The sequence below is a fragment of the Clupea harengus genome, chromosome 26, assembly GCF_900700415.2.
Source record: "Clupea harengus chromosome 26, Ch_v2.0.2, whole genome shotgun sequence".
Taxonomy (NCBI): domain Eukaryota; kingdom Metazoa; phylum Chordata; class Actinopteri; order Clupeiformes; family Clupeidae; genus Clupea; species Clupea harengus.
Window position 1 is genome coordinate 11,950,131 of NC_045177.1, and position 60,948 is coordinate 12,011,078.

General features: G+C 40.7%; 4 protein-coding genes across 4 annotated transcripts; 1 reads left to right on the forward strand and 3 right to left on the reverse strand.

Annotated features, from left to right (window-relative positions):
- Nucleotides 1–3,496: 3,496 nt before the first annotated feature.
- mis12 (MIS12 kinetochore complex component) lies at nt 3,497–5,609 on the reverse strand. Its single transcript, XM_031563838.1, has 2 exons — nt 5,499–5,609; nt 3,497–4,372 (listed from the first exon to the last, which is right to left on the reverse strand). Exons 1-2 carry the CDS (start codon nt 5,521–5,523, stop codon nt 3,762–3,764), a joined length of 636 nt encoding a protein of 211 aa, XP_031419698.1. The 5' UTR covers nt 5,524–5,609; the 3' UTR covers nt 3,497–3,761.
- Nucleotides 5,610–27,149: 21,540 nt separating this feature from the next.
- On the forward strand, nt 27,150–35,500 carry LOC116219852. Its single transcript, XM_031563806.2, has 3 exons — nt 27,150–27,554; nt 34,255–34,545; nt 35,190–35,500. The coding sequence occupies exons 1-3, from the start codon at nt 27,494–27,496 to the stop codon at nt 35,498–35,500; spliced, it is 663 nt and encodes a 220-aa protein (XP_031419666.1). The 5' UTR covers nt 27,150–27,493.
- Nucleotides 35,501–50,307: 14,807 nt separating this feature from the next.
- On the reverse strand, nt 50,308–53,807 carry sumf2 (sulfatase modifying factor 2). The gene is made up of 9 exons (XM_031563613.1): nt 53,673–53,807; nt 53,290–53,434; nt 53,099–53,213; nt 52,961–53,005; nt 52,491–52,641; nt 52,341–52,396; nt 51,516–51,600; nt 51,282–51,423; nt 50,308–50,606 (listed from the first exon to the last, which is right to left on the reverse strand). The coding sequence occupies exons 1-9, from the start codon at nt 53,728–53,730 to the stop codon at nt 50,516–50,518; spliced, it is 888 nt and encodes a 295-aa protein (XP_031419473.1). The 5' UTR covers nt 53,731–53,807; the 3' UTR covers nt 50,308–50,515.
- Nucleotides 53,808–54,369: 562 nt separating this feature from the next.
- cct6a (chaperonin containing TCP1, subunit 6A (zeta 1)) lies at nt 54,370–60,235 on the reverse strand. The gene is made up of 14 exons (XM_012836004.3): nt 60,012–60,235; nt 59,430–59,493; nt 59,139–59,273; nt 58,867–59,040; nt 58,540–58,643; nt 58,284–58,394; nt 56,974–57,133; nt 56,684–56,766; nt 56,382–56,478; nt 56,045–56,192; nt 55,815–55,948; nt 55,107–55,209; nt 54,932–55,004; nt 54,370–54,699 (listed from the first exon to the last, which is right to left on the reverse strand). The coding sequence occupies exons 1-14, from the start codon at nt 60,146–60,148 to the stop codon at nt 54,627–54,629; spliced, it is 1,596 nt and encodes a 531-aa protein (XP_012691458.1). The 5' UTR covers nt 60,149–60,235; the 3' UTR covers nt 54,370–54,626.
- Nucleotides 60,236–60,948: the final 713 nt, after the last annotated feature.

The following is a 60,948-nucleotide window of genomic DNA, read 5'->3' on the forward strand; positions in this document are numbered from 1 at the left end:
TTCAGGGTGCGGCTTTGTTTAAAAATGTAAAATGGCAGAGGTACATTCCATAAAACAATGAATGTAGTGTTGTGTGATTTATCTTAGCATTTTAAAACCTAGAACTACTAAATTGCATCCGGGCCTTCTGTATCTAGGCCTACATTAAACATTTATATAAGTCAGCTCTTCCATACTGATGCTTTACATGGCTGTAACCTTGATTATTATTAGATTTCTATCTTGGCTAATTTTTCTGAATATGTTTTATCCATTTTGCCCAACTGGTTTTCTTTATTGATTACTTGATTGATTAAAACATCTTTGTTTTATCATGCTTTTATTTCTTTATTTCCATCATGCCAGAAAGGTACTATACGAATATAAATATATGTATTGTTATTAAAACATTAGTCCCCAGATTTCACAGCAATGCCACTCACTTACACAGAGACAGGAATGACAGGAGTCTTTCTCCTCAATCCCACTGCCCAGTTCTTGGCCTCATCAGTAGTAGTCTGCAGCTGCTTCTTCATATTCCACAAAGCTATCGGTCTTCTACTAAACTGGCTGCAATAGACTCCACAATAACAGTAATCTCACAAAAGTCTGCAATACTGCAATTCAGCTATGTTCTGTGAATGTTCAAACTGAATGTAAATTGTATTTTTACATATTCAAGAACAAGATTTTAGGATTTAGATCTTGGTGTCATTTTATTTTGAAAACATCACTTAGGCTACCACCTCAGAAAGATCTATTATTATTTGTTCCAGTTCCTAAAAATGTAGAAGTGACTTTTCTTTCCTGTTGTGCCTATTGTGTCCCTTTATTTGCCCCTAGATGACAGTGCGGTGAAGGGTGTTATCATGGATGGTATGGTATCATGCATGAAGGAAGGAATTCAAACAGTTTGTAGTAATTTGACACTTTTGTTTAGGTGTGTGTTTATAGGCAAATAGTTTTGGTATAATCTTCAAAGGTAGTTAGTACGCTAAGGACCAAAACTCCTTGAACTGCTGCTTTGAATAGGATGGAATGGACTCAAACGTATGGCTGTCATGAATAGTTAAACTTCACCTTGTTAGAGGCACCCTTGAACTGTTCACATAGGACCTTCCACAATGCCTGGCAATGGCCTTCCTCCAGAGTCTAAACCACCGTTATTTACTGTGATGTTGTGCAAATGAATGTAGCTCAACAAAATAAAACATAAAGAAAGAAAAGAAAACCCACCCGGGTCATATCCTGTGCCTTAGGCGCTGTACAAAAGACTGGGACACATTCCTCTTTATACGATCTCCATATGGAGGTCACACTGTGAGTCCCTGAGGTTCTCTTTGCCATGCCTGCAGAAATACAGTTCAGTGCAGCACAAACCAGTCAAGTCCCATTCCTTACAGAAGTGATTAAGAGTGTATTACAATCCTTGACACATAGCTTACTCATGTAATTGTCTGCTTACAGCAATGAAAATACTACACTGAATTGCAAAATGCATACAAAATACTATATTAAATTGGTGCTCAAATATCTCACATCCTGGGAGTTGGGAACCTGTTCAATCTGAAATCATCCTTCTCACCTGGTCAAGACAAAATCATCTTTGTTGGAAATGTATCTCCCTGGCCTGTGTCCCAAACTGCCCAGGGCATCCAGGAATATGTTGAAGAGGGTGATTAATTCAACCTGAAGTGATTTTAACTCATTGTTTTGGCCAGACAGAGCATATCCAAACCAGCCAGGCTTCTTAGGCACTTCCAGCCAGCTGATGGTGGTCCGAAGAGGAGGGAACCCATAAACTGGTGACAGGGTTGTGGGAGCTCATCTCCAGCTGTACAATTATTAGACCATTATTTTTGACAGGAAGATGCACCACTAGGATAATGAACTACATTTGAAAGTAAACATTTAGTTTGAATTCCAATGAGGTATGTTGGCTATTATACAGCATAGCAACTGATTCTGCTACGACGGCTTTGCTCTGACCATGGTGTTTTCTTAATGCTTACCAGCTGCAAAAGAACATTTGTGGTTAGAACTGAGATCTAGATGCGGTGCATCAACTTCCTTTTATGACTTTAATTTTAAACATCAAATACGGAAATTAAGTGAAATCTCTGTCACTGCAGTGCTGATGTAAACATTTCAAGTATATTTATCTTTTACATTTTTTTTAAATATGGTTCTTTAAAACAAGTTGGACAAAGATGTTTAAAGTGGCCATTTAAATTGCATGTTTCAATTCTCCCTCCACCCAATGACATTAACCAGTTTTATGCAAATAGGGAAGGAATCACTTCACAAATATTTCTATCACATTCTAGGCTGAACGACAGTTTAAAAACAAATCAGCCTTTCTGTTATTTCAGTTCTTATGTAGATTATTCAAGACTTCTTTACTCACTTTCTACATCTTCTTTGATATTTAGAAAATATTTGTGAATCCCTAAATGAATGCTCTAAACTAGAGTACCTTACAAATCAACAGGATCAATGCAACCTCACAACTGCAGATGTGATGCTGCAGAATATCGTTTTAGGTTAATGACAAACACAGGGTTATTCTAGTAAACCTGGAGTCATTATCAATGTTACAGGTATTACTGGAAATTCAAATGTTTTATTTTGAGATTGAACATTATATTCTATACTTGAAGTGCACCGTAACATCATGGCTGTTTCAAGTCCTGATTTTGTTTTGTTTTGTTCCAGGCCTGCAGGCGAAGATGAGTGCTGACAGTGACAGAGTCCGAATGTGACACTGACCCGCAGCACCACCTGCATGCTGAGCAACAGCAGTACTTGGACAAGAACAAGCACCATGTCACTTCCACACACAACTGGTCAGACCTAACTCTCAGTATCAATTCTTAAATAAAAACATTCATCATTATAAACAATGACAGTAATGTTACTACTGGGTTATTTGCATTAGCTGTATCTGTGGTGTGTTTAAATTATGTGTTTGTGTGTAAAATATCTTGGAAACACACACCTATGCATGCCTCTGATCTGTGGCGAAATATATATATATATATATATTTAGAGGTAAGTCAATCCTGTACATTCAAATCTGTTGATCAGGTATAGCATACAAATGAATCCTGCCCTTCTTGTTTAACAGGAGGAGAAATACAAGCTCAACTGCAAACTCATTTAACATACCGCAAGATATTAATGGGAATAAAAAGAATGAAAAACAAATTTGAAAATGGAAAAATATTATAATCTTATTCTGTGTCTAATATTTAGTTTTTTTTTAAAGTACGGTGAAGACCTAAAAAGAATACTCTAAAGCACAGGGTTTCTCTTCCAGTTGTTTCCACATCTTAAAAATGTCCCTAAAACACCTTGGATACTACATAGAATACTGATACAATCCCAGGTATGATGACAATTACAGAAATGCTAAAATGTGTGCATGTACACTTATTTAGGTCTACTTGATTTCTTCTCTTTACAACTTTTTCATTTTACTCGAAACCAAACCATGCAGTAAAATGGGAAACGTGTGTATATTCGGAATCTGTACAATCAGTTTAATTTAATGAATTCTTTGTGTTTAGGTATTGTGGGTGATGGCCTTCAGGTCACTCGGGCACAGCCTGGTGAGGCCAGCCAAAGTATCTGTGCCCTGAAAGGTGCATCCATGGTTCGGACTTGTTCTTACATGCCACCCAGGAACCAAACAGTCTTGTAAGCATTCTGGTTCAGTCCCTAAACACAGACATAGCTGGTGAAATAAGGAATATCCTGACGTGTGCCGGGGTCTATTCATATCATTCTCTGCTCTTCTTCAGGATCTTGGACTTGACGTCTTGCAGGTCCCTCACCGTCTCCATGAGTGCGGCGAAGTTGTCCTGGACCAGACCCTCTTGTTTGCCACTGGCGCGCAACTCTCCAATCCAGCTGAGGATGCCGTCCAGATGCTCCTGCACCTCCCGCTGCTCCCCCAGTTCTGCCAGCAGGGCCTGTTTTGCACACACCTCTGCCTGATAGGCCTGGTGTAGCTCCGCCAGCGACCTCTCCATTCTCATCAGCTCCTCTGCCCCCTGTGGGTACTTCACGTGGGGCTCGTCCTCTGGCAACAGGACGTTGGGGGGCACGGAGAGAATGTTATCCACCAGGAGTGTCTCCATGCGACTGGACAGTAGCTCGAAGCGCCCCTGTAGAAACTGGAGCAGCTTTTGGCTGCATTCCTGCATCTTGACACCCAGCTCCTGTGGTGGCTCCTGCCCCTCCGGAGTTAACTTGCGCTTGAACACAGACTCCACCACCAGCATGAGATCGTACAGGCTGTCATGAAAGGCACTGTAGATCCGCAGCATGCACGTCTGAGGAGTGAAGCTGAAGAACTGCGCCTCATACAGCTTCAGAGACTCGGCAGCCACTTCAAAAGAAGAAAGAGAACAAATACTTAGACTTCAGCTACGTAGCGACCAGAGGTGCTTTTTGTATTGTGTAGTAACATATATGCTGATATGATGTGATTACCTAGAAATACGTTAAATGCCGATTTATGCTTCAGTGTAGAATCTACTCTGTACGCTACGTCATAGCCTTGGACCGTATCCTGTCGAGTAGTCGTGGTGTCTATTTATCGGTAACGTTTAAAAAATCTAAGCGAAAAAGGGCCAAACAAATTACATTTATGTACAAACACGGCCGTCTATGGAGTTTGGTCCGGACGTTGGTAACGTTAGGTAGTTGCCTAGCAGACGCCTTGCAAATCACCTCAGACAATATTGTTTTGCTTACAATAACGGCGTTATCAGATTGTACACATTGTCAGTAACGTTTACCAAATGTAAGCGAAAAAAGGCCTAACAAATTAGGTGTGTACAAACACGAACGTCTATTCAGTTAGGTCCGGAGTTTGTTTATTTTTCCCCCAACTAGTGTTTTGGTGGTGAATAGCAGTATACATGCTCACAACAGCCTAGGCTCTGGCATAAATAAGCCTTGAGGTGATTTGCCAGGCGTCTGCCAGCCAACTCTCTCATCTCGTTAGCAAGCTAACTATCCATAAAGTTGACAGCTTCTACCGCAAAAGGGGAAATAATAACGGTGTGAATATTTGTTGAGCTAGCTGTTGAGCTTCTATTCTAGCTAGAATGTCTGTGTTGGCAAAGGCTTCATCAAAGCACCCCAAAACGTCGGGCCAATCACCAATCACTGTAGTTGAACGTCAGGCTACGGCGTAAGGTATTCGGTCTTCAGCTTTCAATGTACCTACACAACACTATAAGCAAACATTATATGAAACGAACCCACAAGAAACTGCCTGTTAAGCGGAAACATTGCAGTGCAAATGAGTGCATCGCTGTATATGCAAACTAACTTGTTTATTTAAGTTAATAGCCATAGCCATCTGATGCAGGTCTAATATTCTAAATCTCAGTTCTCAATATTCAACAACTGATTATTATTTGAAGCTTTTTTTCTCTCATGCCATGACATATACCAGGCCTATCAATAAATGACAGCAACACAAATCTGGCAAAAAATAAACTTACTGCTTTTCTCTGCTGGTTCGTCCATTTCCCAAATTACCCGCGCTCTGTTTACTTCGGGTTATCTTTTGCAGCAGTTCGCATCTTTACCAAGTTAGCGCCATCTAAAGTCGTGGAGATGAAACAACTTGTATTTATCTGCAGGCTGAAACCCGGGCTTTTGACTGCATAGATCTCAACGGAAATGATTTGCGTCGAATCAGGGTAAATAAGGTAAATAAAGATTTTTGTTTTAATCGCAACATTCAAAAACGGTGTAGGCTACCTTCTGCTGTTCTATAGTCTACATACAATTCAGTTTAGCGCGAGCCTATGACATCACAGCCCTGGCAACTCTGAATCCGAAAAAACAAAAAACGAATTCTCAAACACTTTAACTTGGCTCTGTGCTTACTTTAGTACATATGTGGGCAACACAATATATGGGCAATTTTTAAACTGTACGTTATTTCTTCACATTCTATTGCTATTTCTAGTTAATTCTCGGATGTTTCCAGACTAAAATCCTTACATGTAGCACTTTTAATTTAAAGTACTCTTCTATTATGTGTAGCCTATGTTATCAACCTGAATCCCTCCCGCACACACAAACACACACCTTTTACAGTATTTCAATTCTTTAGGGAAAAAACAAGCAATTGTTCATGTATTTGAAGAATTTTTTATTTTTTAAATTTGTTTGCATGCAGAAATTCCACTAATACAATTTTAAATTGTACAGCTGTGAGAAATACGCTCACTTCATTCTCAGTGAAAATTTGGAACAACCTGGAGGAAGAGAAAAATTATATACTTAGTTATATATTTTCTATATAATGCTGAAGACATAATTTGCAAAGTATGTTCTTACCCAAGGTTTCTTTCATTTTCAAAACAGTCTCTTGGCAATGACAGAAGCAGGACGAGTTCACTAGAACAGCTGCAAGATGGAGATGCCACTCTCCCCCGCTCTCATTGTCATATGCCTGCATGAATCCAGACATGAAAACCTTGGTTAAAGTGAACACCACCAAAGTATGCATCACATTACATGCATGAAAAGACATTTGTACGGCGGTCCAAGACTGCAAGGTGCTGCTCAGACAGAAGAGGAGCTACAGTCGTTAAAGGGTCCTTCGACAGCGATGCCCGCATGACATCACTGAGACGTGATCACTTTCCATACAGCTCTTGTAAATAAACAGCATTTGCATCAGTCGTGTTTGCCATGCATCTAAAAAGGTGTTGGTAAACCTTGACTAACTCATGAGGAAGTCCAGTATGGCCATGTCAATGACATCTACTAGCCGTGTGCCTTCGTCGTATGGTCTTTTTCACAATATCACAGTGTGGCACCGCCACAGATTAATTAGGATTTAGACACTCACACATACACCCCATTAAGTAACAAAGTTTACATTAAACTGTTGAGGTAGTGGTGAGGGAGTCTACAGGAACTCCTAAAAGGGAATCCACTGTTTTACATTTATTCAAAGTTCAAAAGTGTCAACATTTAAAAAATGCAAAATAAACTTCAATTAAATATCAAAACCTTAAGTTAACTCAAACTCCATTCCTGTTTGTTTCTTATTTAATTCTATTTTAGAATCTATTTGCTTCTTATTTAGTTCTGTTTTATTTCTTTACAAACTAAATGTATTCAGTTTAATTTCTTAAAGAAAGTTAAATGTAGTTATCTTTAATTTCCTATTTTAGAAAATTATTTAGATATGTAAGTCTTACTAAATTAGCTGATAAAGTTGTATTCTTATTTAAAGTATGTTGGAATTGTTGGAATCTAAATTCCCAAGCAAATCTTAATTGAAATCATTCACTCAGAAACTATATTTGTCTAAATCACTTGATTTAACATGCATCCAGTCTTATCGGTGCCCCGCTATCTTCTCTTTTCCCCCCTCTACTCATATCAAAACAAAATCAAATCATTTAATTGGCTGTCAGCGCCACCTCTCTGACGGGCAGAAACCCACACACAAAAATAAACATATTCATAGGCATTTTCACAATGAAAACATTATTTTCACAGTAATATGTTCTTTAAACTTACTATAAAGGTATTTGAAGCAATACAGGCCTATGCAGTTGGAGACAACAGTAAGGCATTGCAGCAAAGCCTAATGATTCTATGGCAACATTAGACAAACATTAAAACTGAAACCTTTACTTGCAAGGGTCTTTGAAAGATATTTTAATGTTTGCTACATGACATGAACTGATTTGAAGATTTGAAGATCAGTGCTCATTCATTCCACTGCCTGCTTACTCATAATACTGGGGGGAAGGGAAAGGGTTCTGTTGTAGGTGGAGGGGAGATGGGTTCTGTTGTGATGAGGTGGAGGGGAGATGGGTTCTGTTGGAGGTGGAGGGGAGATGGGTTCTGTTGTAGGTGGAGGGGAGATGGGTTCTGTTGTAGGTGGAGGGGAGATAGGTTCTGTTGTGATGAGGTGGAGGGGAGATGGGTTCTGTTTTAGGTGGAGGGGAGATGGGTTCTGTTGGAGGTGGAGGGGAGATGGGTTCTGTTGTGTTGTAGGTGGAGGGGAGATGGGTTCTGTTGTGTTGTAGGTGGAGGGGAGATGGGTTCTGTTGTAGGTGGAGGGGAGATGGGTTCTGTTGTAGGTGGAGGGGAGATGGGTTCTGTTGTGATGAGGTGGAGGGGAGATGGGTTCGGTGACATGTGACGTCAGGACTGGTAGATGAGGGCGGCAGAGCCATCTATACTCCAGAAAACGAAGCATTTCAGAAAGTTAATTGTCATTCAGGAGACTGATCAAAAGAGTTTATTTTGCTTACATTCTTTGGGAAGATACAAAAAAAACTTGTTTTTTCTTTTTAAAGTTTGTAGAGAGAATTGGTGAAGTATACCAATGATGATTATGATAATGACTGCATTTAAGATTGTAAAATGAACACTGTTTTCTTTGTTGTTTGTGTAAAACTTTATTTGTAAATGTACCCAAACACAGTCATACTGCTGGATACCTGCAGCATCTCTATGATCATCATGTTGTTCTTTTTCTCTATTTGAAAATGAATGTCATGCCCTCATGTAGTTTGAGTCTGAAGACATTTGTGTTGTTTATTTAGATTTTTGTGTCATACATTTTAATTTCTCCTCACACTACACTTTATCTAATAGAGAGAGTAGAGAGAATGTTGATTTCACAAAGAGCTAATCAAAATGACTGCCAACACATTCTTTGCTGCATACAAGGACAAAAAACATACAATCAGTCTTTCATAATAAAACAGGAATGATAACAGCTTGTATGAGAGGTATTTTCTCCAAGGTCATGTCTGAAGAGAAAACATGTCTGACATCATGATATAAGGGAGAACATTTATGTTAGTAGACATCAATTTTGGAAACAGATAAGGAGATACTTTTAGGTAGTCAATTAACAGTAGGCAATATGGCCATTTTATCAGTATTAATATATGCATTAGCAATGTGATATAAAAGGAGAGAGAGAGGCTGCCTGGGTAGGTGTATAGGAATATTGTGTAGCATTTAGTTTTTTTATGTTTAGCTATGGTAGGCTGACATGGTGCATGCAGATTTTTGTTAGGATGGCAGGATACACAACAGTGCCTAACTGGCTGGAGACAGCCGCAACACGCGCCATATGCTGTACCCGGGATCCGTAAAGGCCCTCCTTCACGATACAACATACGCTGTCTGTGGCCCAGTGTTAAAGCCACATGTGTTGTGTTCTTTGTTTGTCACTTTCCATCCCTTTTCTGTAGCTCCGCCCCACCCCTGATTGCCAGATGAGATGCACCTGGCCAGGTTGAAACCGGAAGTCGTCACTTTACTCCGTTTGATTAGGACCTTTACTTTTTAGTTGAGAAGTTGTGTTAATCGCCTGACATTCAAACGATCGGTTTTCTTTAAATTATTATTATTTTTGTGAAGTTATATGGCTTATGTGAATAAAGCTATCTACACAACTTTTTATATGTCTACATTGACTCGGTTAGTTGTTCATGTGGTACACGAATGTTGCAGAATATTGTAGGTCTTAACTGAAGCTAACGCTTAGACCAACAATCCATTGGAACACATAGTAGCTAGCTAGCCTCGCTGCTAATAAGTATAACTTTAGCATGCTGATATGAATAGACCCATTATAGTCAGGTGGCTTAATGCTCAATTGACTTGTTAACCGAACTTTTACGAAGTCATACAACTAAACACACAAGTGACTTGTTAACCGAACTTTTACGAAGCTATATGACCAAACACAAAGCTAGCACTGTTAATTCCGCTATAGCTAGCCAGGTCAATTAGCTCGCCTAAGATACTGCAATTTAAGCTAACCAATTACCTCATTTCCCCCAAAACCCATCGATTACGTGTGTTTGTGATGTGTAACATATATCCTTAATCAATCATTCAAGTTATTAAAGTTTATTTACCGCTAGCGATTACAAGTGTAATTCAATCGCTATTAATGTTAACGTGACACAACATTAAAAGTCAGGCATCGACATGGTTCCTAAAGAATAAATCAAAGGTCCTTGTCCATTTCTGTTCAGGACATGTGACAAAGTTTTATCCAACCAGAGACCGGAGTAAAGTGACGATATCCGGTTTCAACACAGATTCTTTAGGAAACACGTTTTCCCCGCCGACAGAGGCTTCTATCTTGGGGACTGCTGGTCTTGCTGCCTCTCAGCCTTGGATTTGGTTGTACAGCTATGTTTGTCTTGTAGTTGTTAAATCATGTTGTATTAATAAATCCCATGGATTTGGTACTTTTAAAGGTGTTTTTAGTAGTTGTTTTGGGTCAGTGGTGGAATGATTGTTCGCCCCATAGGGCCACTAAAGTTGGGGCCTAACACCCAGTTTCATTGATTTGGGCGATTTTGAATGCGTTTAGTTGTGATGAATTATGTTTAGTTATGTTGGCTCGCTTGGTGCATGTGGAGTTTTAGTCATAAGCTTTGTAAGGGTGGCAGGGTACACAACAGTGCCCAATTGGCTGGTGACAGCTGCAACACGCGCCGTATGCTGTACCCAGGTAGTAATCTGCGAGTCCATGATTCAGATCAAGCAGTCAGCCCTGTTTGATCTGATGGTCTGAATATGTGTGTATTTCCTCTGATGTTATCTTCTTGTCTTGTGTTCATCCGTATGTCTGCTGGTCTGGGCCTCACACTATATGAGCACGCTCAGTGACGAGCACACTACTGCTGGTAACTTCATTGCTTGCTCTTTAAGGGGTTAAACGTGAAACTCTGTGTATCTGTCACTTCTCTGTGTAGGGATGTTAGTATGTGTGTCACATTGGCAGTTTCAGTCATTCAATTCAAATAAAAAACTGATGGTGACTATGGCAATACTTATACTCTATAATTTATTTGCTGAAGGTTTTACTGTGTATGCAGAAAACGACTATATACTTCATCTTGTATAACTGGGGCTGTGAAGAGAGTGACTGGGTAACAGACTGTCCACACATGCACTACTGTAGCCCCGGCCTAAGGCATCATATCAGGGCATTGGAAGCTGAAGGGAGCTAAAGCTAACACTAACCCGCACCAGCCGCACTGGTTTGAGAGAGGTGTGTTCTTATGATACAGCTCACAGGACAGCTTGCTTCTGACACCCTGTTACTCCTGACCATGGTTTGACAGAAATACACATATGTTATTTTTTTCTAAGTTCAGAAGGGAACTATGTTCAACCACACCCAAACAAGCAAGGTTTTCTGAGAACTGTCCAATCTTCCTTAATTCTGCATTCTCGTTGTGCGAACTCTAACAGTAATATTAGATGCTTGAGAATTTGATGGTGTGTGAAAAGAGAAGGACACATGAAAGAGTTCAGGTTAACTGTGCTTGACACTAAGCAAGACAGTGAATGCATTTTATTATAAGAAGTATGAGAATATGTAAAAAAGAATAAAATAGTTCCATGCGAAATAGCTCTATTCTAAAATTGTTTAAAGCAGAGCAAGATACCATGGCACATTTGATCGAAAAAACTCTAAAACTAAACATGTGTGTGTATATATATATATATATGCTCAGCAATGCTCAGCAATGACAGAAAACATACAGTACATACCAGACGTCTGTCAACAGTGTAGTATTATTTAGGAGATATCATAACACATCAGAAAAGCATTACAGAATTACAGCGAGCAGAATGTGTCTGTTTTTTACTGAGTTTTACTTTGCTTATTTGTAGCTCCTATTGTAAGTTCTGAAGGTTTTTTTGTGTACTGAAGGTTTTTTTGTGTACTTTTTGCAGATCAACAGCATATTTCTTACATTATATATATATATATATATATATATATATATATATATATATATACTTTTTGCAGATCAACAGCATATTTCTTACATTATATATATATATATATATAATGTAAGAAATACATTCTTATTCTTATTCTTATTTCTTACATTATATATATATATATATATAATGTAAGAAATATGCTGTTGATCTGCAAAAAGTATATATATATATATATATATATATATATATAATGTAAGAAATATGCTGTTGATCTGCAAAAAGTATATATATATATATATATATATATATATATATAATGTAAGAAATATGCTGTTGATCTGCAAAAAGTATATATATATATATATATATATATATATATATATAATGTAAGAAATATGCTGTTGATCTGCAAAAAGTATATATATATATATATATATATATAATTTAAGAAATATGCTGTTGATCTGCAAAAAGTACACAAAAAAACCTTCAGAACTTACAATAGGAGCTACAAATAAGCAAAGTAAAACTCAGTAAAAAATAGACACATTCTGCTCGCTGTAATGCTGTAATGCCTTTCTGATGTGTTATGATATCTCCTAAATAATACTACACTGTTGACAGACGTCTGGTATGTACTGTATGTTTTCTGTCATTGCTGAGCATCTATAAGGAGCAAGCCATATCAGTAGTGATGGCGAAATGAAGCTTCATGAACCTTTGAAGCTTTCCAGCCAGACGTGTTGAAAAAAGGTTCACTACTCGAAGTGTCGTTCGCTCTCTAGTGACATCTGCTGGTCAATAAAAACACGGTGTAGAAAAGATTTTTTCCGGACAGTGACTTGGTTCAATTCATAGTGGTGCGCAAGGCCTGCTAAAATAACATGCACACAAACGTATGGTGAAAAAAACGTACCTCCAATAATTCAAATTTCATTGTTGGCGAATACAACGACAATAAAGGCTTTCTTTTTCTATTCTTTCTTCTTATAATAGTTTGACCTATTGTTTTAAGTGTTGTACGCAGGGGCGGAGATCCCATTTCATTGTAGGGGGGGACAATACATGGTCAAACTTCAGAGTGTAATTCCGGGGGGGGGGGACATGAAAAAATTGCTTTCACGAGAGCTAGCATAAACTGCTAAATACCGAATTATCTTATCACATTTACAAACAGAAATTCGAAGTCATTTTAGAATTATCTAAACAGCATTAAATGTACTAACACGAAATATCTATTCACAGACAAATAATGTCCAAAGTTCAAGAGAACTTGATGCTCAAAATAAGTTATAAAACAGCTCAACAGGGAATCAAACTAGCAACCTTTTGATTACAATACGACTTCTCTACGTCCTACGCCACTGTCACTCCACAATAAAATACCAGCATAGTTCATGGACCGCAGAAAAAGATGATATTAATTTAACTTCAGATAATTTAACAAATCTGGAGAGGCACTGAGATGTAGACCTACGTTTATTAACTAGCATTAACCTGCCCTGACAGGACAGTGTCCTAGACTGTCTAGCTAGCTATCTTAACCTTTGTGTTAATTACCGGCATGCGTGTGTTATCAGCAAACGTTCACGTTGTCATGCCAATCCATTAATAAACGTATGTATACTTGTGCATATCGATTGGAACTTCGTAAATGGAGTTTAGAAAAAAACTTCTTCTTTACATGTTCTTACTGCGTTCGAGAATGAGGTAAATCTCTTTACATATCGTGTATCATTGCGGCAGCGACAGGGGACAGAGGAGGAAACAGTCTGACAATCTGACCGTGTAGGCTACTGGGCTGATTAACTGAAACACGGAGCTGCCGGTAGCCCTGCCCGTTGGAAACAGCATGTGAACCAAACCACTTTGAGGAATAGGGGGGACATGATTTTTCAACACTTAAAAAACTTTTTTTTTTTACGTCTATAATTAGCACCGCTTGTGTCGTCGTATTTTTATTTCTTTTTTTTAATTAAATTTTTTTTTTTTTTAATTTTTTTTATGATTGTTGGGGGGGACAACTTTATGGTAGGGGGGGACACGTCCCCCCCGCCCCCCCCGGGATCTCCGCCTATGGTTGTACGGTGGCACAACGGTTGCGACGTCGTCTTGATGCGCGGATTACTCCGTTTCGAATTCTGGCCATAGTGAATTTTAACCCGATACTTTGGATAAAAACGCATGCTAATTGTCTTTACTCTCTTCTGTAGGCTATGCTGTTGGAACAGATGGTAGTTAAAGTGCTTTTGGAATACAGGTCAGTACTTTAGTAAAACCAAGGGTAGTGAGAGTGCTTTTGGACAACTGGTCAGTAAAAGTGCAGGGCACTGAAAAGGGGGCGAAAGTGCTTTGTGCAACTGGATCAAGGGCTTTCTCTTCCTAACTGGCTCCATAACTCTATCTCAAATAATCTATACTACTAACAACACCAAACAATCTAAATCTCCAACTACCGCTAAATCTCCAACTATCGCTGAATCTCCAATCACTGACAACAACAACCACGAATAGGAGATGGGAATTGGGACATCGTATAGTCTAAAGGGCAATTTAGACCTCTGCAACTACGGCTGCGGCTGACTGCACAGTTGCTTCGAGGGACTCGTTTTGGTTTATGGTTCCTTAAATCTCCAACTACTGCTAAGTCTCTAACTATCGCTATGTCTCTAACTATCTCTGTCTCCAACCACTGACAACAACCACGAATACGAGATGGGAATCGGGACATCTTATAAAGTCGAAGCGTCCCGCCAAAAGTGAACGAACGAACCACTTCGTGAAGCACTTGATTCAAATGAGGCTTCAGACGTCACCAGTGACGTCATTACGGCAAAACTATACAAGCCTCGATACGCTCTCCGTCTGGAAGTGCTTCACTTTCGCGACACAAGCTCCGAAGCCTCGGGTTCATTTGTAACATCACTACATATCAGTGACACTTGATACAGTGGTACATATGGCTGATGTGTGTATGTGTTTGTGGAAGATAAAGAGGCACACATTCCACACCCCCAGTCTAAAAGGGTGTGTTTGTGTCTGTGTCTGTGTGTGTCTGTGTGTGTGTGTCTGTGTCTGTGTGTGTCTGTGTCTGTGTGTGTGTGTGTGTGTGTTTGTGTCTGTGTGTCTGTGTGTGTCTGTGTGTGTGTGTCTGTGTCTGTGTGTGTCTGTGTCTGTGTGTGTCTGTGTGTGTGTGTCTGTGTCTGTGTCTGTGTGTGTCTGTGTCTGTGTGTGTGTGTGTGTGTTTGTGTGTGTATCCATATGACTGTGTTAATTCTGAATATTGTTATTCTTCTGAACAGTAGAATACATATCATTCTGGTCCGCTGGTCTGCCAGCAGGTCTGCGGCGGTTCTGGTCTTTACCACCAGATAACTGCATGATGGAGCTGTAGGTCACGGTGTCCTCAGACTGCTTCTGTAAACAAACAAACAAACAAACAAAGGTATCATCCCACACTGAGGAGCATAAACAAGAAGATGACCAAACATGATGAGCAGTGACTCACTGCAGAAGGCCCAGCTTGGGTTGGCTTGCGGTGCTGAAAGGCTGCATAGTGCAGATCAGCTCCTTCCTCTGCTGACATTGCTGAGCATCTGTAAAGAGCAAGCCCTATCAGTGACATTTTGGATAGATGTGGCTGATGTGTTTGTGTGTGTGTTTGTGGAAGATAAAGAGGCATACATTTCACATCCCCAATCTAAAAGGGTTAGGAGTGCTAACCAGAGCAAGAGCTGTGAGAGAGCTGTCACACAACGACATGCAACCACAAGCAAGTGTAGAATTAGTATACAGTCTTACTGGGTGCTTTTATGACTGCATGCATGTGTGTGAGTGTGTGTGTGTGTGTGTGTGTGTGTGTGTGTGTGTATGTTTGTGTGTTTGAGTGTGTGTATGTGTGTGTGTGTGTGCGTGTGTCTAGGTGTATGTGTATCCATATGACTGTGTTAATTCTGTATATTTTGAACAGTAGCATACATATCATTGGGGTCCGCTGGTCTGCCAGCAGGTCTGCGGCGGTTCTGGTCTTTACCACCAGATAACTGCATGATGGTGCTGTAGGTCACGGTGTCCTCAGACTGCTTCTGTAAACAAACAAACAAACAAAGGTATCATCCCACACTGATTAGCATAAACAAGAAGATGACCAAACATGATGACCAGTGACTCACTGCAGAAGGCCCAGCTTGGGTTGGCTTGCGGTGCTGAAAGGCTGCATAGTGCAGATCAGCTCCTTCCTCCTTCTGTATAGAAGAGAAACACATTATCATCAGTTTGCAGTAAAGGTGCTCCAATCAAACATAAGTTCAGTGAGAAATAGTGAAGAATAGTACACCTCAGTATTGTGTTCAGACTATTCTTCTACTACCATGATTGCCACTAAAAGTTATCCAGATGTAACTACTACATCAGTGCTTGGCCTCAGATCGATGTTTATCATGAGACTATATCATTATGTTACATTAGCTGAGGAGTCTGGTGGCTGAACAGACTGCATGACTATGGCAGTGGTCCTGCTTTGAGTCTGAAAAACAATGTGTCAGATTATCGTCTATGTAAATTCATATAGATCTAACTTTGCTTAACTACGCTTTCGTATATGAACTGATGTGATAGAATTATGTGATATGTAAAACTAGTGTCATATATGAATGTGACATGTATAAAACTCTGTAGAAGAACAATTTCTGTAAAAATAAATGTTTACTCACTGATTTGTTTCTTGGCTCTCCCCCAGCATCTTGAATATGAACAAGATTAAATGATGAATTTGGAACTATAGAGTTCATAGTATTGTGACCATAAAGGTGCTAGTTGTTTATAGTGTTAAACACTCACTTGTCCTTCTCTTGCATATCATCACAATTATCATCAATGCAGCAACCAACAGACTGACAGAGACAACAGCTCCAGCAACCAGAGGAACAACTGGAGAAACTGAGCGAAGGAAAGGATAGAACACAGGGGATGGATAGAGATTCAGAGAGAGAGAGAGATGAGGAGAGGGAGGGATGGGGAGAAGGAGGAAGGTAGTGAGAGAAAGTGATAGGGAGAAGGAGGGAGGGAGAGCGAGAATGATGGGGAGAAGGAGGGAGGGAGAGAGAGAGAGTGCTTTAGATATCTGCGTACTTTGAAGATCAGAAATCCTTTCAATTCCTAAAGGGGACTTTCACATTGAAATTGCATCAAGCAGCTCAAGAAGAGGTGCTACACTCGTCCGGAGCTCAGATTCCTGATTTACTGCTATCATGGCATAACATGTAAATAACTGAAGACACCTCCAAGGTTAAAGTGTTTACAGTAAATCACTTTGGATTCAAATGTGTGTTGAATGAATGTGCATGTAAATACTGTGAACAGAGAAGTGTGTTGCACAGTTAATAATTAACACAAAGTTTTAATGAACTGCAGCACGATTATTTCAACTGAGGATATAATGGACTGTGGATTTTATCTTTGTGAAACACTTTACTTAAACCATCAGCAAGTTTTAAACATGTCAGCACAGAGACCTTTTCAGTCAAGAGACACCATGCCAGCTAGTGTCCACTAAGCTTATAGCTCTTCTTGTGTTAGTGTTAGCTCCAAGGTATTTTGGATTAAACCATCAGCTGAATAATAGAATTACTTTTTAAACTGAGTAGCATATTGCACAACTTGAAGAACTGTAGCATAATTATTATAGACAGAGGGGATCATGGTCTTCATGCTGTACCTGAGGGGCCTGAGGTTGAGTTTGAGGAAGCAGTGGTGACAGTTTTCATTCGGGGAGAGGGTTTCAATACAGAGGTAGAGGAAGTTGTGGGTATAACACCTGTGTGATTTAACAATGTACATGTGCAACTCATCACAATAATTAGATTCACTCCTATTGAGTAAATCTAAATAACCGTTGTAGAGTGAACTACACAACTCAATTCAAAATGCAAAGCAGTAGCATTCACTGCAAGACAGGTAAGAAACTACTAGACAATTACACATGGAAGATCATGCATTCCATTAAAATAGTTCAGGACATCAGGAATAGTGGGCTTTAAAAACTGGATATCTTTAGGATGATGAGCATAAGTAGCCTGGTATAAACAGACACAAATTCACTTCATTAAAACTGAGTGAGCGAAAACTGACCCAGGAGCAGCAGTTATGCAGAGAACATCGGCTACTTCAGACAACTTTACAAATCAGGTTCAGTTTATCATGCAAACAGCAGTAATTTAATATAATATTCATCTCTTCATTTCTAACCTTTCACTCTGATGGTGTGGGAGACAGAAGTCTGAACCTGCCCTCCTGCAGTCAGCTGGCATGTGTGAGTATGAACAGAGTTTGGACCTCTGAGCTTCTCAGTCCGTGCGATGGAACAGGGAGGTGGGGCAGCTGAGCCTATGGTCTGGCAATTCTGAATGTTCTCCAGCTTTTTCATTGTCTCATCTGCCCAACTCAGACTAAATCTTTTTTCTACTCCACGCCAGTCAGTAGGTGTGTGCAGGACACAGTGGAGAGTCACAGTACTGTTCGCCTCCATCTCAGTCTCACTGGGGGAAGCAGAGACTACAGGAGAAAATGACATCATCACACTACATCAGATTTAGCATACAGCAGACACCTGCTTTCAAACAGTCATGAGTATTTAAGTTTTCTTTAAAGATGACTTTTACCTTTAAACATCATTAAGGAAAGGAATTATTTGTACATTTATTTCATTATTTAGGAAATATTTACATCCATCAGACACTTTTATCCTTTTATCCAAAGCAATTTGCAGTGTAGGGCAGATATATAATTTCCCCCTGATCAGTATGTGTGCTCCCTGGGTATCAAACGCATGGCATAGCTACCAGTAGGGCTACATGTACTTTTATGGAGTTTTGTCTATAACTGGTGATCTAATCCACTGAAAGCCAACCTTTCCTTGCAAACAGCAACTACAGCAGAGATGGTACTAAGAAAAGCAAACTAGCTTGCATACTGATTTAAGTGAGTTTGTCTCCTTCACATGATCATATAAGATGAAAATGAATTTGACTATGTCATTAAGAATAGGTTACATAAAAACCTTAAAAAAATAGTTAAAAACTGAAGGATACCTTATAGTACTGACGAAATATATTCAACAAAATCCATTTGAATTCAGTTACTGAGCCCCTGAGGGCCTGAAAACAACAACAAATAAAACAACAATAACACCCACCCTGAAGAACAGACAGATAAACATCCTCACTGTTACAGGTGTAGAGTCCTGCATCCTCAGTGGTGACATCAGTAATGTGGAGAGAACAGTCAGAGCCCAGACTCAGTCCCTTAGCTCTGTGTGTGGCTGCAATATAATTGATCTTTCCTTTGATGACCACTTCTCCAATAGCTTTAGGGCCAGCATAAATCCATTCAGTAGAAGAGCAGTCTGGAGGAACCACTTTATTGCAGGGAAGAGTGGCATTCCCACCCACACTGGAGAAAACAGTGGGAATCTCTCCTTGGACACCTGAATGATGAATGAAATCTCATCAGTCAAAGCTAAGAGATATTGTGCACATCCTGTAGAGTGTCAAATGGGGTGTAAAAATAACTACTGACTGATTTTGTTGCAGAATATGTAAATTTAACAACACAAAGAATCAGTGAACTCTGGTGTTGAAAGTGGGGTATAACAACACCATGAAACATCATCATAGTATAAAACATCACACAGCATGGTGACACTAAGGATAACAAGATACCCACATTCTTCAGCAAACCCATTTTCAGAACAGCTACAGGAGACTCCATTCAACTCTCTCATACAGGCCAGAGTAAAACATCACACAGCATGGACTCAAACACAACATACCAGTTACAGTAAGAGTATCATAAAATCATGCATTCATTGTAGTGTGAATCTTAATTCATAGTATGTTGCAATAATAAGTGAATAATATTGAACAGTGCAATTAAGCCTTGGTGTTGCACAAGGTTGGTTAAATGGGATCTTATCAAATTAATGAATGTACGTATATCAATGTGTGTGTGTGTGAGTGTGTGTAAGTGTAAGTCTTTCAATGTGTGTGTGTGTGTGTGTGAGAATGTGAGTGTGTAAATATGTGTGTGTGTGTGTGTGTGTTTGTGTGGGTGTGTGTGTGTGAACGTGTGTGAATATTTGTGTTTGTGAAAGAGTTTGTGAATGTGTGTGGGAGAGAGTGTGAGTGTGTGTGTGTGTGTGTGTGTGTGTGTGAGCGTGTGTGAATGTGTGTGTTTGAAAATGAGTGTGTGTGTGTGTGTCTGTGTGTGTGTGTGTGTGAATGTGTGTGTCTGAGAATGAGTGTGTGTGTGTTTGTGACTGCATGTCTGGGAATGCGTGTGCATCTGTATGTGTGAATGGGAATGTACGTGTGTGTGAATGTGTCAGTGAGAGAGAGTGTGTGTGTGAGTGTGTATCTAACTGTGAGAGAGTGTGAGTGTGTGTGTGTGAGAGAGAGAGAGAGAGAGAGAGAGAATGTGTTTAAGGGCGTGTGCATGTGTAGACCTGTCCAAGTGCATGTTTGTGTTTTGGTAAGTTAAGCTTTAGGCAGCTGCACAATACCACTCTATATACATGGCAGTGGTGGTCCTAAATTATAAACAAGAATGAATGCTTCATAGAAAACAAGCCTACCTAAAACTCTTTGCTCCTGCCTGCTCATATTTTCAGGCAGCATCTTCATAAACAGCATTAGCTTAACAATACACCCATGTCAAGTGTCCAAGTAATTTGAAGTGCCCTTGTTACATTACAGTTTATCTCATTATACCACAATATCAAGTGTAACATACAACAGAGAATAAGATCATATTGATGCATGAAACCTTCCTTTATTTCCTCTATCCCCAAGATTTGACTGTTTATCTTTCCTGTCTTGTTTTTTGTGTCAGGGCTTTTTGTATGATCTCAAACAAACTGTCACAGACCTAAACACAGACTTGACCACACAACAAGATTGTTAAATTCACTCAGCCTAAGAAAGGTTCCTCCTTCATGTAAGTTCTGTAGCTGATTTCCTTCTGCAGCTTTATCTTATTGCTAAACCAACCCACATGCTATGGCTACGGTGGCTTGTATTTCACATTCAAATCCATTGCAACTTTAGTGCACTATAGTAGTGTTGGTATGAATGGCAGTGTTACAGCAGGTGTACCACTGGTAGTGCTGGTGGTTGTCAAGGTAACGTTAATTCCCTGTAACTCACCCATGTGGTCCTGACTCAGGCAGATCAGCAACACTATCAGAGCACAGGGGATGGACGCCATCTTCCTCTCCTGTCGACTTCTCTCCTCGTTTTCTTTGTCTTCTGTGTGTGTGTACCGAGCTGGAAACTGAATGTGACTCTAGGCTCAGTGTCAGTCTTCCTTCTCTGTGTGTTTCCTCTAAATGCAGCTATGTGATGTTTGTGTTTGTGTGTGACGTTCAACCCTTCCTGTTCCTCCTGTGGTGTTTTTGGTTCTAAGAACTAATAGCAGAATAAATTAATTTACACCAACAAAACAGCAACACCAAATCCACACATGCTACTGGTGGTAGTTCTGAAAGCACATCATCACTCTGTAGGATCTGTGCACTAGTGTGTGTGTGTGTGTGTGTGTGTGTGTGTGTGTGTGTGTGTGTGTGTGTGTGTTCCTTTATGTGAGGAGTAACTGGGCCCAAATCCTGAATCTGACTGATGGTGTTGTGCTGTGGTGTACATCTTCTGATGTTCTTTTCAGCATCTTAAACCACAGTATACTACGACTCCAGTACTATATTGACACCAGTGTGTACTGTGTGTGTGTGTGTGTGTGTGGTGTGTGTACACACATAAAAAAACACTGACTCTTGTCTTGTATCGTGTTATGTTAATGTATTTTTGGATGGACAACTAGAGGAATTTGAAAGGATTTTGCTGACTTTATCAAATTAACTGTACACATGCATGCAGTCATGAAAGCACCCAGTAAGACTGTGTACTAATTCTACAGTTGCATGTGGTTGCATGTAGTTGGGTGACAGCTCTCTCACAGCTCTTGCTCTGGTTAGCACTCCTGACCCTTTTAGACTGGGGATGTGAAATATGTGCCTCCTTTTTCTTCCACAAATACATACACAAATACATTGATAAGGCTTGCTCAGCATTGCCAGAAAACCATGGTATTTTGCTCTTCTTAAAACAATCTTGGGAAAAGGCCATTTCTTATTATGTCATGCATTCACTGTCTTGCTAAGTGTCAAGCACAGTTAAGCTGAATTCTTTCATGTGTCCTTCTCTTTTCACACACCATCAAATTCTTAAGCATCTAATATTACTGTTAGAGTTCTCAGATCAAGAAAGCAGAATTAACAAAGATCGGAGAGTTCTAAGAAAACCTTTTTTGTTTGGTTGTGGTTGAACATAGATCTGCAAGTTCCCTTCGACACTTGAAAAAAAAAACTGATCTGGAATTACCTGATAAGCCACAGTAGAGGCCTTTGCAGTCTTAAAGCTACTTCCTCAAACTGCTGTGGCCTTTGCACAGAAGTTCCTGGTGGGTGTTTTTCCGCCCTCTCTGTTTCTTTATTTTCTCTCTTTATCACTCTTTCTCTCTCTCTCTCTCTCTCACACACACACACTCTTCTCCCTCAGGTGATCTCCAGAGTACACACTGATCTACACACGTTTTACTCTACTGATGTTTATCTTACTCTGATTGATTACATGTAAACTCAATCTGTCTCAGCCACTGGAGATACACACTGATCTACACACTCTTTACTGCAGGGGTCTTCAACCTTTTTCAGCCCAAGGACCCCTTGGCTGAGAGACACTGAGCAGGGACCCCCACCCCCGCCGCCCCAAATTTGGGACTGATATTCATATAATTTATTTGGAACTAAGTGTCAGTCACACACACACACACTCCCCTACACATGTTTGAACAGAATTACAAATCATCTGTGACACACAACTCGTTTCAATTTATTCTGTTTATTATTGACATTTTTTCTCCCTTACAGTTAGCCGTCACTCTATATTCAATTAGGGAGGGACAAAGAATTGAGTAGCTTGAGAAGCTTAAGTATGGATGAAATATCTCATACCTAGTGAGAGATCTGACGTTTGAGAATTCATCATTCATGTCTTTGGCAACAACATTCTCCCTATGAAGCATGCAGTGCGTCATACATGGCTCTTGCACCGTCTGTGCACATCGCGACACATTTTGGCCAGGGTATATCATGTTCACGGAAAAAATTGTCGATCACTTTGAAAATCTCTGAACTTTTTTTACCTCCAGGCGGCTGCTTACAGAATCGAAATTCCTCCTGCATCTCATTTTGGTCGACAAATCACAAAAAAGCTAAAGGCTGAGCGTCGTTTGACAGATCGGTGGATTCATCTAATTGTAGTGCAAAATAATCTGCCTTCGGAAGTTTTGCGACTAGTAGTGCCCTCACATCAGCTGCCAATTCATCAATAGCATTGGGATGCTTTTCAGTTTTTTTACATACTCATCCTTCCCAAACATTGTTTTGCACATATGTTGTATTGCTGTTGGCAATATTAAACTTTCCGCAATTATGTATGGCTGATGGTCTGAGCGACACGTAATGCAACTTGATCAGAGGCTTTTAAAGCTAGCTCGCACACTTTGGCTGATTGTCTCATCAAGGTCTGCTGGACCTCAAAAGATTTTAAACGGGAAATATTAAATGTTTTTTTCTTTCAAGTGAGCATGGGTTGTCTTTGAGTGTCGTTGCAGCTTTGATGGTTTAATAGTTTCGTTTGATTGCACGGAAGAGCAAACCACGCACACAGCTAATTCTTCACCATCGGTCTCTTTGTAGGTGAAGGCAAACTTCAGATAATTCTCTGAATATTTACGTGTCTTCTCCCGTTTGCGCTTTTGGCTGTTCATGTTGGCATCCTCTGAAGGTAGATCATCTGAACCACCATCAGTGGTGTCTGACGAGGAGCTTTTGTTCCGAGAAATTACAAAACGATCAATTATTTCAAATTGTATGGTTAGGGCAGGTAACGTCTTTTGGCACCAGATAGCTAAATGTAGCTAAAAATGCGTATGTTGCCATTATGATCAAATGATCGCGTGAAGACTCATGGGTAGCCTATGTATTATTTTTAAGGAATAGAAAGCAATTTTTACGTTCTGTTTATGTTTATGTAGTCTTTTGGACGTTGTAAATTTTTGGAAGAGGGAAAAAATGCTTCAGATGAAATCATTTGGCGGACCCCCTGCAGTACCTCCGCGGACCCCCTGGGGGTCGCGGACCCCCGGTTGAAGACCTCTGCTTTACTGTATCTCTGACTGATTCATGTCCATGTCTCTGCCTCTCAGGTGATCCCCAGGGCAAACCAAACACCTCTGTGAGTAAAACACACATGAGCATTTCAGAGTCAGTTTGGTGTTAATGGAAACCCATAAATGTGGTGTTCTCTTTCTTTTCCCTAAGGCTCATAGTGTTCACTCTGCTTCAACCAGCCAGTCCTTGTAGCCTCCATCAACTGCACTGGAGCTACAGGATGCCTGAAACCTCAATTATTTTTTTTTATTATCTTACATTAATCCCTTTTTTTGTTTGGCTGTGACTGTTTCTATTATACTGTACGTACTTTCATGAGGAAGTTGTGGGATAATTTTGAGTTTTAATGTGCTTAGTTGAGATACGTTTTCTTTTCCCATTGAAATGCTCTTCTTTTTCTGTACCTGTGTTCCTATGAATGTCACTTAACTTTTGCTTCTAAAGAGTAACACGAGGGATATATAATCAGGACTAAGGAGACATCTTTTAGGCAGGCATGTGCTATGTGAACCTTGTGTTGTTTGTAACTTTACACCGCGCTGTGAATAAAGCTGCAGTCTCACACCTGTGTATTCTTGTAATTAGATGTCTTTAGATGAGGGGAGTGGGCAGTTACTGTATTAATGTCTGTGAACTTCACACTGGAGATGTAGGTGTCACACACACACACACACACCCTATTCCAGCCAATCAACACACACACACACACATGCACAATCTTTCTATCTCTCTCTCTCTCCCTCTCTCTCTCTCTCTCTCTCTCTCTCTCTCTCACACACACAAACAAACACACACACACACACAATTGAGACGAGAAATGAATCAGTGTGAATGTCCTTTATGGTTGTCTATCATTAATCTGATCTTTAGTAGAACAGTCTCTTATTGATTACGATGAGATGCAGTGTATGACATGCAGACCCAAGTGCTTTGCTGAACACATATGACATGCTGATGTCTGTAGAAAAGACACTAAAACTGGTTACATTAGAACATCTCTTAAGGTGCTGGGGACTGACGTTTACCCACTACAGGGCTCTGAACTCTGAGCCTTAAGAAACCACACTCCCATTCTGGGTCTACAGCACCAATGTAACCTGTGTCATGATGAGCACAGAAGCACTGGGCTTAAACTTGCACCCTACATCATGGGAGGTGGGCATGCTACAGGGGCACTATGTAACTAAGACTGGTTGCAGTTCACTGCCTGGCCACAGTTTTAACATTGTTTTAGATGGGTCAAGAGGGGGCGCTATTTACCTCTTGTCAGATCCATAACTTTGCAGCTAAAGTTGTGATTCCTGGTTGCTATGGTTATCTAGCTAAGGCTATGGTTAGCTAGCTAAGGAAACTTTTAATAACAAACGATTTAAATGGAAGATTTCAGCGTAACCTTTTTTGAGCAATTAAATATATCTCTTGTTCTGCCTGTTTTGTGATATACATGCCTAAACGATGCCTAATATTATTATATATGAAATAATATCAGCATTATAATTATTATAACTATGATGATTTTTCAGTTGCCTATTTTTTGGTGCCCCCACAGGAGTTGGTGCCCTTCGCACAGCGCGTAGTGCGCGTTATGGGAGCGGCGGCACTGACTACACAGCTCTGAACTCCCCCTTTGAAACCACTCTCCTATTCTGGGCCTACAGCACCAATGTTACCTGTGTCTTGATGAGCACAGAAGCACTGGGCTTAAACTTGCACCCTACATCATGGGAGGTGGCTCATAAACTGGTGGTAAAATGCACCGCCACAAGTTCACTTCGTCAAGTCTTTTTCTCAGGCTCTCTCACACCCAGACATCAACCACATGCTGATGCCTGTGTCAAGGGCTAAAACTCGGAGGTGGGCCTGCTAGCAAGCAGGCTAAAAGCCATGGATGATTGTGTCTCTTATTAGCGCGTCGGGTAGTGAGGTTTACATTCCAGGTTTACATTTTTGCTAGCATGCCCACCTCCTGTGTCCAAGGGTTCAAGCTTGAGCCAAACTGTTCTGTGCTGTGTTGGTGACACTTCACATCATCACAGTAGGATCTGTGCACTAGTGTGTGTGTGTGTGTGTGTGTGTGTGTGTGTGTGTGTGTGTGTTCCCTTATGTGAGGAGTAACTGGGACCAAATCCTGAATCTGACTGATGGTGTTGTGCTGTGGTGTACATCTCCTGATGTTCAGCATCTTAAACCACGGTCTACTACGACTCCAGTACTATACTGACACCAGTGTGTACAATGTGTGTGTGTGTGTGTGTGACTGTGTGTGGTGTGTGTGTATCTGTGTACAGTGTTTGAGTGTGTGTGTGTGTGTGTGTGTGTGTGTGTTTGTGTGTGTATCTGTGTGTGGTGTGTGTGTGTGCACATTTTCTCTCCTTTTTTCAGATCCCATGAATAAACAATGAATAAAATGTGTGATTTCCTCCTAACACCCCAGTGAGCTCAAACGAGCAACAGACCACAGAAGCAGACTGAAGGACATAGATGACCCTGACTTGTGATCAGCTCATTATTCCGCCTTCTTTCTTTTTCTAAGACTCCCTTTGTTAGCCATTTTTGTGTGAGGAGAGTGCAGGTAATTGTAAGCAAAGGGTTCTACTTTTTGTGCAGCTTTCAAAGGTTTCAGTAAAAGATCATGGAATGTTTACTACCAAACACCCCCCAGGTCACATTAGTATAACACAGGTCTGCAGGTACAGAGCTGTGCACAGAGTAATCCTCACTCCCCGACATGCTAATAAGAGACGCTATCATCCATGGCTATTAGCCTGCTTGCTGGCGTGGCAACCTCCTGTGTTCAAGGATTCAAGTTTGCGTCGAGCGCTTCTGTGCTTCTCACAGTGCAGGTCACTTTGGTTCTTTAACTCTTAAGAAACCACACTCCCATTCTGGGTCTACAGCACCAATGTAACCTGTGTCATGATGAGCACAGAAGCACTGGGCTTAAACTTGCACCCTACATCATGGGACACACACACACACACTGTACACACTGGTGTCAGTATAGTACTGGAGTCGTAGTATACCGTGGTTTAAGATGCTCAAAAGAACTTCAGGAGATGTACACCATAGCACAACACCATCAGTCAAATTCAGCTTTTGGGCCCAGTTACTCCTCACATAAAGGAACACACACACACACACACACACTAGTACACAGATCCTACAGAGTGATGATGTGCTTTCAGAACTACCACCAGTAGCATGTTTGGTTTTGGTGTTGCTGATTTGCTGGTGTAAATTAATTTATTCTGCTATTAGTTCTTAGAACCAAAAACACCACAGGAGGAACAGGAAGGGTTGAACTCCGTCACACACAAACACACACACACATCACATAGCTGCATTTAGAGGAAACACACAGAGAAGGAAGACTGACACTGAGCCTAAAGTCACATTCAGTTTCCAGCTCTGTACAAACACACAGAAGACAAAGAAAACGAGGAGTGGAATCAACAGGAGAGGAAGATGGCATCCATCCCCTGTGCTCTGATGGTGTTGCTGATCTGCCTGAGTCAGGACCACATGGGTGAGTTACAGGGAATTAACGTTACTATGACAATCAACCGCACTTCCAGTGGTACACCTGCTGTAACACTGCCATTCATACCAACACTACTATTAGTTCACTAAAGTTGCAATGGATTTGAATGTGAAATACAAGCCACCGTAGCCATAGCATGTGGGTTGGTTTAGCACTAAGATAAAGCTGCAGAAGGAAATCAGCTACAGAACTTACATGAAGGAGGACTTTTCTTAGGCTAAGTGAATTTAACAAACTTGTTGTGTGTTCAAGTCTGTGTTTAGGTCTCTGACAGTTTGTTTGAGATCATACACTATGATGCACTACACCTGACACTAAAAACAAGACAGGAAAGATAAACAGTGAAAATCTTGGGGATAGAGGAAATAGAGGAGAGGTTTCATGCATCAATGTGATCTTGTGCTCTGTTGGATAGTATGTTACACTTGATATTGTGGTATACTGAGATAAACTGTAATGTAGCAAGGGCACTATATATAAATATTAGCCTGTCTTCAAATTACTTGGACACATGACATAGGTTAATTGTTAAGCTAATGCTGTTTATGAAGATGCTGCCTGAAAATATGAGGAGGCAGGAGCAAAGAGTTTTATGTAGGCTTGTTTTCTATGAAGCATTTATTCTTGTTTATAATTTAGGACCACCACTGCCATGTATATAGAGTGGTATTGTGCAGCTGCCTAAAGCTTAACTTACCAAAACACAAACATGCACTTGGACAGGTCTACACATGCACACGCCCTTAAACACATTCTCTCTTTCTCTCTCTCTCTCTCACTCTCACTCACACACACACACACACACTCACACTCTCTCACAGTTAGATACACACTCACACACACCTTCTCTCTCACTGACAAACTCACACACACGTACATTCCCATTCACACAAACAGATGCACGCGCATTCCCAGACATGCAGTCACACACACACACACACTCATTCTCAAACACACACATTCACACACACACACACACACACACACACACACTCTCTCCCACACACATTCACACACTCTTTCACAAACACACATATTCACACACGTTCACACACACACAAACACACACACATATATTTACACACTCACATTCTCACACACACACACACATTGAAAGACTTCCACTTACACACACACACACTCGCACACACACACAATGACACACAAATAATTCATTAATTTGATTAGATCCCATTTAATCAACCTTGTGCAACACCAAGGCTTAATTGCACTGTTCAATATTATTCACTTATTCTTGCAACATACTATGAATTAAGATTCACACTACAATGAATGCATGATTTTATTATACGTGTGGTGTATTAATAACGAGACGGTCGTATTACACACGTTGATATTTACTGAGAACTGTAACTCAACACAGCATCCATTAAGGCAGGTAACGTTCAACTAACGTATACATGAGCTTGCGCAGTGCGCATTAATCATTAAAGTGATATGATCCAATCAGTACATCACATTACCTCCCCTTTTAGATTAAAGGTAACTTAACACATTCCACCACAAAAGTACCTTAGTCATTATTGCTATGAGTATCAATTTAACCTAACTTAACTTTGGTCTTTTAACTCACTGACTGCTGTTGACTTCTTATTTCAACTTAAACATTAAATAAACTAGCATCAGTAATCAAGTTATCAAAACAAACAACTCAAGTTTCAATCAGTCTTTAGAGCTTCTTATTACCACATTCAGTCCTGGTAACGCTCTGGACGCCTAGTAGTCCGCTCTGAGCGCCGCAAAGCCACTGGAACAGGGTCAGGTGGTTCAGGCAGCTGTACCTGCTCTGATGTTGTGGGCGCTGTTCTGGCACACTCCTTTACCTGCTCCGCTGGTGGACTTGTGTCTTCATCAGGCTGTAGCTCTGAAGTCTCTGGAGTGCTGCGTGGTCTGAGCTGGTCTCCGTGACGCCGGTACACTTGTTCAGTACTCTCACCTTGTACCCTGTATGACACAGGTCCAGTTTGTTGTCTTATCACTCCTGGAATCCATCTAGGCTTTTCTCCTGCTGTGTTACGCAGATATACCTGTTCATCCATATCAAACTGTCTCTCCGCAGCATGCTGGTCATGTTCTTCCTTCTGACGATACTGCTTTCTTCTCACCCTTTCTCTGATGCTTGGCTTCAGGAAGTCCAGTCTGGTTCTGATATGTCTCTTTAAGAACAAATCTGCTGGTGACTCACCCGTTGTGCTGTTGGGGGTAGTACGATACCACAGCAAAAAGTGAGAAACTTTGTCCTCGATACTGAGATCATCCTTTGCCAGCTTTTTCATTCCAGCTTTGAAGGTGGAGACATATCTCTCTGCTAAGCCATTCGTGGCAGGGTGTCTCGGAGCACCTGTTGTGTGTAGAATTCCGTTTCTCTTCGTAAACTGCTGAAATTCATCAGACATGAAAGTTGCTGCATTGTCTGTGATGATTTGCTCTGGGACTCCATAGGATGCAAATAATCTTTTCAATCTTGTGATTGTGGCTGTGGAAGTTGTCTGCATCATTTTGTACACTTCCAGCCACTTTGAAAATGCATCGACCACGATCATGAACATACTGCCCATGAATGGCCCTGCAAAGTCAATGTGGAGTCTTTTCCAAACATCCCCAGGGAACTCCCATGGGTGCAGTGGGCTTTGACACGGCATGCGTTGCTCTAGTTGGCAGGTTTCACATTCTTTGCAGACTTTTTCAATGTGCATGTCAATATTAGGCCACCAGACATATTGTCTAGCTATTGACTTCATCTTTACAATGCCAGGATGCCCACCGTGTACCTCCTTGAGCACTGCTGTTCTCAGCTTCACTGGTGCAATCACTCGTGTGCCCCATAGAACACAACCTTGTTCAACAGACAGTTCATCTCTCTTCTTGTGATACATCCTCATTTCATCTGGAATTTCTTTTGGCCATCCTTCCATAATGTACCTGTGCAGCTGTGAAAGCTCTCTGTCTTTTCTTGTTGCTGTGGCAATCTGTCTTGCGTTCAGTGAGAGGGACACGGGACAGCCCATCAGCGTTACCGTGCTTTTCTGACTGGCAGTAGACTATGTGGTAGTCATACTGATGGAGATAATTTCCAAACACTGTTAATGACTTAAGAATATAATAATCAAGTGCCTTGTATTATTAATTCCTTGTATGAATCATGTGCTTATGAAAACAGAAACATGGCTTTTCTGTGTTTCTGTGTGCGTGTGTAACTTAGAATATTAGGTGCCACTTAGTCTGCATATGTACAAGAGCATGTTTAGACCAGAAGAGATAAGAAGGGTCGAACTGTGCTTCTTCCAACCTTGCAAAACTTCCATCCTTGCCTCGGACGTGAGAAATCCACCACGTGGTTTTCCCTGCTGAATGCTCAACTTCTGTCTATATAAACCTTGTGCGATGTGTTTATCATTGCTTCACTTTCAGCCTTGTGCTGGGAGTGAGCCCGATTGCAATTGTTGTTTGTCTAATAAATATACTTATATGCAGCTCCGGAGTCCTGAGGTAACTAGGGTGAATTTTCACCTATCACATACGCTGACAACACGATAGCCCACCTCTGGATACGCGCCGCCGCCATTGTTGGAAGCCCCTTATGCTCCCCGAACAGTGTCAATAGAGGTCTGTGGTCGGTGATCAAATTGAACTGTCGCCCCCACAGGTATTGGTGAAACTTTTTCACACCATACACTAGGCTCAACGCCTCCTTCTCTATCTGTGAATATTTCTTCTCTGCTGGAGAGAGTGTTCGAGAGGCATAGGCGATTGGATGTTCTTCTCCATTGGGTGTTGTGTGCTGAATCACGGCTCCTATTCCGTAAGCTGACGCATCACATGCAAGGGTAAGTGGTAAGTCTTGTTCATAATGCACTAACACTTTATCACTTGTCAAAAGTTCCTTACATTTGTTGAATGAGTCCTGTTCAGCTTTACTCCATTTCCAGGTGGTTTGCTCTTTCAAGAGTCTGTAGAGGGGTGCCAGCACAGTGCTCTGCTGTGGCACGAAACAGCCATAGTAGTTCACAAGCCCTAAGAAGGCTCGAAGTTCTTTAACATTTGTGGGTGCTGGTGCCTCATGTATAGCTCTGACCTTGTCTTTAGATGGATACACACCTTTTTCATCCAGCACGTGGCCACGGTACTCGATCCGAGTCCGGCCAAACTCACATTTTGACTTTTTCACTCTCAGTCCATTTTCTTGCAACCGCTGCAGAACTCTGTCCAGGTTCCGAAGATGCTGGGCGTCGTCTTTTCCCATCACTAGGAGATCATCAAGGTAAACAACAACATTGAGGTCCTTCATGATGTTCTCCATAATCCTCTGGAAAATACTGACAGCAGAGTTCACGCCAAAACAAAGGCGGTTGTAGACGAATAGTCCCTTGTGAGTGTTTATTGCTGTGTATTTCTTTGAATCTTCATCAAGCAGTACCTGCTGGTAGGCTGAGGCTAAGTCTATTTTTGAAAACAACTTCCCACCACTGAGTGTTGCCAGAACTTCTTCGATACGTGGCAGTGGGTATGTGTCAGTGTTGGTAGCCTGGTTCACAGTTACCTTGTAGTCGCCGCACAAGCGGATTGTGCCATCCCGCTTGACCACAGGAACTACTGGAGCCGCCCACTCACTGTGCTTTAATGGGGAGATGACATTCTCTCTCTCAAGTCGTCCTAGCGCTTCTTCCACTCGCGCCTTCATAGCAAATGGCAGGGGACGGGCTTTATGAAATCTTGGAGTGGCGTCAGGCTTCACTGAAATTGTTGCTTTAATGTCTTTTAATGTTCCAAGCTCGTCCTTGAACACCTGACTGTATTTTGCTAGCACGTCAGGAATTGACTTGGGTGTCTTTGTGTTTTCACTGACCATTTTAATCGTTTTCCAGTCCAATTTAATTTTTTCGAGCCAGTTCCTACCACAGAGTGAAGGGCCATTTCCTTTTACTACGATTAGTGGCAAGTCAGCAGACTGGTCTCCATAAGCCACTCTGGCTAAGAACGGTCCTTTCACTGGAATAGCCTGGCCTGTATACGTTTTCAGTGCAACATTGCTGCTCTTTAATGGTACACGTGCAAATGACTTTTTGTACACGGTCTCTGAAATAATGCTGACAGCTGCTCCTGTGTCTATTTCCATTAGAACATCTTCCTTGTTCACTTCAAATTTCACTTTAAATGCATGTTTCTCTGCCTCATTTACACTAAGCACTGTTTCAGCCCCTGTCTCATCTTCAGCATGAACATAGCTAGTGCCTTGGTGATTGCTTGGTCTCTGCTTCCCCCTTTTTTCACGTGCTGGCTCACTAGCCCTACACGCTTTCTGGATATGTCCAAGCTTATCACATTTATGGCATTTAGAATTCCTAAAGTAGCATTCATTTGCGCTATGATTTTTGCCTTTACATCTGTAGCACTCTGCCTGTGCTGGTTGAGGTTTGTGCTTCTGGTTTACCTTGTGAACAGAAACGGCTGCATCATCGGTGTGTCTCAACTGTCGCACATCTCAGTGGGCTGTCTCCATGTTGAGCGCGACCTCAAGGGCCCTCGCAAAAGTCAGTCCATCCATAGCAAGCAGTTTGCGTTGGCAAGCCTCGTCATAAATCCCACTGACAAAGCCATCGCGCAGAGCTTCATTAAGCTTGTCTCCGAAATCACACCGTGCAGCCAACTGCTTTAACTCTGCAGCAAACTTGCTAACACTTTCATTTTTCTTCTGAGCACATTTTCGAAACCTAAAACGTTCGGCAACGACCAAGGGCTTGGGTTCATAATGTTCCATCAGAATTCTCACGATATCATCAAAAGTTTTGTCTTTTGGCTTCTGTGGTTGGACTAAATTACGTAAAACACCGTATGCAGACACACACATTCACACACACACACACACACACACACACACACACACACACACACAGACACACAGACACACACACTCATTTTCAAACACACACATTCACACACGCTCACACACACACACACACACTCACACTCTCTCCCACACACATTCACAAACTCTTTCACAAACACAAATATTCACACACACACACCCACACAAACACACACACACACACACACACATATTTACACACTCACATTCTCACACACACACACACACACATTGAAAGACTTACACTTACACACACACACACTCACACACACACACATTGATATACGTACATTCATTAATTTGATTAGATCCCATTTAACCAACCTTGTGCAACACCAAGGCTTAATTGCACTGTTCAATATTATTCACTTATTATTGCAACATACTATGAATTAAGATTCACACTACAATGAATGCATGATTTTATGATACTCTTAACTGGTATGTTGTGTTTGAGTCCATGCTGTGTGATGTTTTACTCTGGCCTGTATGAGAGAGTTGAATGGAGTCTCCTGTAGCTGTTCTGAAAATGGGTTTGCTGAAGAATGTGGGTATCTTGTTATCCTTAGTGTCACCATGCTGTGTGATGTTTTATACTATGATGATGTTTCATGGTGTTGTTATACCCCACTTCCAACACCAGAGTTCACTGGTTCTTTGTGTTGTTGAATTTATATGTTCTGCAACAAAATCAGCCAGTTGTTATTTTTACACCCCATTTGACACTCTACAGGATGTGCACAATATCTCTTAGTCTTAGCATTAGCTTTGACTGATGTGATTTCATTCATCATTCAGGTGTCCAAGGATGGATTCCCACTGTCTTCTCCAGTGTGGGTGGGGATGCCACTCTTCCCTGCAATAAAGAGGTTCCTCCAGACTGCTCTTCTACTGAATGGATTTATGCTGGCCCTAAAGCTATTGGAGAAGTGGTCATCAAGGGAAAGATCAGTTATACTGCATTCCCTCACAGAGCTAGGAGACTGAGTCTGGGCTCTGACTGTTCTCTCCACATTACTGATGTCACCACTGAGGATGCTGGAGTCTACACCTGTAACAGTGAGGATGTTTATCTGTCTGTTCTTCAGGGTAGGTGTTATTGTTGTTTTATTTGTTGTTGTTTTCAGGCCCTCAGGGGCTCAGTAACTGAATTCAAATGGATTTTGTTGAATATATTTCGTCAGTACTATAAGGTATCCTTCAGTTTTTAACTATTTTTTTTAAGGTTTTTTATGTAACCTATTCTTAATGACATAGTCAAATTCATTTTCATCTTATATGATCATGTGAAGGAGACAAACTCACTTAAATCAGTATGCAAGCTAGTTTGCTTTTCTTAGTACCATCTCTGCTGTAGTTGCTGTTTGCAAGGAAAGGTTGGCTTTCAGTGGATTAGCTCACCAGTTATAGACAAAACTCCATTAAAGTACCTGTAGCTCTACTGGTAGCTAAGCCATGCGTTTGATACCCTGGGAGCACACATACTGATCAGAGGGAAATTATATATCTGCCCTACACTGCAAGTTGCTTTGGATAAAAGGATAAAAGTGTCTGATGAATGTAAATATTTCCTAAATAATTAAATAAATGTGCAAATAATTCCTTTCCTTAGTGATGTTTAAAGGTAAAAGTCCTCTTTAAAGAAAACTTAAATACTCATGAGTGTTTTGAAAAGCAGGTGTCTGCTGTATGCTAAATCTGATGTAGTGTGATGATGTAATTTTCTCCTGTAGTCACTGCTTCCCCCAGTGAGACTGAGATGGAGGCAAACAGTACTGTGACTCTCCAGTGCGTCCTGCACACACCTGATAACTGGGATGGAGTAGATAACGGATTTAGTCTGAGCTGGGCAGATGAGAAAATAAAAAAGCTGGAGAACATTCAGAATTGCCAGATCAAAACCCCAGTTGCCCCACTTCCCTGTTCCATCACACTGACTGAGGAGCTCAGAGGTCCAAACCCTGTTCATACTCACACATGCCAACTGACTGCAGGAGGGCAGATTAAGACTTCTGTCTCCCACACCATCAGAGTGAAAGGTTAGAAATGATAAGACGAATATTATATTAAATACTGCTGTTTGCATGATAAACTGAACCTGTTGTCTGAAGTAGCCGATGTTCTCTGCATAACTGAAGCTCCTGGCTCAGTTTTCGCTCACTCAGTTTTCCTGAAGTGAATTTGTGTCTGTTTATATCAGGCTACTTATTCTCATCATCCTAAAGTCATCCAGTTTTTAAAGCCCACTATTCCTGATGATATTTATGTCCTGAATGTGAACCTGTTTTAAGGGAATGCATGATCTTCCATGTGTACTGGTCTAGTAGTTTTGTAACTGTCATGCAGTAAATGCCACTGCTTTGCATTTTGAATTAACGGTTATTCAATTTACACTGTTTCATCAGGAGTGAATATAATTATTGTGATGAGTTACACATGTACATTGTTTAATCACACAGGTGTCACCACTGCTTCCTCAAATTCAACCTCAGGCCCATCAGGTACAGCATGAAGACCATGATCCCCTCAGTCTCAATAATTATTATCACATCATCAGAGTGATAGGTTTGAGAAGATAACTCTTTTTTAATTTCACTCAACAAAAGAAGTATGGAAAAGATGTGAAGGTTCTGTCACATACCATTAATGTATTTAGCTCTGAAATAAATTATTGTATCTGTGGCACCTCATCAGACTCCTGCTCATCATCCCACTCCTCAGGTAAGGCAGTGTGTGTGTGTGTGTGTGTGTGTGTGTGTGTGTGTGTGTGTGTGTGTGTGTGTGTGTGTGTGTGTGTGTGTGTGTGTGTGTGTGTGTGTGTGTGAGTGAGTGACTGAGTCTGTGTGTGTGTGTGTGTGTGTGTGTGTGTGTCTGTGTGTGTGTGTGTGTGTGTCTGTGTGTGTGTGTGTGTGTGTGTGTGTGTGTGTGTCTGTGTGTGTGTGTGTGAGTGAGTGAGTCTGTGTGTGTGTGTGTGTGTGTGTGTGTGTGTGTCTGTGTGTTAGTAAGACAGAAACACCGCTATATGCACTCATATAACCATGCTGCTCACACCTGCATCACTACACCTTTGAGCTCAGTTAGGAAAGGCACCTCTGCCTGTAGTCTCCTACAGCTGGGATACAAAGATGACTGGATTCATTTGGGCTTTTGTGTGAAGTTGCCAAGTGCTTCTACAGCTTCATCAACAGCTTGTTGACAATAATGATTGACATTTATCTGATTAGATTTACGTTCCAGATCTACATTTCATCTACATTCATCTACATTTCACACATTTCTATTCTTACATGCTGTCATTCTCTATGTCATTCTCTATATAATGCCGTCTCTCATTGTCTCTCTCTTTTTGCCCCATTTGTTTTATTTCTCTCTCTGTATCTTCCACTCCATTTCAACTCATTAACTTGATTAACACAATCTAGTGTTTGTCATTTTATATACCATCATTATCTGTGATCCAGCTGAAAAGATGTTATTATGCAGTCTCTTATTTGTGCCTTTCTCTCCCTCTCTCTCTCTCTCTCTCTGTCACCATCTCTCTCTCTCTCTCTCTCCTTCTCTCTCTCTCTCTCTATCTCTCTCTCTCTCTCTCTCTCGCAGTGGTCCATGTGGCTGTTAGAGTTGCTACCACTATCAGTCTGTTTGTGGCTGTGATCATAGTTGCAGTCATTTACAGGATGAGGTCAGGTGAGTGGATTACTGCAGATACACACTGATCTACACACTCTTTACTCTATAGATGTTTATCTTACTCTGACTGATACAACTCTATATGTCTCAGTTACTGCAGATACACACTGATCTACACACTCTTTACTCTACTGATATTTATCTTACTCTGACTGGTTTAACTCTATCTGTCTCAGTTACTGCAGATACACACTGATCTACACACTCTTTACTGTATCTCTGACTGATTCATCTCCATCTGTCTCTGCCTCTCAGGTGATCCCCAGGGCAAACCAAACACCTCTGTGAGTAAAACACACATGAGCATTTCAGAGTCAGTTTAGTGTTAATGAAAACCCATAAATGTGGTGTTCTCTTTCTTTTCCCTAAGGCTCATAGTGTTTACTCTGCTGTAACCAGCCCGTCCTTGTAGCCTTGTATTCCTTGTGGGCTCTTTAGACCCAGCTGTTGCCAGACTCTTCATCACCTAAATCAACCTTCATCACCTGCACTGGAGATACAGGATGCCAGGCTGGGATTCCAGGGAGTCTATAGCTGCTTTAAGGTGGAATTAATGTTCAACTTCAAGACGTATCAAACCTCCCTGAGTTTTTTTTTATCTTACATTAACCCCTTGTTGGTTTGGCTGTGCCTGTTTCTCTTAGCAGTGCTTTTATGAGGAAGATATGGGATCATTCTGTGTTACAACCATTAACGTGCTTAGTTGAGAAATGTTCCTATTCCTTTGTGTAAGTTTGAAATGCTCTTCTTTTTCTCTTCTTGAGTTAAATGTAACATAAAGTACCTTTTGGTGTTGACACCAATTCCCTCTAAAGAGTAAGACAAGGAATATATTATCAGGACTATGGGGACTTCTTTTAGGCAGGCATGTGCCACAGCGTGCTTTGGATTTGTTACTTGATCCTTGTGTTGCTTGTAATTTTCCCCGGTCCCGTCAATAAAGCTGCAGTCTCACACCTGAGTTTCCTGAAAGTTTTTACCACAAAGACATTTGATGAGACTTAGAAAAGGCATCATGTATCTCTTCTGGTATTAGTTGTGTAGGTGAAACCAGGGTTGTTACATTAGTTTAATTAAATCAGTCTCGTTAAATTTAGTATTTCATATTTTATAATTAAATTACTAAAATAATGGTAATCTCTAGTCTACATCATGGGAGGTGCATGCTACAGGGGCACTAACATCCATAGGTCGCTAGAATCAATTGCTTCACACATATGACAGTGTTTGTGTCAGAGGCTGAAGCTTGTTGGCGTTTACACATCTCTTAAGGCACTGGGGACTGGCCACTGTAAAGGGTCTTTTTTACGCGGAAACGTACGCACGTAAGATACATAAGCGCAGATGTTTTGATTTATAGTTCCTTTAGGTTCCCCAAGGGTTGTGCGTGTTGCAAAGCGATTCAACGGCAAAACAGTAGGTGGAGTAACGTTTTTTTGCCTACCCCATGGCGCGAATAGACACGATGAACGGGAGATTTTTCTGTTGAAAATGCCTTACTTTATAGACAATAACGATCATACACCCCCATTGCACTAAACAACAACACTCAAACAAATAAATATTGGATTGTTAGTCTATTAAGTATTGTATTTGATTAATTAGCCTGTTGTTAACCTTTCCTGCTAATCGTAGTTTGAGATTACAGGGGAGAATTTTGTTTACTGCTCCAGAGCCGAAGTGATCTATATTCTTAACTTCGTTTAATCTCCCTTTCCCTTCTGTCTGCAGTTGATGAGCAAATAATTGGCAACTTGATTTGGCCCGAGGATTTATTCTCCACACTGGTTGCACAGAGTTCAATGTTACAGTAACATAACTTTGCTCAGGTCGCTAAATCTGATCTATCGTTCTCTCTCTCTTGCTCGCTCACTCTCTCAAATTCAAATTCAAAATAAGCTTTATTGGCATGACCATAACGTTTGTCAGTATTGCCAAAGCATTTGGTTTGAACTAGTTCATGAGAGGTGTGAGCTTGCACAACACTGCCTGGAATCATAGTGCAAAAATTGTGAGTGAAGTAAGCGTATTTGTTGCAGCGGGACAAAGGGAAAAAACTTTTACCGGAGCATGAAAGTGTAGTGGGCGTAGAATGGGATAGTATTCTATCCATGAATTCGCGGTCATTTGAGGTCCTTATAAGTGTTTAAAGAGGCTCATATCTTCGGACCTCTTCTGTTGTGTATGTTCATATGTTCATAATCAACAAGAAGAGGCTTGTGAGACGGTCTGCAGGTTATTCATGATTCAAAAATATTGTAGTCTTGCCTTGGCCTTTAAAAATGGCGATACTATGCTATGAAAACCGGAAATGTGAGACTCCTGAAAGGATGCGGTTAGCAGACCAATCACAGTCTTGCGGGGTGCGTGAGGGAGGATCCCTGGGAGGATCTTGTTGGATAGTTACAAATTTTGGCGGACGCACTTACGTGTTATGTAACTGCGCAAGGGGCTTAAAACAGCGCTTATGTATCTTACGTGCGTACGTTTCTACGTTAAAACCGAGTATAAAGGCCCCTTAAGACTCACCCTCCTAAACCTTACTGCCATTCTATTGCCATTGCTTACAGCATCAAAGTGACCTGCATTGTGAGTCAGTCTCACTGGGTGCTTTTAGGACTACATGCTTGTGTCACACCAGAGTCAAGGATCAAACTCAGGCTGCTGGATTGTTAACCCAGCGCTTAGTCCACTGAGTAATGAAGGACTCAAGTTCAGAGACATCAACAACTTGGTATTTTTATTTTCAAAATGAAGAATTAATCAAAAGCTCAGAAGATCCAGTCAAACACAAAAAGCATCTCAAGAACACAGGGCAGGTGATTCCAGGGAACTCAAAACAAAACAGACAACAAACGGACTCGTTATAGAACCGTTTTCAATGTGGGAAGCTAAACCTTAAATCATAACGTCACCTACACATACACCTCGATTCAGTCACACGTTAATTTACACCCCCTAGAATGTCCATACAATAGTGTGCTGGTAACAGTCTGGATGGTCCTTTTCTTCTTTGGTCCGGAGCACACGGCATCCGATTCTTCCAAAAAATACCTGAAATAATAATAATAATAATAATTTATTTTATTTGTAATGCACTCTTCATTCAAAAGAATCTCAGTGTCAACATATTAGAAACTAACTATAATAATACAATACAATAAAAAATAATTAACATAAGCATAATAGAAAACTTTTTAACAGTTTAACATAAGATTTAACACAAGGCCAGAAAAGCCTTCCTGAATAAAAATGTTTTTAGTCCAGCTTTAAAGGAGTCCAGCGTCTGCGTTGCCCTTAGGTGGTCAGGGAGGCTGTTCCATAAGCGTGGCGCTGCCGAGCAAAAGGCCCGGTCTCCCATGGTGCGGAGGGTTTTGGGTTTTGGGGACACGGAGGAGCGAGCTGTTTGAAGACCTGAGGGTGCAGGTGGAGGTGATTCGTCTGACCACAAAACACATTTCCACTGTGTGATAGTCCATCCCAGATGCCTCCGAGCCCAGAGAAGTCAACGGCGCTTCTGGACACGGTTAACATAAGGCTTCCTTTTGGCACAGTAAAGTTTGAACTGGCATTTGTGGATGTAACTACGTATTGTAGTGCTTGACAAAGGTTTGCCAAAGTAATCCAGAGCCCATGTGGTTGTATCACTTATAGATGAATGACGGTTCTTGATGCAGTGCCATCTGAGGGATCGGAGATCAAGTCAGCTTGCACCCTTGCCCTTTACGCACTGAAATTCCTCCAGATTCCTTGAATCTTTTAATTATGTTACCCATGGAGGGTAAAATATCCAAATCCCTCCCTATCTTTCTTAGAGAAACATTGGGCCTCATTCTCGAACGCAGTTAGAAATAAGTTAAAAGATTAACTTGCATGCTTTATCAAGCGTGTGGCACACGCATACAACATGAAGCGAAAGGCAGAACAGAAACAAATAACAGAAACAAATCATGCTGTTAAATGAACAAAACTTACATAAAATGTTGGCTTATAAACAGAAATTATTTCAGGCTGCAACTTGAAACACGGAGGCTTGTTCCAAAACAGTAGAAAACTAGGGATAGCTAACGAGCAGCAACGTTACTGGCGAAGATCTGTCTGATTTATTTTTTCTTGGTCACGGGTTGCTAGGCAGAATTCAAGGGGCACAATTGACCTATGGCTAAGCCCCGCCCCCCTTAGTTACTGTTGCTAACTCGGACAAGTTATCGGAGCTGACTAGAGTTTACAATGGCAGCTATCAGTGTCAAAACGATATCCCAAGAGGCTCTAGACAACTTTTGGAGACAAAAGAACCTGATTTCGTCTAGAACCCTTCAAAATGGACTCCATTATGCAATGGATATGTATAAAATTTAAAACTAGATATGGTGGATAACAAGCTTAAATTTGAGGCGAAAATGTACAGATCACTATGCAAGAGGGAGAAGCCGCATCTCACGGTCATCACGATTGCAGATAAATACATCCAATACCAGCATTGATCATGCAACGCAGGGAAAGATTACATTAATGTACCTTCAGTTAATTTAACTAATCTGGAGAGGCACTGAGATGTAGACCTACGTTTATTATAACTAGCATTAACCTGCCCTTGACAGGACAGTATCCTAACTGTCTAGCTAGCTATCGTAACCGGTAACATGCGTGTGTTATCGGCAAATGTTCACGTTGTCATGTTAATTCATTATTAAACTTATGTATACTTGTGCATATCGATTGTTTAATAGAACGGCTGATTTTTAACAAATTGTCTGATAACTGACATAGCTACGCTAGCGCAGCTAGTGAATAGCTAACGTTAACGTTAGCTAGTTTTAACCGTTTTTGCCACAGATAACTTGGCTAAGCCTAGTATAACATCAGTGGTGAAAGTAAGCCGGTACTGTCAATGACAATAATGTGAATAATGAGTATGCCTATGATCATGTAGGCTTAGTTGATTGCTTTAGCAGAGGAAAATTCCAACCTAACAAGAGTATGGCAGATAGCTAATGAACGTAGAGTTGACTGTGTGGTCTGCCACACAACTTAATCCACCGGAGACATTTGGCCCTGCATTGTTTTAGTTTGGGAAATGGGCTAAAATATACCCCATTGCCTATCCTCTCATGATACCTCGTATAAGTGTTGTATCTACCCCATGCACATCGTTTGACCATTTTTGTTCAACTTACATTACAACAAACCCCATAAAACAAGTGAAGAATCACGGTTTCTAATGCTACTCTATGGAGTTGTAAGCTCATGATGTCCGAGTGCAGTTGTTACTAAACTGCCATTGGCTCGTCTGCGTTCGAGGGGCGGGGCTTAGCCATAGGTCAATTACAACTCCCCCTAAACCCAATATAAATGTTGTTTCCATAGCAACAGTCTTATGTTTGCAGCGCTGCCCCCAGAGGTGGAGGGACAGCGGAGAGCAGCATTTCACAGAGCGAGCACAAACACAGAAACACACACAAATCAAATTACTCCAGAACAGCACTATAATGCCTGTGAGCCTAGTTTATTCACACACACACATTCACAATTGAATCGCTACTTTGCATATTAATTACAATAAGATATATTTTGCCACATATCACAGATGTATTGAGCTTTCTGCACCCCAGCGCCATTTGGATCTGGTGGGGCAGTGCCCCACGTGCCCCTAATGTAGAAACGCCACTGCCTACTAATATGAAATAAATATCCTAGCCTTCATCATGGCCGGTAGACGAAGAAGATAAAGATGAAGAAGAAAAGGTAGACACACAATTTAGTGCCTACGCAGCTTTGCTGCCTGTGTCCAATAAGAAACGGTATCTTCATTTTCCTGCTCTGTGTGGTGCCGAGAAGTCACAGTCGTGGATATGGTCTTGCAGCTTTTTGTTCTGAATAATACAAAGTTTGGTCATGACATGAAGTTGCTATACTAGGATAACTTTCTATGTAACAAATTCAAGTTTAACAAACAACCAAAAATGATGGGCGGACGAGGGTCCGCTAAGGTCCAATTGACGTACATTTCGTAATTGGAGGGTGTACGCTGTGTACTCTGTGTGGACATCTGTGTACCCTTTTAGTGACCACTTGTCCGCACTGCTGCTACGCTACAAGAGCAGCAACTGTGCGACTGCAGACTCAAAGTGGACTAGAAAGAATAGAAGTAACAACTACGCACCTGTGGTGTCTACAACGGTCCAGGTGCGCGGCTGCAAGCGAGTATAATCAAGGCCTGAGTATTTGTGTGTGTATGTGTGTGGTTGATTTGCTGTGCACCTGAAAGAGGCCTCCTGTGCAGTGGGTTGATGTGGCAGGCATCGGTTTGAGAAAGCAGGTGTTTCTCTCTTCTTATTTCTTTCTCTCTGTGACTTTCTCTCTGTGTACGTGTAAACAATACATTTGCTTTGACTGGGGAAAAAAAGGCTTTCTACACTGTATTCCATAAATAAAGTTTTGATTGTACATACAGTTCCCCTTGCTTGGTGTGCATGGGCTCATTATTATGTTTTATTATAAGGCTCTTCAGAATGTTCCAAAAAGTGCACGGAGGCAGGATGGGGGTTAAGATGATTTAATATGAATGACAAAGAATTGTATTCTGTGGAGACATCCATATGTGAGAGGACTGAGGGAAGTCAGGGGAACAGATGGGCTCTTCAGAGGTAGAAGCTGGCCTGATTGCCTGAGGCCATTCCGGCGTCCAGCTCTGGGGCAGTCACCTTGTTCCTCAGGAATCTGTGGGGGGGGGGGGGGGGGGGGGAAGAAAAGACAGAAAAAAAACATTTATCTGAGAGTCCTTAGCTGGGTTACAGAATATAGTGGAATATTAACTAACATACTATAATGCAAGAATAATACCAGTTCAACTAGTTCAGTTTACAATGGCTAAAGGAATGCCGTCTCTGAGACAAATACATTCAGGCAAACACTGAGACCAGTAAGGCATCCTCCAGTTGAACCTACCTGCTGAAGCCGACCTTTGGTGAGCAAATTCCTCCAGTTGTCTCTCACTAAAGACGAGACAGAGAAGCCACAGTGTTAATACCCACAAGTCAACTTGCTCAGATGTGAAAGATGTTTATATACTCATGTAGGCTACTAAGACTAAGACAGCATGTGTTCTCTTTCTGCTAAAATTGTATGCTAATGCTAAATTGTGCATATAAATGTCAAACATCCCAAGCCCACACTCACACTGACCACCTGTGGGAGGGTTTCTGATTATGAGGGTAAAGGGGCAAGGGGACGAACTGTGTTCCCCTCAGCTCTGCCACCCAGTCCATGAAGTCCATCAGCCTGCGTGTGGAGAAGAGGACACTGAGACCCATAATCCATCTTTGCATAGATCATGTTTTACCACTGCTTTACATGCTTTTAAGGTTTACAGTCAAAATCACTATCAAGTAATGGCCATTATATAAACACTAAGTTTAGGCTGATTTGCCAAATAGGCCCAATACTACTACTACTACTATAACTATTACTACAACTGATAATAATAATGATAATAATAACAACATCAACAATAAGAAGATGAAAAACAAGAGGATTTCCTAGATTCCTATGATATTTGCAATATAGGCCTAACTGAAATAATCAAACTCATTTTCTCACAATACCAGTTAAAACTAAAATACTAGGCTAATATGATATAAAGATATGTGTCCATATGTTGTGGTTTCAGCTCTGAATTACACAAAATATTTAAGTTCACATAGGCTAACTTAAGGTTGTTGGTGCAAAGTAATTTTGAAAAACTGTAATAGATTCCAATGATCCTGAAACAAGTGATGATATACTGTATAAATACCAAAGTCTGTTTTAATGAAGAAAGGAAAGAAGGGTGAAAGAAAGAAAGAAGAGTGGAAGAAGGAAAGAAGAAAGGAAAGAAGAGTGGAAGAAGCACATTCTTTGGTGTGACAGTGGATATGATGCAGGATGGAAGGAGATGGAGAGGAAGTGTGGAGATATCCCAATACAAGCAATGATTGGTGACTGAAAATTAGCAACAACTCATCAGGAGGACTTGAATCCTTTAGTCTCCTTTACCCTATCCATATGGTTTGATGCTATCAAACAACAAAATCTATCCACCCAGATTAAAAAACTCAGATGGGTCGCATATGACACAGATTTTGTTCCAAACAGTATGGACTCCAGGTTTAAATTTGGGATGAATAGAGGAATCACAGCTTTTTGCAGATTGATACAAGACAATAGATTACACAGTTTTCAGACAATAAGAGAAAAGTACAATTTGGAAAAACAAGATTTTTTTCAGGTATTTACAGCTACGCCAATACTTCTTAAAAGAAATGGGTAAAAAAGAAGCAAATACTGTGCTGAACTACTGGAAAGAATATCCCCCCAACAATGGGAGAAGATAAGTGAAAATATGTCTTCGACTATCTGCTCATCTTATTGGCGTGAATTTTGTTAGAAAAACCTTGTCCATTTTTTTATCACACCTAAATTAAAATCACATCAAACATCACTGACACATACATGTTGGAGGGGTTGTGGGGAAGTGGATGCAAATCACTACCACATTTTTTGGGCCTGCCTGAAGATTGATACATTCTGGGAGAATGTTTGGGAAACTATACAACAAATTTTAGATTTACAAATTCCAAGATCATGTCTATCACTTGATTTGGACGATATGCCAGAAGAACTACTAGAAATGATAGATACCTGTTGAAAATATTCACGGAAGCAATCACACGTAAATGGTTACAAACCGACTTACCTACTGTGGATAATTGGTTAGATAATATTAAGGAGATCCATGAGATGGAGAGACTAACCTTTCTATTGCGATTGAGAAATGACTTGTATCAGAAGATGGACAAAATGGATTTGGTTTTAGTTTGGTCACGACATGAGGTTGCTATACTAGGATGACTTTCTATGTAACAAATTCAAGTTAAACAAACAACCAAAAATGAAAAAAAAAATGGCCAAACCAAAGTGACAAATTTATTTTCATTAACATTAAAGACACATCATTATACAACTTGACTTCATTTCAAGAGATTGATATACGTAGCTGAAAAATAAGGTTATTTCAGTCAAGTTCTGGTAAACCTACCTTCAGCTCTTTAATTACTGCCTTATATCTCTGCTCCACGAGCTGAAGTTCTCCGTCATCCCGTTTTGATCCTTTCTCTGGGGAGCAGACAGAACAAGATTTGACACAGCCATACAGTAAACACAAACAACCACATACTGAAATAAACAACACAAATGAGATGCTCTAAATTTCTATTACCAGAAATGAAGAGTTATTATTTAGTTATTAAGAGTTATTATTCAGTTTTAAATATGACACTATCCCAATAAAGTCTTCTGATGTAGACACTTACCTCGTCTAGGGTAGAAGGTTGTGCCTTCGTAGACATACAAGGCGGGCTCTCTATCATCGACACACTCAATTGAGAGCTGAGAGAAACATTTTTAAGTTCAGCATTATTAGGTATTATTGGTTATTATTGTAACATTTATTTTCACTTGTGTCAAACTGGCTCCTTACACCTACATTGTACCATTTGGTGAATTACATCACAATCAGGCACCACATTAGCTTAATTTGGGGGTTTGAGGGTTTACTTACTGAGGGATGTGGCACCTTCCTGCATGTTCCCTGCAAAACAATCGAGTGACATTGTCAATACACAAATTCATGGCCCTTCAGTAATTCACAGCATATACACTACACCCTTTGCAAGCATGTTTAAATCAAAACATCTCTTATATGTGCCAGTTTGTTCTGGACATTGATCTCTAAACTCCTCGGTGAATTGATGATTAAACTTAGTTTAACCCTACGGGCTACATTGGTCTTTGATATTGGTCAGCCTTAACTTGATCGACGTTATTAACATTAAGCCAACGCAAAGCGGTCACACCTCTTTTGCATTCATCTGGGCAGAAAGATTCTATCATAGCATGGGCTGATGTAGAGATAAAGCCACATTATAAACGAACTCATCTCGAAGTAAGTTAATTAAACTTAAACCTAATCTCAAAATGGCTGATGCCATGCTGCCCAGTTGCTAGCCAGGCTAACACAGGCTAACACAGGCTAAAGCATGTTTAAAGGAAAACATCTCTTATATATGTGCCAGTTTGTTCTGGACATTGATCTCTAAACTCCTCGGTGAATTGATGATTAAACTTAGTTTAACCCTACGGGCTACATTGGTCTTTGATATTGGTCAGCCTTAACTTGATCGACGTTATTAACATTAAGCCAACGCAAAGCGGTCACACCTCTTTTGCATTCATCTGGGCAGAAAGATTCTATCATAGCATGGGCTGAAGATAACTGGAGATGTAGAGATAAAGCAACATTATAAACAAACTCATCTCGAAGTAAGTTAATTAAACTTAAACCTAATCTCAAAATGGCTGATGCCATGCTGCCCAGTTGCTAGCCAGGCTAACACAGGCCAACACAGGCTAAAGCATGTTTAAAGGAAAACATCTCTTATATATGTGCCAGTTTGTTCTGGACATTGATCTCTAAACTCCTCGGTGAATTGATGATTAAACTTAGTTTAACCCTACGGGCTACATTGGTCTTTGATATTGGTCAGCCTTAACTTGATCGACGTTATTAACATTAAGCCAACGCAAAGCGGTCACACCTCTATTGCATTCATCTGGGCAGAAAGATTCTATCATAGCATGGGCTGATGTAGAGATAAAGCCACATTATAAACTAACTCATCTCGAAGTAAGTTAATTAACGTATCGCAAAATGCTGCCCAGTTGCTAACACAGGCTACCCAGGCTAACACCTAAAACATTTGTTTCTTAATTTTTACAATGTAATTTCTTATAGTGTAACATATAGTGTAGCTCAAACTTAATTTGAATCTGACTTACCCACGGTAAACAAAATGCATTTCCCATTTTTCAACGTGGAATAATGTTGAACAATGTCGTAACGTATAGACACGTGCACAGAGATGCTTACACAGAGACGCTTACTGATGACGTGTACGTTGTCACGTGTATGTGGTGACGTATATTTTATTGATATTCAACAATAGCTATATTGGTATGAAAATGAATTTGTATTACTGAGACTTACCAGCTTACTGTGGATTAGGTGCCATTTTCTCCCAAAAATAAATAAATAAATAGTTCGACCAATTTCTACTCACGAAGCATTACAATTTGACATCTGTTAACGTCCCCTTGTTGAATCTTTCCGTCCACCTGGTCCCTCAGCTGGATCCGAGTAGTCACTGGCTATCGAGGTAGCAACATATTAAGTCCATAAGCTCACAAATGAATAAAAAAATCCAAGGAGCCACTCCGCAGTCAATGTTAAAAATTGGTCCCGCAAGCTCACTGGAGTTAGACCAGAAGTAATACAAATGGCAAAGTGGCAGAGAAGAACTTGGATTTGAATGAACCCTTTGTACCCTTCCTGTTACTTTGCATGTTGTCCTGACATAAACTTGTCTGTGCTGTGACAGAGGTAAAAAGCTCCTTCTTTCTCTTTTTTAGTATTTTATAACTAAGTTATTGTATACATACTATTTCAGTTACATACCTCCTTGTTTTGTGCCCCCAGACGTATACGGACAGTTAAGGTTTCAGCAAAAGTCCATGAAGTTAGGTTTTCATAAAATTGTTGATAAACTGATGATCCATAGACAAAAACACATCAAGCAAAACTGTAAACAAATATTTACCACTAAAATAAATACATAAAAATGTTTTTGATTGTTAAACTTACCAGAACATGTTGATTGTTAATGCGATGATCTCACCAGTGATCTCACCAGTGGTTAGTGGGAGTACCTGTGTGAGACGGGTCATTTACTTTATGCATCTACTATCAACTGCCTTCAGACTGGTCAGTTCAAAGCACCTGCAAAAATGGAAAAGATGCGAGTCGGGCTCAGGGAAAAAGGTCAAACATTATTTGCAAAAAAGTAAGTCATATTTGACAGATAAGCAAAAAAACGGAACTTCTCCTTCTTCACAGCTGGATATATTGTCAACATTTTCAAACTTGAAGGTCTTGTGAGACTGAAAACAGGAGGCACAGACAGACAGACTATGCCAAATCATTAATGGAATCAATCAGTGGTGATTTTAGCCTGAAATTTCTTGTGGGGCAATTTTGTATGACGTCATGTCACCGTCACAAAAATAGAGGTAGCTGATTATTATAAACAGTAGGCCTATATAGACCAGTAAGATATGCTATGGGCTGCATTTTGAGTGCCAGCAGGGAGCAGAAATCCTATTTCAAATACATTTCACATAATACAGCATTAAAGTAAAATGATTGCAACAAAGTAAAAAGATTAGACAGACACATAGCTCGAATAACTTGCATAATTTATTAAGCTTGTGGCACACGTGTGGCATACAATATGAAGCGAAAGACACAACTTAAACAAATAAAAGCAACAAAACATGCTGCTAAATGAACAAAACTTTGTAAAATGACGATGTCCTTGCAGAGATTGCATTGATACATCCATCAGCTCCAAAAAAAAAAGGTTTGACTCACCAATGCAAGGCCAAGGCGTTTGGTGTGTTTCAGCCCTACGGCGTTCGAGTGAGTTTCCGCACGCGAGATTCTATCTCGACATTTCCTGCCGTTGTAGCCCAACTGTCTACTACGGGAGAGCCACTGGTTTGACGTACTCAGTAATACGTAAGGATTTCAAGCAGGTCATTATACGGGTTTATCGTATTTGACACTGTCATTTCGTTTATATTCGATTCCACCGTTGGTAGCTTTATGGATTATTAGTATGTTTGTTAAAGATACCCGCTAATTTGACCGATTTTCCTGTTTGTTCATAGACATGTCATAGTTGCCAGCACCCAAGATGATGCTCAGAGCGAACGTCAGTTTGCCCAAGAAGTAGCTGTTGAGAGTTACGAAAGAAGAACTTGTTCTGACCGATCTGCAACTGCTCACAACGGGAAGAAGAATCGCTTTAACTTGGCAGAGTGCTCCACATCTCCGCTGATCAGGGATGGTGGTCCCATTTGAGAGGATTTGAGAATTTGGAAAGATTTCTCTTCTGTATACTTTTTATACCTTTCTTTGAATGCCCACAATTCTTTTTGTGCATTGACTTACTACATAATCATAAAAATATGAACATATCAAAAATTAATAAAAACACTACCAATAAATTCATATTGCATACATAATTCATTTATTAATCTATGGTTAATCCATGGTTATTGCATTTACATACACAGAAAAACACAGAACTTTTGAAAATTCATAAAAAAAAATGACAAAGATATTAACATTTTAGAAATGCGGGAGAGAAGGTTGGCTTCACAATGCAAATCTCCACAGGAGAAAATTGGCTCTGTCCATTAGTCTCCATTAGGTTTAGAGTTCAGTCTGTGACTTCTTTTTCTTTTTATCAGCAGCACATCGGAAACTCAAGTTATCAGAGGCAGAATCTGGAGTGTTCCCCATTCTGAAAATGCAATCATAAGAAACTGAAAAATACATTCCTGATTTCCATTCAGATAAAAGTGACTGCAAATTAATAAACATAAACACAACTACTCAGGTTTTCCAAAGCATATGTGTCCAGTTCTTGTACATGCTGTCAGAAATATATCTGGAAAATCTGTCTCATGTCAAAGGCCCTGTTTACACCTGGCATTAACATGTGTCTGGGGTGATCCGATCACAAGTGGACAAAGACCAAATCTGTTGTTTTTAACCGGCAGGAGGAAGCAAAGCAGTTCCAATGCATCTTGGGTGCTTTGACACATGTACTTAGAGCTGTCCACCTGTGATGGGATCACCCCAGACGTGTGTTAATGCTACATGTGAACAGGGCCAAAGCGCTCACAGAAACTTTACCCCTAGAGGGCGCTCTAACCCATGGTTTGCTCAAGAAAATATCCATTTTATAAATGTTTCTGGTCCCGAAAAAACATTTGTTGTCAGCAAATGTATCTATTTGGATTATTACGGTCATGTGTGCAAACCTGACTGTATGTATTCCAGTTTCACTCAGTTTTCCTAGCAAACCTAAAACTCCCATTTTTATGACATACAATGACTACAACACCATTTTTCAAGGGGAAATCAGTGTGTTTTAGAATACCCTTCCTTCAGAAGACAGAAAGTGATCAATTACCTGGTTGTCACTCGAGCCTTGTGATTAGCTGAGCCATCAGACGTGTCAATCCACGAGGCCCCGCGTAAGACGTACATCAGCTGAGCTCCAGGGAAGCGTGTGGCCGTCCACTCCCATGCATTCCCCAACATGTCATACAGGCCTTGATGAGAGACACACAATCAAGAAAGGTTTGGTCCTAACCGGTAGATCAGATCACAAATCTTTTTAATTATTATTCATATCAGCAATTACCGTAGCTATTCTGGGGGATAAATGCATTGACAGGTGAGATGCCATGGTAACCGTCTTCTTTTGAATCTCCATCTGGAAATACCCCCTGAGCAAAACATACACACAATGTTTCAATAAATCACAGATAAAACATTTAAGTAATTTCTTCTTGACTGGATTCTATCATTTTTTGGGGATATTGCACAAGACATAAACTTGAACTACATGGACCACATAGCGGTGCGTAATATGACCGTCGCATAAAGATAGAGAATGAGCAATAAATAACTGAAATCATAAGATATTGTCCTTTCCAAGAAAAGTGCGATATTGACAAATGTAGTCTATAGTATACATAAGTGTAGGCATACTCAATTTCAAAATGGTTCCTGAAATGTGTATACTGAATTGTGTCCGTTGCAGTGCCCCCATGGATGAATTTTCACAAAATTTAGCGTCCGAATGTGGTAGAATAAGTAATAAATGCAAGTAATAGCAGCTATTTGCATTACACAACAACCACTCCCTGGTTTTATAGCCTTTTAGGTGATTAGGTTTCAAGCTGAACCCATTTCTCAGCAGCCACAAAAACCTTCCACTATAAGAACCCAAAATGCTGGGCAAGAACATGGTTTCCCTTAAAGTCTGTGAGACGCCACCTGGGCCCCAAAATAGCATCTGTGGCGCAGAAGGGTTAACCCTTTTGTCCCACAGACAGCACCATGACTCTTACCCGGAAACACCTTGCATGTCTGCGTCAACCCACTTCACATCTCAGGAGTGCAAATCAACCAGGGATTGTAAGACCTAGTCCTAAAACAGAACAGTGTTAACTGGGATGCTCACCTGCCATAGGTTGGTTCGATTGGTCATGAATTTGTTGCCCCATGGGTAGCTCCTCCCTGCAAAAAGAGAATACGCTTTAAGTGTCTATTTCTGCCAGAGGTGATACCGTAGTCAGCAAACCCTTTCCCTGCCGAATGAAGTTGAACTCACCATCTAGACCCCCGCGAGCAGCAAATTCCCACTCCTCCTCAGTCGGCAGTCTTGTCTTCCTCCATTTGCAATAGGCCTGAGCATCATTCCAACTGACCTGCACCACTGGATGGTCCAGTCGCTCTTTAATGCCAGAGCCTGGCCCTGTTGGCTGAGAAATGTTTACGTCAAACAATCGAGTTTGCAGACTTCAAATCAAAACGTTTTTCACAACAAAACAGAGAAATATGAGAGTGAGTATACTAATACTAGTGTTGTTTTCTGTATCTTGTCTTCTATCTTCACGACAAATACTTCATGTAAATAGAGGGCTAATGGGTTGATATACTGAAGCCTGAAGATCTAAACTAGGTTTGAATGTTTATCTATTTGATATAAACCTAAGATTAAAAAAAAGATGCGGAAGTTTGCCATTGACAGCACAAAACTAAAGATCACCTACACACATAAGAGAAAAGAAGTTATCTTACCTGTCTCCAGAACACCTTCTCAAGAGGGATCCACCAAGGTGCTGACTGGGTACAAAAGACAGAAAGATTACAGAGGTTTTAAATCACATTTTACAGCTAATGAATTTGAATAGTATTGCATGGTTTTCCTCCACAAACCTCAATTTTCTGTGTGATTCTGCCCTTCACCTCTTCCGACACAAAATCTTGAAACACAAAACTCCATCCGAAGGTCTCTGCCTCCGTTTTGTACTTTTGTTCCTTGATGAATTTCCTGTAGACAACAAAATAAGTACCTTTTTATTGTGTTAAAACACAATTTCGAAATTGACTAATTATACATAGTCTACCTGAAATCTGAGTTGGTGACTGGATATGTATCCAATCTAAAAGGTTTCACTGTCACAGCCCTGACGGGTGACTCGCCATCTCGCCCATCAGCTTCATTTGTTCCCATTTTGAAGCTACCACCAGGTAAGTATACCATGCCATCGTCTGTGAACATGTTTCAAAGTCTGATCATCTCAGTGTAAATGTATTTAGACAACTTAGTTTAATTTAAGCCTTTCGGTTACTGTGTTCCCTTCTAATTGTATCGTCTTTACATGATAGCCAATCTCTTGCTTTGTCTGACCCTCTAACATTAGAAGAAATCTTCAGGACAAAAAGAAGGAACCACAAGCTGCTTGCCACATCGTGAAAACCGTTAGCCAGCGCTAGCTTGTTACCCTACCTTGTGAACAGGACACCCCAAACAGCGATAAAAAGAGACAAATATTTCCTAATTTCATTGCATTGACTTAACGAATCCGAAGTCAGTCATTAACTTAAACTTAGCTTCCTCAAAATGTACTTGCAGCACTTCTTCTACATCTACTCAAGCGCAGCTTGAGACTCCTACTGGTAAATTACCGCCACCAAATGGGTTGGAGTCTGTAGGCTGCATTCACAAAGGCTCAACAGGGCACTGCGGTGCAAAATGGATACTAAAATGAAAAGCTATCAAAATTTCAAAACCTTTGGTAAGAAAACGTCCACGTGTATTTGTGAAATATTTCATATAATCTGGAATTGCTGAGGAATTTGTTTGATAATCCCATGGCACACCCATAGCTATTGTAAATGTAATCCTGGGAATGGATTGCCTCTTAAATACTGTACCAGTGAAATGCTGATCCAGATTTTTAAAACATTAATATCGGTTGCTACATTTGGTTATTTCAGTGGTCTTCGATACGTTTTTTAAAAATCGTAAAAAAAATAACCATGTCATTACACTCTGACAAAGTTTGTGACAGATACATGTGCCCGTCACTGCTGCAACCCCTTCTTAGGCCTGAGAGAATAGACCTTATAGCATGTAGAATGTTGCTTATAGATTACAAATATAAAGTAGATTTTAGAGCAAAAGAGACACAGATGCACACAAATCAGCCAAAACCTTTTAATGAGTACAAAGAAAGAACAGCGATGTATACCATCAACAATCTGACTGGGGGAGCATACTAATAAGGGGGTGAGGACTCGAGTGGGGCAAAATATCTTCTACGAGGAAGAAGACAGAACAACAGAAGCCTTGGTGATGTGCCTAAGGGCCTGAGGTCTCCGGCGATGCTTCCGGGATGGTGTCACTGCGCATCGACCCTCCATCTCACGGTGAAATCAGCCATCATCTTGCAGACCGTCCTCAACCCTTCAGAGAGGACATGCCAGCCCTCATGATCTCGTCCACCAACAGAATGTTGCTGGCAATGACCGTACTGTTGGAGAGAGAAAAGAATTACCTCTGAGAATAAATCATATTATTTCAGCTAAAGGACAAGCGTCTTTTCCATTCAAAATTCATGAATGGAATCTGATTAAAAACGTCACAGCACTGAATTGAATAATTTACTTAAGACCTCCATTCTGATTGCAAGCTAATGTTAAATCTAGCCAACTAGATTACTGTAGGAGGATACATTTGAAAACAAAACATGATTTTTTTCTTACCATGAGTGAAGGAGCTGTTTCTTGACACTGTAGTTATCCCAAACCCCTTCCTCAGCAGGAACCATAGGCTCACCTTAAGTCATGGAGAAGCACACAGTTCAAACAAGGAGTTCATGAAGCACACTTCATTTCACTGCAGATGGAACACATACAATTTAAAGGAGCATAGTCATACCTGTGTTCAAGTTTACCCCGACAATTGCCCCAGACTCTTTGTGTTCAGTCTGTAACTTGACCAGAGTCTCCTGAGGGTCGTATCCGGAGTTCTGAGCCAGTACCTGAGAACCAGACAGAGTACAGTTTGACTCCACAAACAATGACTTCCATTTAGTTACAGGAAAACTCAAACAGAAATTCTTAAAATCACCAGAACAAGTATATACTAGAACACCCCGGCAAGAAAAAAAGAGTTTAATCATCATAACAGAATTAATTTACCATGGACTAGAATTGGGTCATGTACACCATGCTGTGTGATTACTGCCAAAGAGAAGCTTACTTTTAAAGCAGCTGACCTGCAGAGTGTTTAACATCTGACTAAGGCACGCTAAAAGGTTTCCTCCCAACACCCCAAATACAGCATGGGGTTACATGCATTGTACATGCAAGTGTCTACACGACCCTATGATCGACAGGTAGATCTTAACTAGTATTACACCAAAGTTGTAGTCATTTTAGTGAACAATACATGTGGACAGGCTGTCTGGGACCAAGGCAGACAAATTGCTAATGTGATCTTAAAAAAAAAAAAAAAAGAAGTTATTCAATGCATCTCAAACTAAGGGTCTTGTTATGTCATGGTGAGAGAATCATGGGACATGAAGTTCTTCTGATCTATAATCAACATCTCCACGGCCTCGAAGATCAAGTTCCCCAGACCTACCTTTGGAATGACCAACAGAGCGTCGGCGAAGGCCTGCACCCCCAGCTGAGCCCGTCCCTTCACGCCCCTCTTGTGCTCCACCAGCGTCTCTGCCACCACCACCTCGAACGCGCCGGCACCGGGCACCACACTGCCTGCAAGACACAGAGAGAGGAGAAACAGGAGGATCAGCGGCCTGGACACTTCACCGCGGATGTCTGCATGCCACCTAAAGCGTTTTGAGCACGTACCGTCTTCAATGGCGTTCTTGACTGCCCGTAGGCCATCGCGCACGGCATCTTTGATCTGAGTGAGGGTGTGCTTGTTGGGGCCTTTGATCAGAAGAGTCACGGAGCGGGGGTTGCTACAGTTCTCAATGAAGGTGTATTTCTCCTCCCCCTGTCACGGATAACAAAAAGGAAAGAAAAAAAAAAAAATCACATCAGATGTACAAGTATTGGGTGACAAGGTAACAGCATAACAACCATATTTATATGAAATAACCTCAGAGGATATAGACATCACAGAACATGGAATTCATTCAGACTCTAAGTCTCTATGAAGAGTGGCACATTCAGCCCAACTGACCAGTGTGTGTTCAAAGACCAGACCAGCGTGACCCAGACAGTCAGGTGCGAGGTCCTCCACAGAGTTCATGGCAGCGCCACCGCAGGCTAGGGTGAGCCTAGGGAGAAAGAAATTCCAGCATTAATATGTATTGAATGCGTGTACAAGAATACTACAAATGCATTCAATCCTTCGTTTATCAGACTTCTATATCTACCAACTTTTCAGTCCAGCTGAACCATCACGCAAGAGCGAGAGAGGTTTATCTTGAAGTTCACTTTAAGTACCGACTTGGACACTTGCAACAACATTGGGATAATTACCTTTCCATGTTCCTCCTCTTGGCCCTACGCAGAGCCACGATTCCCTCCTTTGCCATAGCATCCAGAGAATATGGATCAATCCCCTGCAAGCCAGAGAAGAGTTAAAGGCACATCTTATCCATCCGACTAAGGAGGCCAAAGAAATGTACATAAGCACCCATAGGGTTGCACTGCACTTAACCATCAGCATTAGTCCACACTAAGTGTTGAGCACAATGGGCTTAACTGGTAATTGCATAATATGATGATTTCAACTGATGCCAGCTGACTGGACGATGGTCTTTAAGCACCTTTTGATTGATGACCACAAAGCCTTTGGAAGCATCTGTGCACACTTTGTTCTTGAAGTCGATGATCTTTTTCACACGGTCCTCAATAAACTTCCTCTCAGCTTTGACCAGTTTGTCTCTCTCGTCTGCGCTCTTATAGAAGAACCCTGAGTTCACCTCTCTGTGGAGACACAAGATCACATTAGCATTTACATTTAGTCATTTGGCAGACGCTTTTATCCAAAGCGACGTACAAAGGAGATAACAATCAAGAGCCCTAGCGTAACAATAAATACAATTTTACATAAGAATCAAAAAAAGAAAAAGTGCAGGAATGCAACTACTGTAAGTGTGAGTTAAGTACTAGTTAGAGGAGATAGCATTAGAGGAAGGATAAGGAGAGGTAGAAAAAGGAAGGGAGAGGAACTGCAAGTCATATTCAACCAACTCAATAGGCTGCTCCAATTGCTTCAGATTCAGTTCCTAACTATAGCCAGATTTAACATTCTACAAACCTCTTGAGCCCCTTTAAAATGTAGTGTATAAATCACTCATTCTTTGACCTGTCAATTTCCACCATCTATACCTAACTAAAATATGCAGCTGTTAATAGTTACGGTACGAACACATGCCAGCAACGTGACAGAAGCGAAACTCTTAATCCCATTCATTTCTGTTGGGAGGCAAACCACTGTCACGTAAACGAGCAACTTGGGCGAAGCGGGTGAAAAAAGTTGGGAAACTTTAATCCTATGCAAATGAGGAGCGAATTTCGCCAGCAGCGGCCAATCAGACTGTTTGGTGTTGTCTCTGACCGTTTGAAAATTGCAGGACTATGGCGTTGTTCGGTTGTTTAATTTGCTAAAAAGAAAGGCTTGGATGGCCTTGTAAGGGGTTGCTGTTGTTCCTGGTATGTTAGATATATAATCCTGGGCTTACTTTTAACAGAATGACAGTTTTGATATAAAGACAAGTGACTAGATAGCCTACTAGCTGGCTAGCCTGCTTACTAGCTTGCTAGTCCAGTCTGTTATGCTATTTCCACAGGCTACGCCACGCCACGCCCACTCAAAGCGATGGAAGTGTTTCGCGTCACCGGCATGTGTTCGTACCGTTAAGTCTATTTAAGGTCAGTTTAATTCAAGAGTAAAACTGTTCAAAGATTTTTGTGGTTTCATCAACATGGAAAAACCTTAATGTAAAAAAATATGCGTGTGTGTGTGTATGTATGTATACAAAAACATGCACATGAATGTAATCTAAATATGATTTCACAGACCATCACACCACAGTCATACTAACTAGAGCAGAAATATAAGAAATCCACCTACGTCTTCTCATATTCCAAGGAAGTGTTACAGGTCAGGATGTAGGCATCCTCCACTCTTTTCTTCATGTCTGGGTGCCTGGCTCCGTGATCTAGCACCAGTCCTCTAATCAGTCTGAACACAAGAGAGACAAACACAGAAGTTCATGGCAGATCACCAAAATGAAAACATTAAACTCAAATCTCCGTAAATTATTATTATTTTTTTTAAATAGTAAAGCAACTATTTCTGAGAGAGCAAGCTAAAAAGGTTTACTCACACTGTGTCGCATTCGGTCTTGTGCTTCATCTCCATGATCTCGACCATGTACAGGTCGATTGGCTCATTGGGTTTACGGATCGCCAGCACAGCATCCACCACAGCCTGTTTACAAAACACGAAAAACACGTTACAACCCGAAGAGGCACTAAACACTGAGCATGATACTACTTGAAATTAGGATTTCAAATTCATTCCTATATTTGCCCTTGCGTGTGCTGATAATCTTTTTAAGTTGCTAATTCTGAGCTAGTGTTCGATCAGGGCTCAATAACGGGGTTACATATGTACAGAAGTCAGACAGAAGTAGTTATAACCTCCATGTTACCTCAGTAAGGAGATCCGCAAGTTCAGCATGAACCTTTGTCCGAAGGGATGTTCTGGCGACATTGATCAGAGTCTCTCTGTCCATCTCTTTCGTCACCTTCAGCTTCTCAAGAACCTCAAGAGCTTTCTCTTTAGCAGCTTCAAAGCCTTCTGCAATGATTCTAGGATGAACCCCCTGTTTAGAAAACCAAAACGAGCACAAAAGTGTTCTTACAAAAGGCTGAAATACTGTTTGTTGTGATTTAATGAGACTTATTTAAGGGCTGTACTAACCTCGGAGACATAGAGGTCTGCCTGTTTAAGGAGTTCACCAATGATCAGTACATTGGAGGTGGTTCCGTCACCTGTGATGTCGTCTTGAGCTGTAGCGACCTTTGCAATCAGGGATGCTGTGGGATGTTGAATTTGCTGATAAAAGAAAAGTAATTGGTCATATTCCACAAAATGTCCCCTCAAAATATATTTCTGAAAGATGATTCATTCACTGACGTGAATAAAGAACAAAACCCAAGAACAATCCTCAAAATACTACTTAAACAAAGAGCATTCAAATAAAATGTTTACCATCTCATGCAGTAGAACATTGCCATCCTTGGTAAGCTTAATGTCTCCTGCACCAGATACAAGCCTAAAAAAACATGGCATACATTAACATTTAAGACAAGGTGCACCGAACATCACTCAGAAATGATTTGTACATTACTACAAATACTACAAATACTACAGAGGGTCAAAGTCAACACGTAATTAAAAAAAAGTCAGTCACAACATCTAATTGAGAACATTTTAGATGAACTAAACCGTATCACTGGCGCCCCTTGGAGGTGCCGTTAGTTTAGCTCATCATCTCCCACACCTTAACAGTAGCTTGTAGCTTAAAGCGGTAGCTAGCTAGCAGGCTAACTAGCCGGCAACATTAACGTTATGACTAAAGTTAGCAATTGAGATCACAAACTAACAGGTCCCTAAAAGACTAGTAAAGGATCTGTTTATTATGTCAATAATTTATCTGTCGAGCTTATTTCTATTTAGAAGAAGAAATCGTTTCTTTGCAAGTTTAAGATTAACGTTAAGACAATTTAGCATGCGTTTCACACAATGGTTCCGGTTGAGACATGACGTTGGGCATGATGCTGCCAAACTCACATTTTCATGGTTCCCTTTGGTCCCAAATTGCTTTTGAGCACATCTTGTAGTCCCCGAGCAGCACTGATGTTGACGGCAAGAGCCGCTTGTGCCCTGGCCACTTCGGCCTTCGGATTCAGTGCTTTCACAGCAGACATGATGCAGTCAAACACGAGAAACAACGGCGTGTCTGGTGATGCGGGCTAAGGGAAGGGTGGGTTGGCTTCTAGAAACCTCCCTGATTCAACGTGAAGTCCTGCCCTCTCTTCACTTTGACAAGACAAAAAGGCAGGCCTCTGATTGGCTTGTAGAGTTGTCTGTTACATGTCCTGGAGGAAGCTCAGACCACGTTTTCGGTTCCTCTGCTGTCGATGGTGAGTTCATAGACGAGGTGCGCCCAAAGACAGTAGCGCCACCCAGACAGTGAACCCCGCAAACGGGAAGAACCCCATGAATCTTCTTATGGACATACAGCTACATTTTGTTTAAATTCCAAAATAAAAATGAACAAATTGGGGCCCTGTAATCTAAATGTAATAGAAAACATTTATTTATCAGGAATATATTAAAAATCCAAACAAAGTCTATCAGATTTGTGGATTATATGGGTTAATTGACATCCGTCGAATAATTGATTACAATTGGATCTTGTTATTCATTTGTATACCCCTTTAGAAATGAACTTCAATTAGTGTGTCTGGGAAAACAACTTCCGTATCCCAAAATATGAGTCAAATTAAATACTCATAACCTGACCTTTGAGAATGTGCAATATATATATATATATATATATATATTCAGTATGTGCAAATCCCGTGGCTTGTCCCCCTGGTCCTTGGCAGCCGTTACCAGTATAGCCTACCACCCTAGCTTCCAGTATATCTAAACTAGGGTATCCTAACATTTTCAAAGGACATTCACTAAACCTTGCTCTGCTGTTGGGGCATACATATGGTTA

Bases quoted from the DNA above. Each gene is read 5' to 3' on its own strand.
- mis12 (XM_031563838.1), bottom strand. From the start codon at position 5,523: ATGGACGAACCAGCAGAGAAAAGCA. The intron at 4,373-5,498 runs GTAAGTTTATTT...CTTCTTTTGAAG, and splicing joins CGAACCAGCAGAGAAAAGCA to TGGCTGCCGAGTCTCTGAAG.
- LOC116219852 (XM_031563806.2), top strand. From the start codon at position 27,494: ATGGCATCCATCCCCTGTGCTCTGATGGTGTTGCTGATCTGCCTGAGT. The intron at 27,555-34,254 runs GTGAGTTACAGG...TTCATCATTCAG, and splicing joins CCTGAGTCAGGACCACATGG to GTGTCCAAGGATGGATTCCC. The intron at 34,546-35,189 runs GTAGGTGTTATT...TTTCTCCTGTAG, and splicing joins TTATCTGTCTGTTCTTCAGG to TCACTGCTTCCCCCAGTGAG.
- sumf2 (XM_031563613.1), bottom strand. From the start codon at position 53,730: ATGAAATTAGGAAATATTTGTCTCTTTTTATCGCTGTTTGGGGTGTCC. The intron at 53,214-53,289 runs GTAGACTATGTA...TGTTGTCTACAG, and splicing joins GTCACCAACTCAGATTTCAG to GAAATTCATCAAGGAACAAA. The intron at 50,607-51,281 runs GTAATTGATCAC...TTGCATTTTCAG, and splicing joins AAGGCTCGAGTGACAACCAG to AATGGGGAACACTCCAGATT.
- cct6a (XM_012836004.3), bottom strand. From the start codon at position 60,148: ATGTCTGCTGTGAAAGCACTGAATCCGAAGGCCGAAGTGGCCAGGGCA. The intron at 55,210-55,814 runs GTAGGTCTGGGG...TCTGGTTCTCAG, and splicing joins CTCTGTTGGTCATTCCAAAG to GTACTGGCTCAGAACTCCGG. The intron at 55,005-55,106 runs GTATGACTATGC...CCATGACTTAAG, and splicing joins CGGGGTAAACTTGAACACAG to GTGAGCCTATGGTTCCTGCT.